At 43.5% G+C, this 72089-nt stretch overlaps 1 long non-coding RNA gene across 1 annotated transcript; it reads left to right on the top strand.

Annotated features, from left to right (window-relative positions):
* The first annotated feature begins 14878 nt into the window (after nucleotides 1-14878).
* LOC117367363 lies at nucleotides 14879-56831 on the top strand. Its single transcript, XR_004540755.1, has 4 exons — nucleotides 14879-15212; nucleotides 22715-22847; nucleotides 46631-46771; nucleotides 56343-56831. It is a non-coding gene; the product is annotated as an uncharacterized LOC117367363 (long non-coding RNA).
* Nucleotides 56832-72089: the final 15258 nt, after the last annotated feature.

Below are 72089 nucleotides of genomic sequence, written 5' to 3'. Positions count from 1 at the left end.
TCGGATATTGCCCTTGTTGTGTTATGTTCTTGAGGGAGTTGCTTTTGTATTCTCATCCTTCAAGACAGCATCTGTTGGTACCATTGCAATAGGCTGTCATGCCACTGAAAAGCAAATAGATTGGTTTGTAACTTGTGCTTATTGATTGCCTGTGTAATGAGAACTCCAGGCAAATCATACCAAATCAAGTTTTGAAACATAAAGAGAAAACAGGAGTGCCTTTAGCTTTCAGATACACACTGAGTGTCCCAGAAGTGTTGACTAAGCAACGTCTAGAGTAGAGAGTTGCACGGGGACAGAAATCCCACCCATCCCCGCCCGTCCCCGCCAGGATCCTCTCCGTCCCCACCCGTCCCCATAAAAAGCAGCAATTACTTCTGACAGGATCATCAATTCCACAGTTTCTTTTGTGCTGCTGTTTTCCATGTGAAATCTCTTTGGTGGAACCCTTTTTTTGTTTTCTGTTCAGGTAATTAACTTATAAACCCCATCTTTTACTAAGGCTGACATGTCCATTATATTATATGGACGAACCCTGCTTCCAAAGCTTTCCATCCCCGTGGGAGTCCCGTGGGCCAGAGGGGGGTCCCCGTGGGAGTCCCGTGGGTTAGGGGGGATTCCTGCGGGATTTCCACGATCCCCGTTCCCGTGCAGACCTCTAGTCTAGAGTGCAGTGTAGAGAATAACACGGGGACAAATTTGTCCCTGTCCCCACAGGAACTCAATTTTCCCATCCCGTCCCCGCGAGGTTTTTTTCAATGTGCCTGTCCCTGTCCCTGCCCCATTCCTGTAAGCTCTACCTTAACCACACAAGCCTCAAACACTTATGATTTTAAAGTGTTTGAAGCTTGTGCAGATGAGGGCAGAGCTTGCAGGAATGGGGCAGGGACAGGAAAAGAATTTGCTGGGATAGGATGGAAAAATGAGTTCCTGCAGGGACGGGGAAAAATATGTACCTGTGTCATTCTCTACTTGGGAGAACAGTATAGAAAATTGAATAAATAAACAGTGTGAAAAGTTTCAGCCTCTGATAACCAGACCAGAGCTGGCATTGTGACATCATAATGCCTCATCCCACCAATGCCTAAAAGCCAACGTCATCAGTGAACAAGATGAAATCGATGGGATTAGGAGAGACTCTAACTGCATGGGTTAAAGATTGGCTTAATGGCAGACTTCAGAGGGTGGTAGTTAACGGTACCCGCTCTAAAATGTCGGAGGTGACTAGCGGAGTGCCACAGGGTTCGGTCCTGGGCCCACTCCTCTTCAACATATTCATTGGAGATCTGACTCAAGGGCTTCAAGGCAAAGTAACCTTATTCGCTGATGACGCCAAACTATGCAATATAGTAGACGGCCATAATCTACAAGATGCTATGGAGCAAGACCTGCGTACTTTAGAAAGTTGGTCCTTGATGTGGCAGCTGGGCTTTAACGCCAAGAAATGTAAGGTCATGCATCTCGGTAACGGAAATCCTTGCAGAACTTACACCCTGAATGGAGAAACTTTAACCAGGACTACGGCAGAACGAGACTTAGGAGTAATCATCAGTGCTGACATGAAAGCAGCCACTCAAGTGGAGAAGGCTTCATCTAAAGCACGGCAGATGATAGGTTGTATCAAGAGAAGCTTCGTCAACAGGAAACCTGAAGTCATGATGCCATTGTACAGAGCCATGGTGAGACCTCATCTGGAGTACTGTGTGCAATTCTGGAGGCCACATTACCGTAAGGATGTGCTCAGAATGGAGTCGGTTCAGCGGATGGCCACCAGGATGATCTCGGGGCTAAAGGGTCTCCCGTACGAGGAAAGACTGAGCAAATTGCAGCTCTACACTCTTGAAGAGCGTATGGGAGAGGGGAGACATGATTGAGACATTTAAGTACATCACGGGACGGGTCGAGGTGGAAGAGGATATCTTTCTTCTCAGGGGACTCTCGACCACAAGAGGACATCCGCTCAAACTCAGGGGAGGGAAGTTTCGTGGAGACGCAAGGAAGTACTTCTTCACGGAGAGAGTGATCGAGCATTGGAACAAGCTTCCAGTGCAGGTGGTCGAGGCACGCAGCATCCCAGACTTCAAGAACAAATGGGATACCCATGTGGGATCCCTACGGGGTCATGCCAAGGGATAGAGTCACTAGGACTTAAATGAGCGGGTCAGTAGAGTGACAGTATAATTACAATTATACTTAAGGGGTCAGAAGACTTAAGAGGGTGGGTAAATAGTGTGGGCAGACTTGATGGGCTATATGGCCCTTATCTGCCGTCATCTTTCTATGTTTCTATGTTTCTAAGTGATATCACACTGGCTTGATTGTTCTTTTCTTTGGCTCACTTTTACTACATTTTGATTTCTAGAGTGGTGCAGTGTAGAGAATGACACAGAGACAAATTTTCCCCCGTCCCCACAGGAACTCAGTTTTCCCATCCCGTCCCCGCGAGTTTTTTTTCGCTGTCCCTGCCCCATTCCTGTAAGCTCTGGCTTAACCGCACAAGCCTCAAACACTTTTGATTTTAAAGTGTTTGAGGCTTGTGCAAATGAGGACGGAGCTGGCAGGGACAGGAAAAGAACTCGCCGGGACGGGCAGGAAAATGAATTCTTGCGGGGATGGGGAAAAAAATTTGTCCACGTGTCATTCTCTAGTGCAGTGGACAGGAGAATGAATTATAAGCAGCAACGTTTCACAGTAAAGCTCACTGCACAAAGCAATTTGCTAGGTGTGGAGGTAAGTTCATAGCTAGTCGGTCACCAGCAAGGAATTATAATTGTGCCATCTTTTCTTTCAGAGAAAATGGAGAACTCTTGCAGCTGAAAAGCTGTTTCCTTTGAAGTATCTTATGGTTCTTTACTTCTTCGCAAGGGTCTGTAAAAGCAGTGACACACACATTTCTCAATTTCCTAACCGATAAACTCCTCCTCATCTTCTTCCCTCTCGTAGCATGATGGCTCAGGCAATTATCCTGTTTGCATCTGTTATTACCAGTTCTGTCCTTAATACCATCTCTCACCAAATAAAAAGTAATCCTATCAGGGTAACTTAATATTGCACTACCAGCTTGTTCCACTCTCTATAAGACAGAGCGTCTCAAACTGTGAGTCAAGAGTCAGGACCCCAAATGGTGTCACAAAATGTATTTAAAGTCACAGTCTGGGTGGGCTTTCCTTAGGTGGAATGCTATTCTGCATCTCTTGGGGTTTTGTTTTGTTTTTTTGTTTATTTATTTATTTAAAAATTTGTAGACCGCATATCCAACAATTCTACACGGATAACATCAAAACACACGTACAATCAAACAAATAAATGCAGCATAACAAAAAACATTAAACACATGAGTCACTAAAACTGATAACCACATTGCCCCTCATCAAAAATAAGCACTAAAATTGCCAGATACAGTTAAAAACAAATGTGCAACTTACTAAGTCACACACGGAACCCTAAAATTCAAATACTCTACAAATACCAAGGGCTCCTTTTACGAAGCCGAGTTAGCGACTTTAGCGCACGTGACTTTTTATCACGCGCTAACCCCCGTGCTAGCAAAAAACTACCGCCTGCTCAAGAGGAGGCGGTAGCGGCGTGCGTGGCCGGCAGTTTAGCGCGTGCTATTACATGCGTTAAACCGCTCCACGGCTTCGTAAAAGGAGCCCCAAGATACACTATTGTTATACAATTTTATGTAGCTGTGATCATGGGATCAGAACTAGAGGTCTGCACGGAAACGGGGATCATGGGAATCCCACGGGTCCCGCGGGAATCCCCCCTAACCCACAGGACTCCCACGGGGACCCCCCTCTAGCCAACGAGACTCCCACAGGGATGGAAGGCTTTGGAAGCAGGGTTCATCCATATAATATAATGGACACGTCAGCCTTAGTAAAAGAGGGGGTTTATAAGTTAATTACCTGAACAGAAAACAAAAAAAGGGTTCCACTAAAGAGATTCCACAAGGAAAACAGCAGCGCAAACACAAAATAAACTGTGGAATTAATGATCCTGTCAGAAGTAATTGCTGCTTTTTACGGGGATGGGCGGGGATGGAGGTAATTCCTTGCGGGGATGGGTGGGGATGGAGAGGATCTTGACGGGGACGGGTGGTGATGGAGAGGATCTTGACGGGGATAGAGAAGATCCTGACGGGGACGGGTGGGAATGGAGAGGATCCTGATGAGGACAGAGAGGTTCTTGGCGGGGATGGGTGGGATTTCTGTCCCCGCGCAACTCTCTAATCGGAATCACAAAAAGATTCATCAGCCCTGCCGTAAAACAATCTGCAGGGTTTTTTTTTAAAATTATTATTCCTGTCCAGAAGAACTTTCACAGCGTAAGGTAGGTTTTAGTGCATGGGGAAGCTAGATGCCCTGTTAGATCACAGAGCAATCATGGCTAGAGGAACTGAAACTACCCTGTGATGTAACCACTCGGTTACAAGGCCAGCTGGAGTTCCCCTACTGTTTTCTTCTCTAATGTAAGTTCAGGTCAGTGTGGGAGGGGGTTGGCAGGAGACCGCACTGTTCTTTCTTTCAAATTTGTGGCTTTGCACTGGAGCATATAACAGCAAAGGTTACTTTTGTGCTAGGACAGAGCCACCAGCCTACATTTTGCAACAAAGGTAACTCCTGCGTCACATCAGAACCTTAATGCTCTACGAACTTATTGATTTACAGTATATGGATGATGTTCACATGATATTCCCAATGATTTCTGCAGTTATTGACCCATTTCATTTGCAAGTCATTGTTTCTCTAATATTTCTTATTGGACTGTTGCCGCTCACTTAAACTGAAATTAGAGAAAAATCTACAAGTATGTTGGGTGGTAAAAACAGTCTGATATCAATGGGACTGGAATTAGATGGTATACATACAGTATATCATTACAAACAACTGTTCATAATTTGGGAGTATTCTTAGATTCTGCGTTGACTGGTGAAGCTCACATTTGCCTATGCCTTTCATTAAGCTATGTTTTATACATCAGATTCATTTTTATTTTTCTACAGATGACCTACAGAAATTAGTTAAGAACATAAGAACATAAGCAGTGCCTCCGCCGGGTCAGACCATAGGTCCATCACGCCCAGCTGTCCGCTCCCGCGGCGGCCCAAACAGGTCATGACCTGTCTAAATCACCAGAAGGGGCCCCCATGCCACCTTGGTTTCCTGATGAGTCCTATCTTCCCATCGAAGTCCTAGCCCTCCGGTCTTGCACATGCACGACCTGGTTGGGTTTCTATACTTTCTCAGTATCCCAGTATCCCACTATACTTTCTCAGTATCCCACGATCCCTTTATCCCCCAAGAATCTGTCCAGTCTCTGTTTGAATCCCTGTACCGTACTTTGCCCGATCACTTCCTCCGGTAGCGCATTCCAAGTGTCCACGACCCTTTGGGTGAAGAAAAACTTCCTTGCATTTGTTTTGAACCTATCTCCCTTCAGTTTCTCCGAATGCCCCCTCGTACCTGTTGTCCCCTTCAGCCTGAAGAATCTGTCCCTATCCACCCTCTCTATGCCCCTCATGATCTTGAAGGTCTCTATCATATCACCCCTGAGCCTCCTTTTTTCCAGAGAGAAGAGCCCCAGCCTGTCCAACCTCTCGGCGTATGGGCAGTGTTCCAGCCCTCTTACCAGTTCACGCTTTTGCCTTTCTAATTTAGATAAATCCAGGCTGAAAGCCCACTTATTTGAAGTTGCGTTTAAATCCTAACTCTACCAACATTTCTATCATCCCCTCATTAGTCCCATACCACCTCTTCAGCCCCCCTCTAAGTCCCTTCATGAGTGCTAGTTACCAGATGCTATGCTTCACCTTGGGGATTAGCACCCAAGAAAAAGATCAGGATGTCATTGTAGACAATATGATGAAACCAAATGTGTGGCGTTGGCCAAAAAAGCAAACAAGATGCTAGGAATTATTAAAAAAAGGAATGGTTAACAAGACTAAGAATGTATCGTTCTATGGTGCGAGCTCACCTGTAGTATTACATTAAATTCTGGTCGCCTTCTCTCAAGAAAAATATAGCGGTACTAGAAAAGGTTCAAAGGAGAGTGACCAAGATGATAAAGGGGAAGGAACGCCTCTCGTATGAAGAAAGACAAAAAAGGTTAGGGCTCTTCAGCTTGGATAAGAGATGGCTGAGGCTAGATATGATTGAAGTCTACAAAATCCTGAGTGGTGTAGAATGTGAACAAGTGGATCGATTTTTTTACTCCGTCAAAAATTACGAAGACTAGGGGACACTCGATGAAGTTAAAGGGAAATATTTTTAAAACCAATAGGAGGAAGTATTTTTTCACTCAGAGAATAGTTAAGCTCTGGAACGTGTTGCCAGAGGTTGTGGTAAGAGAAGATTACGTAGCTGGTTTTAAGAAAGGTTTGGACAATTTCCTGGAGGAAAAGTCCATAGTCTGTTATTGACACAGACATGCGGGAAGCCACTACTTGCCTTGGATCGGTAGCATTGAATGTTGCTACTCTTTGGGCTTTTGCCAGGTACTAGTGACCTGGATTGGCCACTGTGAGGATGGGCTCTGACTTCCCTTTGCCCTATGTGAATCCAACTCATCAGCCCCCCCCCCCTCTAATTCCCTACATGAGCAGTGCTCTGACTCCCTTTTGTCCTGTATGTTTGTCATAATGAGATTGTAAGCTCCTCTGAGTAGGGACCGTCTCTTGCATGTACAATGTACAGCGCTGTATAATGTTTTATATTCAGGAATTAAAAAAGAAATTATTGTCTCATTTGTAGCAGATACAACATATGGCAGCTAAATTGAGGTGCTGGGATGAGGTGCTCAAAGCGCAAATTCTGTATTGGCTATTATGTGGTTATTGTCTTTATAGAACACTAGCGTATCTCCATATATACACACTTAGCTTTAGGTGTGAGCATCTATGTTAGTTCAATAGGTGGTGTAAATGTTCTTGCCTACAGGTAGGGTGACCTATCAGGTTGCCCTCATTGTGGCTAGGAACCAGTTTCAAGTACTGACCAATTGTTAGATCAAGGAAAACACTTTTGCTTCTAGGAGTTTGATCCTTGACTGGAGACTAATCAAACCCAAGATTTTCTCTGTTTCATAAAATACACCACAGCACCTAGTTCAGAGTTCAAATCAATTTATTAGCTTCTAAACAAATACCATCTCTCAAGGGCAAACTCAGGCTTTCTGCTATAAGGCCTGAACATAGTCCACTGGCATCCCAACGCTTTCTCCTGTCTTCTTGGCTAGGCCCAGCTTCTAGTGGGTTTTCAGCAAGACTTACCCGTACTTCCAGCCATGTTCCCTTTGGGAGTGCAGGGGATTCCCCATGTTCCTTAAACACAATTTAGAAAGCAGCTTCACAAATCATTGTTATTCCTGACACCCCTCCCCCCCCCCGAGGTACATCACCTATATATCTCTTTATCCAGAAGCATGTTACTTTCGCTGCTGCCAGACGGCTGAGATATAGCAGGTAGTTCAAATCTTGCAAACTCTAAACATTTCCCTCATTCCTTGTACACAGCTGAATCACTTAGCTCTGGCTGTAGTGTCTGTGGCTTCTAAGCAGGGCTTCACCAGATTCTACACTCATTTCCTGAGTTCATCATACTCCATGTTCAGGGACCTCCTTGCCCTTGGAATGAACAACCCATTGTACTTCTTTTCAGGGACCTCATGGACAACCTGAAATACCAACAATCTCCTCTCGCTGACAAGTTGGAGATTTTAACTCTTCCGCCCCCCCCCCCCGGCTTGCTGGAATCCCCTCTCTAAGTCCCCTCCCTACCCCAGTGTTAAAGGGACCTCTTTCTTCTTTCCCTTAATAACTCTTAATGGCTGCTATTCACCCACTCAGTTTGCTCTGCCAGCCCAGGACTGCTGCAGCCTAGGGAAAAACCTATCTCAATCCAGGGGATTCCGCTCTGGGTATTTTAACATCCCCCCTCCACAAGCTCTAAACCCATTCTGCAGTATCTTTTGTGTGAAACTGATAGGGAAAAAAGGAGATGGGGATGGGAAATGGTGCCTTACCCATCACAGTAAATATCACATTTAACTGGCCATCTTTTAGTTGGCTCCCTATACCCGAAAATTCAATGCCAGATCCCAGACAATGCCAAAGCCTGGGTTTAATGCTGGTGGCAGACAGCTAAACACTGTTTGCTTCAGGTTGAATATTAGGCCCAATGTCTTTAAGAAGCCAGGTTGGTGCACCATTATTCCTAATTCCAGTTGGATTGACTCCCCTTTTTGTCCTATGTGATTCTGCCTCATCAGCTCCCCCTCTAAATAACATTGCCACTATGTTCTCACTCCCCCCTTTTGTCCTGTGTGTCTGTCATAATCAGATTGTAAGTTCTTTTGAGCAGGGACCATCTTTTGCATGTTCAATGTTCAGCGCTGTGTGTGCGTGGTAGCACTATAGAAATAATAAATTGTTGTTGGGAGTATGGATACATGAAGTAAGAGTTGAGAAGTGAGTGAAAAAACTACTTCTGCTTGTGTAAGTTCAAGTTCAAGTTTATTAAAATTTGATAAATCGCTTATTACATATTAAGCGAGTAACATTAAAATATAAGATAGATCAAGAGTTCATTGTACATCATTGAAGTGGGTTAAAAACAAACAGACAAAACAAACAAACATGATACATAAGGGAATGGAAAGTAAGAGAGAACAGTTACAATGTTAATATTTATCTTAATTATGAAGAAAAGAAAAACAAATAGGGAAAAAACATGTAGATGATACTGAGGAGTAAAATCTTGAGATGGGAATCAATGACAGAGGAGAAAAAGCCTGAGAAGTATAAATTGATGGGCCCTATAGATTGACTAACTTTCCTATAAGGAAGTTAGAAAATTTATTTGGAGAAAAAAGAGGTAAATGAATAGATGAAGCAGAAAAGTACAGCTTATTCACCCATTTAAAAAGTTGTTTGGGATCGTTGCTACACGAGTGGATTTGCTTTATTAATATAATCAGATTTGGCTTGCCTGATTAAAAGCTTATATCAACGTTGCAGTTTCCTATATTTGAAGAGATTAGCAGAAGACTTATCCTTCCTCCAACAGAGGAAATATGCTCTCATAGACCTCCTCTAAGTATCGGAGGTCTTTGAGAGCATAACTGTTTTGTAAATCATGGTTTAGAAGATGACAAACGTTGTTCATTAATTTCAGGGACGAATGAGTTCAAAATATGTGTAATGTATGAAGTAAGGGTCTAAAATGTGTTATCTAGGGTAGACTGAGGAATGTCTGGTAGTATTACTAAACACTTCCTTATTTAAAAAGTTATATCTGTGCTTTAAGGCAGAAGGTTTTATAGGACTTAAAGATTGGGGTTCAAACAATTATAATGTAGCACAGGGGTGTAGCTACCATTGAGTGAGCCTGGCAAAAAGCCCAGGGCCACCTGTTGCCAAACCAATGTGCCCTCTATCTAAGATCTCTCTGTCTCCCTTCCTTTCCTCTCCCCACCCTGGGAAGAGCATCTCTCCATCCCCCACTCCTCCAGGTCTGGCAATTATTTATTTATTCATAATGCTTGATATACCATAAATTATCTATCATTAGCATCTATGTAGTTTACAATAAAACAAGGTGAGAGAGAGAGGGTTTAGGGAAGGAGAGAGAGAGCCAGAGAGATGGGGAAACTGGAGATAGGACAAGGAAGCATCAGGAGGAGGGAGACTAAAGGCCTCACAGAAGAGGGGTCATTTTAAATTATAGAGGGAGGTTTTGGCTCTGCGATATGGTGGGAGGAAGTTCCACAATTTAGAATTTAGATAGCTGAAGGCTGTCTCATGGGAAATTTTGAGACAAAAAGAGGCGGGAAGCTGTCTATCCATAGTAGTAGATACCACTAAAAAAAAAAAAAAAGTGTACAAGCCTACAGAACTGGGATTAAATATTCTTTATTTGCAGAGACCTGACACTGGCAGTGTTTCAGTCAAAGGCCTGCATCAGAGGTCTTTAATATTGTTTCTAATATGATTCACATGTAGAGAAGATGGTCCCAATATGAAATAATAGTATAACACGCAGACACTGAGTTATTCAACTCAAGTGTTACAATATTATTTCATATTAGGACCATCTTCTCTACATGTGAATCATATTAGAGACAATTTTAAAGACCCTGATGCAGGTCCTTTGGCCAAAACACTGGCAGTGTCGGATCTCTGCAAATAAAGAATATTCAGTCCCAATTCTGTAGGCTTGTACACTTTGAGGGGCATAATAAAAAATGACATCTAAGTCTGTTTTGGGCCTAAGTCGCTAGTCGCCCAAAGTCAGCAGCATTTAAAATCCATTCTCGAAAAATGAGTGCAAAAATTTTTTTTGGGGGGGGGGAGAATCGTCTACTTGTACGTCCAGCTGTTTGATCGTCCAGACCGCTAAGTCATCTGTCTTTATACCCCATTCTCTTCCAAAAAATCGTCCATGTCAAAAATGCCTAGAACCTTTTGGATGTGGGAGGGGTCAGCAAAGTGATGGACTGGTCATCCAGACATGGCAACAGAGTAGTGGGGCACCTTACAGGGCACTGCTGTGAACTTCCCAAAAAGGGTGCCACATAAACATCTCACCACAACTCCTTTAGGTCATGGTGAGCCCCCCCAAACACCCCCAAAACCTACTTGACCTACCTGTCTATAACACCAAAAGCCCTATGGCTGCAGGTGCCACCTATGTGGCAGTACAATAGGGTTTTGGTGGGTGCACATGTTATATCATGAATGTAGTGGTTAGAGTGGGTTATGGACCTGGGTCCTGCTCTCTATGGTTCACTAGCCCACCTCCCAGATTACTTAAACCACCTCTGTGCAGCTCTACTAGGCTTTCCTATGCCAGGTGCTGATGTTCTGGAAGCAGGTATGTACATTTCTATCCTGAATTTTAAGGTGATGTGTGTGTGTGTATGGGGGTCAGTGATCACTGGGGGAGTGTGTGTGTGTGTGGGGGGGGTAGGTCTGCAGTGGTTTTCTGGTCACTTTGGATACCTTCTGGGCACTTAGATCGCCTAAGTCACTATGTATAAGTTCTGTCTAGGCAGTCTCGTTAAACTTTTGGTTATACTTGCAGTACGACTAAGTCTAGGTCGATCCACATCCCACCCAAATCCTGCCCTCACCACTCCCCCTAAAATGCGTCTTTCAGCTCTGGGGGTACAGTAGTACTGAAAAGGCCTAAGCTGTTTTTAGATATGTCTAAAACCCGTTTCGATGATCGACACTTGGACAACCTGTCTTTTAGATCGTCCAAGTACCGATTTAGGTGGGTTTTTAGACTTTTTTTTTAGTTTTTATTATGAGCCCCTTTTTGTTTTCGGGTTATTTGCTTACATTTGTGTATTTGTTGATCCCTTTCTTTGTGTTGCCATTATCCATAGTAGTAGAGAATCAATATTTAAGGAACTACAAGAATTCATTTCTGTAGCAATTAGAGCTTGCCAAAAACATGAAACACCATACCACCGCCTCATTTACCCAAGTAATGGCAGGAATATATAGAATAATTCTGAAGGCATGCCTGTTTCAAAACATCTTCGGTCTCGCGGCGGTAGATTGGAAAGGACAGCAGTAATTTTATTAGCCCTCAGCATTTTATAGTCTTCCCCACACGAAACGCGCCGGCAAGGGGAGACGTGTCAGTAACAAAACTTACAGTGCAAGCTAAGTTTGAACTGCTTAATGAATTTTATAAAATGAAATATTAAGAGAAATAAAAAGCAAAGGAGAAAAATTAATTGCCAATTATTGCTGAGGGCCTAATGAGGATTGCAGCCGCGAGGTGTTATGCTACACCAGCGGCGATCTGAGGGTATCTCATAAATAAAGTAATATTTTGTTGGAAAATCTTTGGTAAATTTCAATGCTCGAGAGTGGGACTATATTGTGGGTTAAGATTTACATTTGTGCATTATTTGAGTCAGGTGTCTGTTATTGCTATTATTTGTGAACAATAAACTTTAAAGATATCATGCAAAAATGTATCCTTATGCTTAAAAAAATTAGAATTTATAAGATTTACTCTAATATCATGTGAGTGTGGCAGGTTCTTTATTATTACTCTATCCCTCCCCCCCCTTTTTATAAAACCGCAGGAGCGTTTTTTAGCGCAGGCTGGCACGCTGAATGTTCTGCGCTGCTCCTGATATTCATAGGAACTCTATGAGTGTTGGGAGCAGCGCAGAGCATTCAGTGTGTCAGCCTATGCTAAAAAAAAAAAGCTTCTGCAGTTTTGTAAAGGGGGGGGGATATATGAAATAGGTGATATTGTGGAAGAGCTAGACAGAACACAGGTGAGTATGCCAATATATGTGTATATAGAGAACTTAGCAGTGAACTATGTATACTGCAAAAAAATTTAAATCCACAAAGACATGCAGTGATGTTGAAAGACTCTTAGTTGCCCAAAATAATTTTTGACCATAGAAACACCCAAGTTGAAACATTCAAATCCAGACCATTTGGATGTGGGAGGGACCAGCATTGTAATGGACTGGCCAAATACATATGTCAACAGAGTAGTGGGACACCTTAAAGAAGTGGTTTCAAACTTGCGACCTGGGGAGGGGCCACATGTGGCCCGCCAGGTACTATTTTGAGGCCCTCTGTATTTTTATCATAATCACAAAAGTAAAATAAAAGTTTCTTGATCATATGTCTCTTTAGCTATAAATTACAATATTATTTTAAAGACTTAGCCAAAAGGAAAGATTTATAAACTATAAAGAGTTTTATCTCATGCAAAATTGTCATTTCTTTAATAAGACATGAACTATTTTTTTCTGAGGCCCTCCAAGTACCTACAAATCCAAAATGTGGCCCTGCTAAAGGTTTGAGTTTGAGACTACTGCTTTAGAGGGTACTGCCGTGAACTTCACATAAAGGATGCCAGAAGTACATCTCAGCAGAAACCCCTTCTAATTTATGGTGAGCCCTCCAAAACTCCCTCCAAACCTACTATACCCACCTGTCTACCACCCCAAAAGCCCTTATGGCTCCAGGTGGCACCTATATAACAGTATAGTAGGGTTTTGGTGGCCTCACACTTTCCACCATAAATGTAGTGGTTAGAATGGCTTATGACCTGGGTCTTCCTCTCTGTGGTTCACTGGCCAATCCACCAGGCTACTTAAGATACTTGTGTGATGTTTTACTAGGCTTTCTCATACTAAGTGCTGTTGTTCTAGAGACAGGTATGTTCTCTTTTATTCAGATTTTTTCGGTGTGAGGGGGGGGGGTCAGTGAGCAGTGGGGAGCGTGTGAGTGGGTCATACCTTAATATATCCACTGGTTGTCTGATTCGTTTGGGTACCTTTGTGGCACGTAGACGCTTCTTAAACAGGTCTAGCTCTGAACGTCTTGGGAAAGGTTTGATTATTACCACAAGATGTCCAAGTGAAGTACATCCAAAGCCTGCCTGAAACATTCATTCAATTTTCTATACCGTTCTCCCAAGGGAGCCCTGAATTTATTCAGGTACTCAAGCATTTTTCCGTGTCTGTCCTGGTGGGCTCACAATCTACCTAATGTACCTGGGGCAATGGGGGGATTAAATGACTTGCCCAGGGTCACAAGGAACAGCGTGGGTTTGAACCCACAACCCCAGGGTGCTGAAGCTGTAGCTATAACCACTGTGCCACTCAAGAAATCAAAGTGTAGTAAAAGTGAGTCAAGTATAGGACAATCAAGCCAGTGTGACATCACTGATGAGTTTGGCTCTTATTGGTAGAATGAGGCATTGTGACGTCCCAATATCAGCTCTGGTTGCCAGAGACAGAAACTTTTCACACTATTAATTTATTCAATTTTCTATATTGCTCTCCCAGGGGAGCTCAGAACCGTTTACATTAATTGCCCAGGGTCACAAGGAACAGCGTGGGTTTGAACCCACAATCCCAGGGTGCTGAAGCTGTAGCTATAACCACTGCGCCACACACTCCCCATGCCCATAACATACCTCCCAACATGTCCCCTGGAACTCTGGATGCACAGCGGGCAAAATGCCTCGCTAGACATCCAGAAAAATGTTGAAAATTGGCCCTTGAATGTTTTTACTCATACTTTTTGATTATGAGCCCCGGAGTGTTTTTAGTTACATGCTCAGGCTAGCGAGTTAGCAAGGCCTTTGTATTGTCATTTATATATTAGAAACCTATTTCACATACATATAGACCCAAACTCCCTTTTACAAAACCATAGCGTGGTTTTTATTACCGGCTGCGGTGGTAACAGCTCCAATACTCACAGGAATTCTATGAACGTTGGAGCTGGGGGTACTATAAACTGCGCTACAGTTTTGTAAAAGGGGAGGGGGTAAGTGATTTATTATTTATTTGTTGATTTTATTTTCTGCTATAATAAAATTTGTTATTGTTGAGATTGTGTCTTTTGTTCTTTTCTTACTTGGTTCTTTATTACTTGTGTGTGTGTGTGTGTGTGTGTGTGTGGAGGGGGTGGGGGGGGGAAGGAAGTAAGTTTAATGTGCTAGTTGTTATGTTGAGTGGGAATTTTTGTGTTGGGTAGGTTCCCTGAGGGGGGCACACATTAACCTTGGATGTGTGGTGTTTAAGGTTTTGGTAGTGTGTGGTTACTATTTTTTTTCTATTCTGTATTTGTAGCTTTTTTTTTTTTTTTCTTTCTATGTCTCAGCTTTTGTCCTTTATTTGTTCTTCATTATTGCTGTTCCTCATTCAGTTTGAATATTTGCCATACTTTTGCCTTCCATTTCTCTATGGAAGGTACATTTGCTTCCCTCCAAGTTCCAGCAATTGTCATTCTAGCTGCCAAAAGCATGAAGTTTGTTATGTTTCTTTTGTCTAGGAGCATTGGTGTTGTCTGATTCATTAGGTTTGTAATCCCATCAGGGATTAGAGATCTGCCTGCTATCAACTCACTGTCCATTTAAGTTACTCAAGTGAAAATATGCAGGTTGTGGGACAAATTTATGAACCAGCCCTGATAAAATACAGCCCTTTTGCAAGCCTTTGATCCAGATGAAAAGTCAGCAAACCGGATTATCACCAAAGATAGCACTGTACCGTAGAAGCACCAAGAAAAATGATCAACAGGATAATTATCTGATGCCTTTGCCGTGACAATTCCCCATACTCAAATTAATTGGAAACACTTTTTAAACAGAGAATGGTGAAGTTTCTGGAATCCGGTGGACTACAGGACCAGAGGCAACATGAATTCATTAGAGGTAGGTCTTGTCAAACAAATCTGATCAATATTTTTGATTGGGTGACCAGAGAATTGGATAGAGGGGAGTGTGCTAGATGTGGTGTATTCTCATAGATTTTAGCAATGCCTTTGACAGTGTTCCACACAGACGTCTAATAAATAAACTGAGTGCCTTCAGGATGGGTTACAAAGTGATGAGCTGGGTCAAGAACCGGTTGAGTGGAAGACGACAGAAGGTAGTGGTTAATGGAGATTGCTCTGAGGAAAGGGATGTTACCTGTGGTGTGCCTCAAGGTTCTGTTCTTGGGCCTGTTCTTTTTAACATTTTTATAAGCGATATTGCTGAAGGACTGTCAGGCAAGATTTGCCTCTTTACGGATGATACCAAAATCTGCAATAGAGTAGACACCCCAGATGGTGTAAATAACATGAAGAAAGACCTGGCGAAGTTTGAAGAATGGTTTGAAATTTGGCAGCTAAAACCTAATGCTAAGAAATGCAAGGTCATGCATTTGGGCTGCAAAAACACAAAGGAACGGTACAGTTTAGGGGGTGAAGAACTTATGTGCGTGACGGAAGAGCGGGATTTGGGTGTGATTGTATGTGATGATCTTAAAGTGGCCAAACAAGTTGAAAAGGTGATGACCAAAGCTAGAAAGATGCTAGGGTGCATTGGAAGAGGTATGGCCAGTAGGAAAAAGGAGGTATTGATGCCCCTGATAAGACTCTGGTGAGACCTCATTTAGAATATTGTGTACAATTCTGGAGACCACACTTCAAAAACATATACAAAGGATGGAGTTGGTCCAGAGGAAGGCTACTTAAATGGTGCATGGTCTTTGTCAAAAGTCGTATGGAGACAGACTTAAAGATCTCAATATGTATACTTTGGAGGAAAAGTGAGAGAGGGGAGATATGATAGAGACGTTTAAATACCTACGTGGTGTAAATGTGCACGAGTCTCTTTCATTTGAAAGGAAGCTCTGGAATGAGAGGGCATAGGATGAAATTAAGAGGTGATAGGCTCAGGAGTAATCTAAAGAAATACTTTTTTACAGAAAGGGTGGTAGATGTGTGGAACAGTCTCCTGGAGGAAGTAGTGGAGACAAAGAAGGCACGTGGGATCTTTTAGAGAGAGGAAGAGATAATGGTTACTGCGGATGGGCAGACTAGACGAGCCATTTGGCCTTTATTTGCCATAATGTTTCTATAAATAGCTGGTGGGCCGCATTTCAAGCTAAAAATGAGTCCTGTATGACTCGTCCACTGCCTTCCCAAACCCCTCCCTTCATGCAAGTGCCCCTAGGAAGAATCACCCTAAGCGCGTGCATTGCTGATGGCCCCCTACTTCCCCATAGCCCTCCTCAGGCCCAACCGACTGATGTCCTAGTGGTCTAAGGGTGAGCAGTAACAATCCCCACTCACTGCTGCCAATTTCCAGCTCTGGATTCAAAAGAGCAGCCATGAGCTCTAGTAGTGGTCTCACAAAACTTCGGTGTCAGGTCAAAAGCGCGCCGGGACAAAGGCGCGCGCAGACAATTGAGCGTAGCGCGGAGGTGCGCGCCGCAGAAAATTACAGTTTTTAGGGGCTCCGACGGGGGTTTTTGTTGTGGAGCCCCCCCAGTTTACTTAATAGAGATCGTGCCGCATTGTGGGGGTGTTGTGGGGGGTTTGGGGGGTTGTAACCCCACACATTTTACTGAAAACTTTACTTTTTCCCTGTTTTTAGGGAAAAAGTTAAGTTTACAGTAAAATGTGGAGGGTTACAACCCCCCAAACCCCCCACAACGCCGGCGCGATCTCTATTAAGTAAACTGGGGGGGCTCCACAACAAAACCCCCCGTCGGAGCCCCTAAAAACTGTAATTTTCTTCGGCGCGCGCCTCTGTCTTGCGCTCAGTTGTCGGCGTGCGCCTTTGTCTTTCGCGGGGTTGTCTATGAACCCAAAACTTCCCACCAAAGTCTGGTATTGAAGTTTTCCATTACTAGCATAAGATGTTTGCAGGACAGGCGTACAGAAGCACTTACTGTGTCAGGTGAACCTGGGGGAGTCTACAGAAAGGTAGACGGGTGCATTTGGGGGTGGGTGGGTATGAAAGAAGAACAATTGGAAATGTTGGGCAAGTGTGGGAGGCAATGTACTGGGTGTAGTTTTGGCATCCCTGCCTCTCTGGTTCACTGTGTGGCTGAACTGGCCATATATACCTTGCTACATATCTGACCAAAAGCACTGCAAACAGAGAGTGAGTGAGTGAGAGAGAGAGAGAGAATGGGGGGGGGGGGGGGACTTTGGAATATTTAACAGAGAGAGTTACTATGTGAGTGTCAGTGCCCTGAGGCTGGTAGTCTTGTGTTGGCTGCAGCTGCCAGGACTGTGAGAACATTATTTTTTCATGTATGGAATCTATTATTTTTAAAGAAAACAAGTTATTTGGTTGGAAAGCTTTCTATCATTTGGCATGTAGAAGATACCACTTCAGAGAGGCAGGAGCAGAAAAGCAGCCACAACCCTTAAAGCTGAGAACTTCTGTAAAGTGTCTGATCTACAAATGCCCAAAATCTTACTGAGAGGCTCCTGGGGAAGTTTGAATTAGGTATCATTTTTTTGTATTATAACTATGACAAATCCAACCTGTAAACTGTCTGTGTGTCAATTCGGGTAAAACTTGTACTGGAAAACTTACGGTGTAAGAATAACCAGGGTAAATTACAACCAGTAAACTGCATATTATGTATATTAGTATTAGACCCTTAATATGTGTCTAGCTAGGGGAAAAAAAACTTGTATCGGAAACCTGTACTGAAATTATGGCAAATCTAGTGTAAATTACATAAGAACATAAGAATCGCCTCTGCCGAGTCAGACCACAGGTCCATCATGCCCAGCAGTCCGCTCCCGCGGCGGCTCCTTAGGTCAATGACCTGTAAGTGATCTATTACTCTAAAGCATTTGTACTGTATAGTACCCCTCTAATTATACCCTTCAATCCCCTTTCCTTCAGGAATTTGTCCAGTCCCATTTTGAAACCTAACATCGTACTCTGCTTTACTACCTCCTCCGGAAGTGCATTCCAGGTGTCCATCACCCTCTGAGTGAAGAAGAACTTCCTAGCATTTGTTCTGAATCTGTCTCCCTTCAATTTTTCCGAATGCCCTCTAGTTTTTGTTGCCCCTGCCAGTCTGAAGCATCTGTCCCTCTCTACCTTTCATGATCTTGTAAGTTTCTATCATATCCCCTCTAAGCCTCCGTTTCTCCAGGGAAAAGAGCCCCAACCTGTCCAGTCTCTCAGCATACGAAAGGTTCTTCATGCCCTTTATCATTTTTGTTGCTCTTCTCTGGACCCTCTCCAGTATCGCCATATCTTTCTTAAGGTACGGCGACCAGTATTGAATGCAGTACTCCAGATGCGGTCGCACCATCGCCCTATACAGCGGAAGGATAACCTCCTTGCTTCTGGTAGTGATACCCTTCTTGATAATGCCCAACATTCTGTTTGCCTTTTTCGAGGCCGCGGCGCATTGTGCAACTGGTTTCATTGTTTTATCCACCATAACCCCCAAGTCCCTTTCTAGGTTGCCCTCCCCCAATGGTATCCCCCCCATCGTGTAATTGTACATCGGGTTTCCTTTCCCCATGTGCATGACTTTACATTTCTCCACATTGAAGCTCATCTGCCATTTTTTAGCCCACTCACTCAGTTTGTTCAGGTCCCTTTGGAGTTCTCTACATTCCTCAACTGTACTAACCTTACCGGAGAGTTTTGTGTCATCTGCAAATTTTATAATTTCGCATTTCGTCCCTGCTTCCAGGTCATTAATAAATATATTGAATAGGAGCGGTCCCAGCACTGACCCCTGTGGGACGCCACTCGTGACCCCTTTCCAGTCAGAATAGTGACCTTTCACTCCTACTCTGATTCCTGTTTGCCAGCCAGTTTCTGATCCATCTGTGTATGTCCCCTTCCACTCCGTGGTTCCACAGTTTTCTTAGAAGGCGCTCGTGAGGCACCTGTTAACTATATACTAAGTCAAAAAAGGTATAAGTTCTGAATCGGGCTGCTGAGCTGATCACAGCTGCCTGATCACGGCAGGAGGGAGTGTTTAGGGGGAAGGGTTATTCAAGTGGGCAGACTTGTTGGGCCGATGGCCCTTTTCTGCTGTCATATTCTATATTTCTATGTAATCTTACCTGCTGCAATCCCTCTGAATTTTCCCAGCTGGAGGGTGCCCAATCCCTCCTGCTGGACATAACCCCCCCCAACCCCAACCCCCGCAATTACCGGCAGGAGGGTGCCCAATCCCTCCTTCCAGACAGAACTCCCCTGAACCCCCTTCCCCCGACTGCATACCTACCCCCCGGGCCCCCTCCATATCTCCTGGACCCCCCCCCAACTCCCACTCTAACATTAATAGATGTCTGGCCAGACAGGTTCTCCCTCCATCTGTCTGGCAGGCCTGCCTTCCTCTGGCCTGATTGGCCCAGGTGCCTAAGGCTCCTCCTTAGGTACATGGGCCAACCGAATCTTAGAATTGATGAGAATGGTATATTGCTTTGGACAAATACTATGAGGAATTCTATGGGAGTACCCACTGCAGAGATTTCAGGTGTAATTGCAGTAGAGAATATGCTTTAGGTAATGGTTATTATTTTGGGTATAGTGAAAAGTGTTATAGATAGATAGATATGAGTATAAAGTAAAAACTTGGTTTGCGAGCATAATTCGTTCTGAAAACATGCTTGTAATCCAAAACGCTCGTATATCAAAGCTAATTTCCCCATAAGAAATAATGGAAACTCCACAACCCAAAACTTTAATACAAAATATTGTATGTACATGTATTGCAGACCTTACTTGTATATCAAGTTTAAATTTAATAAAATGTTTTGCTTGTCTTGCAAAACATTTGCATATATATAATGGTTGGAATTTGATTTTATGTGATTGATGGGGAGAGTTTTTGAAGATGATTGTAAAGGAACTGTATATTACTTTTAAGTTCTGTTACCTGCCTAGATTGAGCATCGGGTGGGATATACATGTGAGATTTTGTATGACTATAGAACTCTGTTTATTGAAACATTGTACTTGCTGGTTTTTGTTGCAATTATCATTCCTATACCATATTGTTTCTTATACCCTGCAAATGTCAACTGGGAATCATTGTGGCTTACATAAGATTAATAAGATTGGCAACATAGACATTACGAATCATACCAAGACGATAATGAAAGCAGATGTGTTGTTAGCACCTTGCTAAATTGAAGATAGAAGGAGGTCTGATGTAAGCAGTTTGGGAGGCAGATCCAAATTTTGGGGCCTTGAAACTTGAAGGTGGATTCAAAGAGTGATTTCCTCTGAACTTTACATGGAGAGGGAAGAAGAAATTTATAGTGTTGAGTCATTCTTGAGTTATAGAAGGAGTGTGAAACTTGGATGGCTGAAGTTAGCCATTCGAGTTTTCTCCATATATAGCCCTGTGAACCATACATGCAATTACATTTCTATAATCTGTTTTGTGCCCAAGGGGGGAGATTTGACAGCATATAAATGTGTCAATTGCATTGTACTGTATGAATGCCAAATTAATGCTAGTTTTTACAAAACCGTGGAAGGGCTTCTTACTGTGGACTAGCGAGGAAAATGCTCCAGTGCTCATAGGAATTGAATGAGCATCGGAGCATTTACCTCTCCTGCATGTGGTAAGAAGCTTTTCTGCGGTTTAGTACAAGGAGCCCCAAATAATTGGAGTCAATGTTTCTATATTTATTTATTATTAGGATTTATTTATTGCCTTTTTGAACAAATTCACCCAAGGCAGTGTACAACAAGAATAAGCTGAGCATAGGCAATAGAAAATTACAGCAGCAAACATATTCAAATAACAGTACATAGCATGGTATCGACTACAATGAGTACAAAATGTCACCATCCGACTCCTGAAAAATCTTGAAATAAGAGACCCGATCACCCCGGCGCTGCATGCTGCCAACCACCAAATGATGTATATTCAAAGACCTAGTAATGGGCCTACATACTCTTCCATGACATGGTACCAGCCCATTTGGCCAACAAACTACTACCCTATGCCCCAAATCGACTGCTCCACTCGCAGTAAGAAAAATGATTATGCACACCCTCAGGATTTGCCCGCCACCTTGAGACTTCCTGAAAAAGATCTTACACACACTACCTACTGTGCCTCTGGAACAAGCTATCTACCCACATATGTATTGTTAGAAGGTCTACTGAACTTCAGGAAGGCAATAAAAACTCACCTCTTCCCTTGAGTGTGCACCTATCCAAATTCCCAAACCTTACAAAGAAGAGCACCAGCCTTTCGCTGTCAAGAGTCTCTAATTCTGATGTGCTTCGTCCACCATACCATGAACGACATGTCACACCTTATATTGCCCACCTTATAATGCTCTACCTTCTACCCTATGAAGTCTCCTCTTGTGATATAATATGCAAACTCCACTGTGCAAGATCCCACCATTCTAACTACTATAAACTATGTCCAACCATACCATGCTTTGTCCGACAATGCTTTGCCAGATTTTGACATACTGTCACCTTTCTCTCTCACTCTACTATACCATCTTTCATACTATAATTGCCTCACTATGTCTACTGTGCTACATTCTCATGCTATACCCACTACACAATATTTGCCATCCCATGTCTACCACACTAGGTTCTACCTTGTTACATATCATACTGTCATGTCATAAAAGGTTAGCCACACTTGTATACTATGGGCTCTTTTTTACAAAGGCGCGGTAGCGGTTTAATATGCATAATACCACGCGCTAAACCACCGGCCGTGCTAGCCGCTACCGCCTTCTCTTGAGCAGGCGGTAGTTTTTAGGCTAGCGCGGGGGTTAGCGTGTGATGAGACATTATGCGCACTGAAGCCGCTACTGTGGCTTCGTAAAAGGAGCTCCATATCTACCATGCTAAGTTTGCCATGCCATGTTTTGTATAAATACTACTAAGCTTGCCATTCTATGTATACCATGCTATGCTTGTATATATAATACAATGCTTGTCATGCTGTAGTTTGCCATGCTATGTTTTGTTATACAATGCTCGTCATGCTATTTCTCATGGTGCCACGTTGTGTTGTGTTTTGCCATGCTTTGTTAACTGTTGTGCCATCTCTGTCAGATAGTGTCCTGCCACGCCATGTTTGCCAACACCTCGTATAAAAACACTTTAATATGTATGTAAACTTGTAACCCATTCTGAGTTCCCCTGGGAGGATGGAATATAAAACCAAATAGATAAATAAATATGGTACTTACAACATCAACCCCGCCCCCAATACAAACTGAGACATTATAATAGACAACATAGGGTTTAAGCAGAGGTAAATAGTATCAGAACATTCAGATGAATTTTGGGTCTGATATTACACTGGGCTATTATCTGTTCAGGAATGACAGGGTAGCAAGAAAGGGTAGGGAGTGGCATTATATGTTAAAGATAATATTAAAGTGACATAATTGCGGGATTTACAGATAAGGAAGAGGCACTGTGGGAAAATCTGGAACGAGGAAATGGAAAATGTGTTTACATTGGTCTGATATAAAGACAGACAGAAGAAATGGACAGAGACTTAACTGAAGTCATTCAAAACATAGCAGTGAAAGAGTAAGTACTTCTACTAGGTGATTTTAATATGTTAAATGTTGATTAGGGTATCCCATTTCTGGGGGTCTTCTAGCAGTGTAGATATCCTAGATACCAGCAGGTGTTGATGGAACCCATGTGGTTTGGGGGCCATACTGGACCTGGTGCTTATCAATGGGGAGAATGTTTCTGATGTTATAGCTGATGATCATCTGCAAGCCAGTAATCACTAGAAGGTGTGGTTCAATATTAAGGAAAGTTTATTAATAAGTGAAGGTTCTAGACTTAAAAAAAAAATTAACTTTGTTGAGATGGAGGAATACATTGAGAGTGTTAGTTGGATGGGAACATCTGGAAAAAGTAAGAAAGCAGTGGTCAAAACTGAAGGGAGCTATTTTAAGGGCAACGAACCATTTTATAAGGAACACTGGAAAATAAGGCAGAATTGCTTAACAGGTTTTTCTGTTCTTTGTTCACAGACGAAGGACTAGGACTAGCCTTGGAGGTATCACTGTGCCCATCCCCTGAACTCTCCAGTCCTAGAGGGGACTGATCCCTGCACTCATCCCCTTGTCCTTCAGTCCAAAAGGTGATAGCTAAGGTTACCATTTGGCTGCAGAAAAAGAGGACGGATTGAGACGTCCGGGTTGTACTTCCATTGCATTCAATGGAAGTAAAACCCAGATGTCTCAATGTGTCCTACTTACTTCCATTGCTTTCAGTGAAAGTAAAACCCGGATGTCTCGATCCATCCTCATTTTTCTGGAGTCATAGAGTAACCCTAGTGATAGCCCCTGTGACACTGTGCCCATCCCCTGAACTCTCCAGTCCTAGGGATGACAGCCTCTGGTCCGTCCTTTGATATATCTTACCTCCGGTTTTGCATGAAACAGGATTTTATCTATCAAGTCAATAAGCAGATGCTAGCTGCAAAGGCGCCTAAGTTACTGAGTGGATTTGGAATGAATTTGTTAGTTCTGATAAAATGCTTCTTTTTCACTTAACCTTCCTGCTTCCTCACCAATAAACACAGCCTGATGGGAACAAAAAGCAGCTGGACTTTGGCACTTTATTAGGAAAGGAAGGTTAATGAAGTAAAACAGATGCAGTGTTCCCCACGGAAGGATATTACACCGATCCCAATCTGCACAGAGCCAAAGACACGACATTTTGGGATGGTTTCCTGTCTGTGCTGTGGCACGAGATGTTATAAAAGTGCAGTTAAGCTGTTGTCACCCAGCAGCATTTGAGCTATGTTGTGACTTCACAAACTACTTTTTCCCATTGAGCTTGCTCAAATGTTTAATTATATCACTGTTTTTCCACATTCAGTTATAGAACGTCCTCCCCCCAATAACCTCTTCCAATACATCTTTTCCAGACATGGAACCACCCGTTTACTAGATACAGCTATCATTTTTAAATGTTAATAGCTTTATTTTTGCCTACTGTGTAAGGGTTTTAGAATGTGAGAGAAGAATGTGTGTTCACATATTCAGGGATGCTGATGAAAGATGAGGACACCAAAGGGTCTAATCTGCAAATCATAGTTACTATGGTTACCTGGAATAATTTACCAGCAAAGGTGATAGAAACTGATACTGTAGGCATACAAGTTTATTTAAAAATTTATTTGATCGCAATATCATATTCCAATTAGAGAGTTGCGTGGGGACAGAAATCTCACCCATCCCCGCCCGTCCCCACCAGGATCCTCTCCGTCCCCACCCACCCCCGCCAGGATCCTCTCCATCCCCACCCATCCCTGTCAGGATCCTCTCCGTTCCCACCCACCCCCGCCAGGATCCTCTCTGTCCCCACCCATCCCCGCCAGGATCCTCTCCGTCCCCACCCATCCCCGCAAGGAATTATCTCCATCCCTGCCCGTCCCCATAAAAAGCAGCAATTACTTCTGACAGGATCATCAATTCCACAGTTTCATTTGTGTTTGCGCTGCTGTTTTCCTTGTGGAATCTCTTTGGTGGAACCCTTCTTTTGTTTTCTGTTCAGGTAATTAACTTATAAACTTTTACTAAGGCTGACGTGTCCATTATATTATATGGATGAACCTGCTTCCAAAGCCTTCCATCCCCGTGGGAGTCCCGTTGTCTAGAGGGGGATCCCGTGGGAGTCCCGTGAGCCAGAGGGGGGTCCCTGTGGGAGTCCCGTGGGTTAGGGGGGATTCCCGTGGGACCCCCAAGGGACCTGCGGGATTCCCGCGATCCCCGTTCCCATGCAGACCTCTAATTCCAATGCGAATTACAAATAATAATAAAAACAGGGTAAAAAAACCACACAATTGTTAAAACTATGATACTACAGGACACAAGAGGAAGACAGGTTTAATTACAATTCATAAAAAAATAAAATGAACATAGAGGTTAAGACAGTAGGTTGGGAATTGTTACCCACTTAATTTTCATTTAGAGGATTTTAGTCCACTATAGAGTGTTTGAGTTTTATAGAAAGCATCCTTAAAGAGCCTGCTTTTTAAAAGACTTTTGAACTTACTTAGTGATTTTTCTTTCCTTTTTTTTTTTTTTTTTTTAGTTCAATTTGTTTATTGAATAATGAAGAAAAGGAAAACAAAGTACATCATGTAACAAAAAAAAAACCAGAGTACAGAAATTGGCAGAGAATATCATAAGAATGCGGGATATATCTCCTCCGAGAGTACTTGTACAGAGTGCGTGATAATCGCATATTTAAAGTGATAGTAAGTAGTTGTCAATGGGAGTCCAAATATCACTTAATGAAATTAAAAGGTTAGTCTTCTTCTTATCAAAAGCATGTTGTTCATATTTTTTAAACAGGCATATAGAATTCCACCAAAAAGTAAAATTCAACATAGAAGCGGATTTCCAATTTTGCAAAATATGCATTATACCCACAGATATCAATATATCAATCAATTTGGAAGCGAGTTCCAAGTTTGAGGTGCCGTGACAGAGAAGATCGTGTCCCTCCGCGTGTAAATGAATCTTATTGAAGGACTTAGCAATTGGCTAATCAAAGGCCTGAGCAAAGAGATCCATATTCAGCTGGTGTGGTGAGACTTTTTTAGCCACCACCTGCATTATTCCTGGATATTTAATACCAGGCTATGTCTGGACACCAGCATTGAATATCTAGGTGTATTCAGCACTTAACCACTTAAGTGACACTGCATAAAGATAACATAAAAAGGGTAAAAACATAAAGGGGGTTAAGTGGCAGCCTTAAAATTAAATTAGAGCAGATATAGGCAGCCAGTGAAGACTCACTGGAATTGGTGTGATATGGTCGAATTTTGAAGCCGTATCGAGGTGGAAGACGATATCTTTTTTCTTAAAGGACCCACAGCCACAAGAGGGCATCCGTTGAAAATCAGGGGCGGGAAATTTCATGGCGACACCAGGAAGTATTTATTTCACCGAAAAGGTGGTTGATCATTGGAATGATCTTCCACTACAGGTAACTGAGGCCAGCAGCGTGCCAGATTTTAAGAAAAAAATGTGATAGGCATTTGGGATCTCTTAGGGGAAGAAGTTAGGGGGGTGGATCATTAGAGTGGGCAGACTTGATGGGCTGTGGCCCTTTTCTGCCATCATTTTCTATGTTTCTATGTTTACAGTGGCATTTTGCACCAATTGTAGTGCCCGAATTACATATTTTGGCAAACTCAAGTATAGAATGTTGCAATAATTGAGTATAGGAACAAATATTGCACTTGTAACCATTTAAAAGCCCTCCCTAGGCAAAATGTCTCTCAACTTATGAAGCAGATGAAGTTTTAAAAAAAATATTTTGCCAAAACTGCTTTTATCTGCTGTTTAAAAGACAAGGTAGAATCCAGGATAATACCCAAGTATCTACATTGGTTGGACATCGGAATCACAGTATTATCAAGTACCAGCTCATATGGAAACAAATCAAGATGTACCGTGGGCAATAGGGTATTGAGTGATTTGCGTAGGGTCACAGGGAGCAGTGTGAGTTTGAATCCATAGCCTCAAGATGCTGAGGCTGTAGCTTTAACCACTGTGCCACTCTCTCCCTCACTGGGATTAACTGCCTTTTTATGAAGAGATTCACAAAAGGCAGTGTATAACTAGTGTTACCAACTTCACGGTATTGCGGTATATAAGCTGTTATTATTATTATTATTACTATTACCAGACTTCTAGATTTACCCCAACATGTCTTCTTTTTAGAGGAATGTCCAGGCATCCGGATGGGTTTTCAAAACCCAACACTTTATCCAGATTTGAAAACCATTAAGCTCAGGGTTGCATCTGAAAGGCATCTGCGCATGTACCGATGCCCTCTAAATGCAGCCCCAAAGAGATAGGGTTTGTGTGGGGTCAGGATTGGGAGAGAGGAATGGAGCAGGGCTGTGGGTGAAACAGAGTGGGACTGGGGTGGGCAGGGCCTTGCGTCCTCTTTTTTTAGGACAAAATCTGGCAACCCAATGTATAGCAAGTTTTTCAGTGTTTTCCTTATCTGTCCTAGCAGTATTTGCCATCCCTAGCAGACTCACAATCTAACCTAGCACAATTGAGGGTTAAGTGACTTGTTCATGGTCACAACATATACAGATAGTTCCATTATAAGTTTCATTATTGGTCTCATATGGTAATAGGCAAGAGTTTAGGTGAAGAGATAAGTCTTTATTGCTGTCCTGAAATTTAGGAGTCCTTCAAGGGATCTGATTGGGGGGGGGGGGGGGGGCAGGTAGGTGATTTCAGTAACTTGCTATGAAATGGGAGTAAGATTGCTGTCTGGCGCTTTGTAGTTGGAGAGCACAATTAGGGGGTGTTTGGAGATGAGTTTCCTCCTGTGAGCAGAGTGGTCTGGTTGGCACAGTTCCAATTCCGGTGCTTTCTCCTGTTGCCTCTGCTGTAGGGTATTTTTGCACAGTCACATATTATTCACTCGACCTATGATATAGGATACTACTATCCATTCAGTCGTGTCCGACCCTTGGATATTTTGTAGGCCAGTCCTGTTTTCTATGGCTTCTTTCAATTGCTTGATATTCATTTCCATGTCATTCAGCCAATGGACCTTTGGTCTCCCCTGCTTCCTTTTATCACTGACCATTTCAAGTAGCATCTCCTGTTCAAGTGAATTCACCCTCATCACATGTCCAAAACAGGATACAATGCTGGGTTATTCTAACAATGTAAGATTGAACACTTTTCTCATGATTTGGCATTGCAGTGTGGATTGCTCTGATTCTGGTTTGGGAAAGGCTGAAAATGCTCTATAGTATTCTGTTAGCAAACAGAATATTGTAATTCGCGTCTTGTGCTGAGACCCTGCATTTCTAAGGATGAAGATCCCTCAAGAGGTTCCTACCCAATCAACCAGGTCAAGATGAACTAGCAAAAAAAAAAAAAATCCTGTTAAGCAAAATATTATTATTTCCAGCTCTTTCAAAACACTCCACAGCTTTTGAAATCTGCCAGACTTACGCATTATGAAACAAAAATAAACAGACTAGAAGGTTGCAAACTCAGCTGAGCCTTATCCTCTTTACTAGTGTCGAAATTCAGCCAAGATATGATGTGGCATGAGAACAGAGAAGATAACTCAGAGTGGTGCTCAGTGGATGTGCTTCTTATACTTGCTCTAGAGTACCTAGCCGGTCAGGGGTTCAGTAAAACCACAATCAATATATATGAGATAGACTTTCATAGGATGGAGGCAGCGCATGCAAATTTATCTCATACCTATTCAATGTGGATATGCTGCAAATCAGACTGACTAACTAGGGGGTACTCCCAGCTTGAGAAACAATTTCCTTCCACTTTCCAGCACTTTTGGTTTGCTAAGGATGGGGATAGATTGAAGAGGGGTGTACATTTGTGGGAAGAATAACCAGGCTAATTGTTGTAAGGAGCCTATTTTGTGACTTTTCTTTTTTATTTATAACCTTTTCAATTTTAAATCAAGCATACACAACTTGAAACAGATCAGAAACATTCGTAAGGAAAATCAAATAATTATACTAACAGATGTATTTTGAAACATTTAGCTAATATTTAGTCCACAATTACAGAAATCAAGAAAGGAAATTTTCAACAAATTGGAAAAAAAACTTTTTATATTAGAATGATGGTAATAGGTGACCTAACCTACAGCTGGATGGTAAGTCATTTATCATTAGAATGAGATACCAACCTTTCTTTTGGCCCTATAAAGTCTAAAAGCTGTTTGGGCTAAAAAAAAAAAAAGAAAATTCTTCCTTTGATAGGAAACATAACATTTTGTTGGAAATTTAACCAAAAAAGTAGCCCCAAGAGTGAGGACTCTTGGCCTCAGGGCCAAGAACTCCTTCCTTCGCTTCTGGGCTTTCTGAGCCAAATCTGGGAAAATTCTAACATTAGAGCCCATAAACTTATCATTAATATGTCGAAAATACAACAGAGAATATATTCCCTATCACTTTCCAAAGCCAGTGTCAGCAACATAATGGTTCTATCAGTTATCATCTCAAGGGAACTTTCCAAAAATAAGGACAAATTCATGTCCACATTATCTATTGGTTTTTCAGTAGGAGTAGATTCCCCTTGAGGTCTCTTAATACCTAGATAATAAGCCCTAACAATTGGAGGTAGATTTTCCAATGGAATGGCAAGAACCTCTTGAAAATATTTTCTTGCCATCTCTACTGGTGCGATGATGGGGCACTTAGGAAAATTCAAAAGCCTTAAGTTGTTCTTTCTCAGAGAGTTTTCAAAATTCTCCAACTTGCAGGAAATAAATTATTTTTCTTTAACCATTTCCATTTGGACAGTCTTTATTTCCTTTACATTTTCCTCTTGTTTCTCCAATTTTTCAGTTAAATTAGACAGTCACACTCCTTGCTGCTCTACTTTGGAGTAGATAGTCCCATAATCAGTTTTAATAGTTGAAAGGTTCAATTTAAGGTTGGCGTTCATGAGCACTTCCATATCTATTTTCTCTGGTCTTTTCAACTCCCCAAAACTGATAGAATTCCCTCCCGAAGCACCTCTCACCTCTCCTTCCATGGTGCTGGCATCCCTCCTCTGCTGGAATGTTGCTTTCCCTCACCGGGTAGCTGAACTCCTGTGTCTCCCTGCACCAGAACACTTCCGGGTTGGGGAGGGACTGACCTCTGCTCCGGGCTCAGAATCGCCCGGGCAGCTCCTGTGCCGAGTTCCCCTGATGAATCATGGCTCACCCCCAAGGTAGGAAGAGTTCCCTTAGCTGGACGGGCAAAAGCACTTGTAATAGTAGTTTGAACCAAGTGCTGGTGGGTCCCAAGCATCGAAGGGTTAGGGCGAGAGATCCCTTTCCTCTTTCCCGTTCTGTTGGGAGAGAGTCACTGCTTAGCGCTGGAAACTAGCATTACAAGACACTGCGCATGCTCAAGCGTCCGTCCTCCACGTCATGTTGATTTCCTTCCTGTCATCATGACTTTTCTAAGGGCGAGCCAGTAAACACATGTATATTTTCTAGAGCGAGACATTCTCACACACTTAACATATCTGCAAGAGTAATTTTATAATACGTCATCTAGGTAGGAAGCCCAAGTTGGTGACTATTTCGGGGCTATTTTATAACCTCACAAAACCAACTACAATTGTGGCTAAATAATCCCACATAAATTTATACCTGCTAAAAAACTGGAATAAATGTATGCACATATTTGATAAGATATGCACGTACAGGGTGCCCACAAACACACTCCTTGATTTTAAATGGCTACAAACCCAAAATTTATTGGAATATTATTTCACCTTTGAGGCTACAGTTTCATCAACTCATAAAGTTTCATATAGTATTACATACACTCCATGTGCACCCCACCTGTTACTCGGCAAACATTGATGCGATAATTGAGCTCGAATCAGACTCTCAGAAGCATATCCAGTGTGCTCGTGTTTATAGCTTCAATGATGCATTCCTGCTGAACATCCATAGTTGCGGGTAGTGGAGGTACGTACTCCCAAAGGAAAAAGTCACAAACAGTAATGTCCAGTGATCTCGGGGGCCACTCGAGGAACACCTGGCCATTTTGTCGTGTTCCATTGTCTGAAGGTTGTAACTTCTGCACCAATTGCAGCTTATAAGGGTGAAAGTGCAAGCAATTGTGTAAGATCTTGCTAGCCGTGCTTTTTGGGACTTGTATTTGCCTTCCTACTCACTTAACCTACGGTCCCAGATACAAAAATAACCACATGTCTTAGCTTCATATGGGTAGCATTGTGAGGTTTAGCAGACAATAACGAGAGAGTTCTATGTACTTCATTATCTTTTGGTTATTCTTAGATTGATCCAAAAAAGCACATCCCAATAAAATCCAGCTTTCTCCAGAATCAATATTACTGCTAATCCATCACTCTCTACTAGTTTCTTTTTATACTGTGGAAGAACATTTTGTGTGTGACTGAGGCACTAGGTTCACCTTCTGGGGCTGAGAAAATGTGTCTTTTGCTCTTTTTAATGTTCTTGTAACCTTTATCATCTCTGACATCACAGTGGTTTACATCAGTGACATTAGAACCCTGCTGAGCTATTAAGTGCTATAAATCAAAGGTTTAATGCTGGGAAAAATATTATAAAAGATCGGGGTGTATGGAGAGGAGGTTGAAACCGGGTCATGTGGCCAAATGCATTAAAATTCTGGCAGCTTTCAACTTTAAAAGATTTTTTTTTTAATGATGAATTCTGCTTAAACCAGCACTGGCCATTCCATTTCATTTGCTCTCAGACTCCCTTTAAATCTGTATGGGCTTCGGGGCTGTTACCGTGCGACAGCCTGTAGCGCGGCTTTGTAGAAGAGGGGGGAAGGGGGGGAATGGGGGAAATTCGGTAAGTGGAGTCCAAAGTTAGATGCCGGGATGACCCATGCTATGCTGGTATTTTGTAAAGATCACACTCTGGGCTCCTTTTACAAAACCGTGGTAGCGATTCCCGCACTGCAAATGCAATGTAGCCCCTTCAGTTCCTATGGGTTGCATTGCATTTGCCACGCTGATACTTACTATTGTGGCTCAGTAAAAAGAGCCCTTTATGTGGAACGACCTTTATAGAATACTAGCATAGTGAGCATTTCAGGCCATATTCTATATATGGCGCCCAAAAGATTAGTACTGACTAGAATGGCGCTTAACGTTATTCTAGAAAAGGTATGTACACCTTATAGAACTTTTAGGTGCACCCACTTAGGCCAAGGAAAACCAGGCATAAATACCTGCACCTAACTTGCACGCGCAACAAGAGTATTATATATAAAGTGTGCATAAATTTTAGGAATACCCATGATCTGCTCACGTTGCTGCCCTGGCCATGCACTAAAAACTGATGCATAACACTTTATAGAAAGCGCCTACCAAGTTGTATGCATAACTTCTAATTAGTGACAATTAGCATGAATTAGGAGTTAATTGTCAATTACTGACGCTTATTAGTCTTGTGAAACAATTAAAATTTGTGTTCAAATCATCAGCTGTGTGCACTGATTTGCACCCACAACTTAAAGTGCCATCTTCAGAATTTGGTGGCTAATGTCTTACTTTGCCATAATTTACTTATTCAATTTTCTATACTGTTCTCCCAGGGGAGCTCAGAACAGTTCACATGAATTTATTCAGCTACTCGAGTATTTTTCCCCATCTGTCCTGGTGGGCTCACAATCTATCTAATGTACTTAGGGCAATCAGGCAATGGGCAATCAGGCAACTCACTCAGGGTGACAAGGAACAGCATGGGTTTGAACACACAACCTCAGGGTGCCAAGGCTACAGCTCTAACCCCTGTGCCACACTCTCAGACATAGGGCTAGATTCATTAAGCCCACCGATCAAATACCGACCACTTAGCGACCCCTTTGCATCCTGATTTTCCTCCGACCTGATTCACTAACCTCTGTCCCAATCATCTTCCGATCCGCACATGCAAATGAGGGGGAATGGCATTCAAATGTAGACAGGTAGCGATTCACTAATAAAAATGAGGGACACCGACTGGGCTGACCGATCAAAAAATAAGCAACTGCTGAAGACCAGTCGCTCAGGTCCTTTCCAACTGCCCTGCTTTCTGCCAACCTGCTCTCTGCCTTGCTTCTCTGCTCTCTGCCTCGATATCCTTCTACTCTCTGCCCCGATCTCCTGCCCTTCCCTGCAGTGCAAGCCCATGGTTTTAACCCGCAGGTTAACACCACGGGCTCACGAAGTTAAAAAAAAAAAGGAAAGTAATGCTAGTTCCTCCCGACTCAAAAAAAAAGTTTCAAGCACGATGAGCATGCGCAGAGCATCTACAGGCAAAGTAGATGGTCTGCGCATGCATTAAAGAATGCTGGTGTAGAAGGACTGAGGTTGAGATAGACACTAAAGAATGTCAGTGTCTGGTATCCAGAGCAGATATTGTGATGTCATAATACCTCATTCCACCAATGCCTAAGAGCCAACCTCATCAGTGATGTCACAATGGATTTATTATCCTTTACTTGGCTCACATAAGAATCAGAGTATGAATGGGCACAACCACTGACCCTCAAGCCTTGCATTGAAGAATGCTGGTGTAGAAGGACTGAGGTTGAGAAAGACACTAAAGAATGACACAGGATTGTTCCTGCGGTTATCTGTGAGAATGGGAGCAGTGATGAATTTTGACACTGTGTCATTCTGTAGTGCATATAACTCCTAATTTGGTTGTTATCACTTAATTAGGTAATTAATTTTGGCGTAGATCTCTGATCCACACCCAAACTTGTGCACTTAACTTTGAGCAACCTATACAGAATCCAGGGGTGAGGGTGTTACTGACTTTCCTAGATTTTGTCAGTCTCTTTTCCCTTATACCTATGAAATTGGTTTTTTTTTTTGTTTTGCTTTGTTTTATTTTGTTTATAATCTGCCTTTCCCAAGACAGCTCACAATATAAACATACATAATAAAAACCATAAAATGCATATAAAACAAGGTAAGCGACCAGCGCTTTCATAAATGCAAGTTTCTTAATGCCCATATGGCATCATGCAAAATAAATGCCTCTTCAGTAATTTCTTAAACGCCTCGAGATTGCTTTGCTTTCTAACGTACAAAGGTAGCCGATTCCATTCCTGGGGGCCCCTACAGGAAAACGTAATTACACGTGATGTATTCAATCTCAATTCCCTTACAGATGGCACAAACAAGTCGCCATGATGGACAGAGCGCAACTTAGATAAAGGGACATAAGCTTGAATACTACCCACCAAACTCGCAGGAGCCAAACCGTTCAAGCACAAGTAGACCATCACAAGCAGTCTAAAGTATATACGGTCTTCCAGCTTCAGCCAATATAACTTCACATAATATTCTGTGACAGGTTCAGTCCTTCCCAAATGAACAAAGTTCTAATCACTGAGTTTTGAGCCACCTGTAACACACTCAACAGGGTTAGTGGTGAACTCAAAAGCACAAGATTACAATAGTCCAAACATGATAATACCAATGACTGCAAAATGACCCTAAAGATGCTAGTAGGCAAATATGGTCAAAGCCTAGCGAAGAGCCGCAATCTGAAAAAAGTCTTTTTTTTTTTTAAATCAAATCTTGAACATGACTTTTAAAGGTCAATTTTGAGTCCACCACAACACCTAAGTACCTAACCTCTACAGAAAGTTATGTGACATGGAACTCTTTATCACCTCAGAGCCATCTTGATAAATACTGTTCAAAACTATAGGATCGATGATCATATCCTCTTGTGAGTCTGGAAAAGTAATTATTCCCTGTTTGTTAATCTTTGATGGAACCAAGTTTGTTTACTTCATAAATATGGGGTACATTTGATTTTGTGGCTTCAGTTAGTTATGTTAGTTTCCATTCAATTTGTTCATATCCACGTTTGAATGTTGTTGGTTTTGTTGTTTATTTATAATTAATAAAGATATTGAAACTGAAATAAAATTATCTCACTCTTTTCTCTATTCGTGAATATAGGGGTAAATTTTATGTATGACACCTAAAAAATCAGCACTGAAAAAGTGCTATTCTATGAACTACGCTTAAAGTTAGATGCAGTTTATAGAATAGCACTTCGCACTCGACTTTTGGCACAGCCATTCGCACCAATGAAAATGTGATGCAAATGCCCATGACTAAGGGCTCCTTTTAATAAGATGCGATAGTGTTTTTAGCGCAAACAGAATTTTAGCGCACGCTAAACCCACGCTACATGGCTAGAACTAACACCAGCTCAATGCTGCCATTAGCGTCTAGTGCACGTGGCAATATAGCGCACTCTAAGCACGCGCTAAAACCGCTATCGCAGCTTAGTAAAAGGAGCCCTAAATTTAGGCATGGATGCCCTTATTCTATAACTATGGGCTCCTTTTACTAAGGTGCACTAGTGTTTTTAGTGCACACAGCAGATTAGCATGTGCTAACCCCACGCTAAGTGGCTAGAACTAACACCAGCTCAATGCTGCATGTAGCATGCGCTATTCCACACATTAATGCCCTAATGCAGCTTAGTAAAAGGAGCCCTATGTGCGTAACTTAAAGGAATGCTCCTGAGCCACCCATGGAGAGGTTGTCCTGGTACGAGGGCAGCGTAGGTATCTTGGAGTTATGCTTGATTCCACTTTGTCCTTTAAGGCCCAGATTAAGAATGTAATTTCTGGTTTGCTTCTCAAGCTACGTTTGGTACGGAGGTTGTGTGATTATCTCTCTGGAGGTCATTTTCGCTCGGTTGTCATCCTGTTGATAACCCCTCTGCGTGATTATTGTAACTCCATTTATCTTGGTCTGCCCAATTGTGTTTTGCAGTCGTTGCAGCTAGCACAAAAAGCTGCAGCACGTCTTACTGCTCATGCCTCCAAATATGACCATATCACACCGATACTTCGTGAGCTTCACTGGTTGCCAATCGACATGCGGGTTGAGTTTAAAGTTCTCTGCTTGATCTTCAAAGTGCTTCAGTTTAACTGTCCATTGAGTGTTCGGTCTTTGTTGCAGCGGTATCATCCTTCACGTGAGTTACGGTCCGCTGACAAAATTTGCTTGGAAGTTGCGTCATTAGCAGTGGTGCAACTTTTGAGTAATCGCAAGTCAATGCTTTCTGTCCTGGGCCCAATGCTTTGGAATGCCCTTCCTTTATCATTGCGCCAAACTACTATGCTTTTGCATTTTAGAAAAGGGTTGAAGATTTTGCTGTATGAGCGTTGTTTTGGTTCCAGCTCAGAATGTTTGAATTTTTCTGTTTTATATTTTGTATGTAATGCTGATTTGTGTTTGTTTTTAGCGTATTTTGTATGTTACTTTGTTCCTCGTCTAGATTTGTAGATAGGCAGGTTATAGATAATTTTAAATAAATAAAAGAATGCTCCTGAGCCACCCATGGCTCACCCATTTCCACACCCTCTTGTTTGATTAATGCATACAATTTACGCATGCATCCTGCACCTAAATTTATGTGCATAACTTGTAATTAATTACTATGACATGCTAATTATTAATACTAATTAGCTTGTTGTTCAATTAGTGCAAATTTGCATGTGCGGTTTTCAGCACTTTATATAGAATTAGCGGAATATTGTGTGCATATGTCTAATAGCACTATAGAAATGATTAGTAGTAGTAGTAGTAGTAGTAGTAGTAGTAATAGTCTTCCTTCCTGTCTTTCCTTCCATGGTGTGCAGAATTTATCCTGTTAAGCAATTCCCTAACCAGTCCCAAGAGATCAACACCCTTTCTTGAGCCAGACTTTAGCTTTACCCCATTCCAACATTGGATGTCACATTGGATGGGCATCATTCCTGGATTGCCTCAAACTGTGAACATTTTCTTCAGCATCTGGAAAATATGAACTAAACACTCCAATCTAGGCAAAGTGAAGACAGGACTGAGTTGGCTGGCCTGGTGGCTCAGTGACCTGAGTTCATTTACCAGCTCAGGATTTCTGCTCCCCCTGCTAGCTGGGCAATAGATGGTGCAAAAGAAGGGAATCCTAACCATTGTACAATGGTGACACCTAGTGGCTTGGATGTAAGGTCCATGATGGCAGCGCCCCCAGAAGAAGACTTGACTATGTGATTTGGGAGGGGATAAAACAAGGGGTAAAAAAAAAAGGCCCCCGATAGGTGGGCCAGATTTCAGCCCTGATTCACATTGAACTGAAAGACTGCAAAGGAGCAAGAGGAATCTGCTGGGACAAAAATGAATCCAAGACTAAGGCTCTACTAGTGTCTGAAGGCTGGTTCCCTAATGCTAAGGAGTGGCACTCCTCCTATTGCTCCAGGTTAAGTTTCTGAATTATTGCAGACTCCTCTTCTTCTAGGCTCAGCACAACATGTTGGTTCAACAACCAGAGCTTGTCATAGCATCCACTGATACCGATTACATCTCTTTGACCGAAACAAGAATCAAGCAAGGAAAATGAACTAATTTTAATCTGTTCCCACATTCTGACATCTGAATGAGGGCACCACTCCCTGACAGATAATTATCTCATGTCAACACCATGTAAAGCGAACCTTTTTTTTCATTGTTTTTCTTTCTCTTTGGTTATAAATATCCCCATGATGTAGCGTGGCTTGTGAATGATCATTTCCCTGCTCTCATACAAGACGGGAGATGAGAAGTCCCCTCTTACTAGGACTCTACATCCGGGATTTCTATGCTCAGGATGACTATAGAGTGTAGTTAAAAAGCTGTAAGACTTTACCATTTTTGTTTGCTTGCATCCTGGTTCCAGCATAAAAAGCGTTTTTCAGCTTCAGCAAATAAAACTTTTTGGTTCTTATGATAAAAGTCAAGGCCTGGAAGGCCCTGCACTAAGCAGGTTAAAAGTCAATAAACACCTTTTTGGAGGCGATTCTATAAAATAGATGCTAACATTACATTTTCCCTGCTAGCTGGAGACTCCCTCCTCAGGCAACCAGCACTATTCCAAACGGCACCACTACGTGTCCATTCCTCTCCCTATGCACCCAAGCATCCTTCTACCTTTTGCATTCACCTTTCCAACCTGTTTGGCCACCCCAAGACCATCACATATTATCATAAGAAAGTCCTGCTCCTTTGTCATGCACAAAAGTTCTTCACCTCCTAAACTGTACCGTTGCAGTTATGCAGCCCAAATGAATGACCTTGCGTTTCTTAGCATTAAATCTTAGCTGCCAAATTCTGGACCATTTCTCAAGCTTCACTAGGTCCTTCCTCATGTTATCCACATCCCTAGGGGGGTGACTACTTTATTGCAGATTTTGGTGTCACCCGCACTTCAGCGCCATAGAGCTTTACACCAGCTCTATGGCGTTGAAGTGCAAACACACGGATGTGCCAGTTATCCTGGTATTCTCTAAAGCAGAGGTGGTCAACCTTTACGTGAAGAGGGCCACATAAATGTCTGTACTAACCCTAGAGGGCTGCAACGTTACATAATGTCAGAAATGCAAAGAGCTCTATGGACCATCTCTGATAAATAAATAAGCAAAACTTGAACTACAAATGATAAAATCAAACTGCTAGAATGTATTTTAAATCACCAAAGTTCTGGTTAATGATGTTTTCTGCGTATACTTCCCATGGTCTCAGGGACTGCATAAAATTCAATGGCAGGCCACAGGTTGTGCCTTACTTATGCACCGGGATTACACCAGTTTTCAGTTGGTGTAAATCCTCGTGTCCAAAGTTTGGTGTGGAAATCATCTCTAAGAACTGCTCTATAAACATCCCATAACTTGACCCATAATTTATCCACACAGATTTTTGGCGGGGAGAGCCCAGATTTGGGGGTGCTATTTACTGAATCTAGTCCTAAATAATCAGATGCTTTCTGTATAATTGTAGGCCAGGTTAGGGGGTGGGCAGAGATTGCCCCAAAATTGATCCATAGTAACAATATTCAGTTGCTAAGTTGTAAGCCAGGGGTGTCCAACCTTTTGGCTTCCCTGAGCCGCATTGACCAAAAAAAATGTTTCTGGGGCCACACAAATGCGCAAACGCTGCAGCAAGACAGAGGAGGGAGCCAGCAAAACGGTAAACACCCAGGGGCAGCAGAGGAAAACACTGGTGCAGCACAAAATACTTCACGGGGCCGCATGTGGCCCTTGGGCCGCAGGTTGGACACCCCTGTTGTAAGCAGTCCATTTAATTTAGGTTTGCAGAACAGCAAGTGCTGGTGGAGTCACCAGCCAACATATATATTCAGCACCATCACCTACAGAGATAGAGCACTTAGAGGTCCTTTTACAAAGGCATGGTAGCGGTTTAATGCGCGGAATACCGCGTGCTAAACCGCCTGCCGCACTAGTACCTAATGCCTCCATTGACGAGGCATTAGGATTTTAGGCTACCACAGGGGTTAGTGCGTGATGAAATGTCTGACGCGCTAACCCCTGTAGCGCGCCTTGATAAAAGGAGCCCTTAATATATGGATTAAATTAAGCATCAGCACAGGTTCTTATCCTAAATAACAGACTGTGCCTTCTCAATATCAAGCCCATTGTTGGTTTCATTTTCCTGAAACAGACAGCACCTTTCCCGCTCTGGTGTAATTTTAGTCCACAAATGTTGTTGATTTCTTTTTCAATTTCCCTTTGTCCCAGACTCCATTACTTAGTTAGTTAGTTAAATGCCATCGACTCGTGCTTGAGTCCTAGCGACTTGATGAATTACAGATCTAAAAAGAGATTGGTTTTGTGCTAGTCCGTTAAAGTCCTCCAGTGTCATCCCTGTGGCAGTCTTCGCCCTCTTTGCCTGGTTCCTTCAATCTTCCCAAACGTGATGTCCTTCTCCAGTGCTCTCTCTCTTCTGATAGTGTGACCAAAATAAGACGGTCATAACTTCATCATTTGAGCGACATAGCCAATTTGTTCTCATCCAGAATTGATTTGTTAGTTCTTCTGGAGGTCCACGGCATGCATAAAATCCTTCTCCAGCACCAAAGCTCAAATGAGTCAATCTTCTTTCTGTCTTGTTTCCATAATGTCTAGCTTTTGCATCCATATTTAACCACTGAGAAAATGAGTGCATGGGCAAGTCTGATCTTCGTTTGGAGTGTTATTTCCTTGCCTTTGAATACTTTGTCAAGAGTCTTCATTGATGAGTGACCCAGTGCTAGTCTGCGGAGTATTTCTTCCATCACTTAGCATATGTTTAAATGTTGGTATATAGATTATTCGTAAGACTGGAGATGCCACTTGACAAAAAAAAGTAGCAATCCCACAGTTCACTACAGACAGATTGGGGGAGTTCCCTTTCAGTTCCCTGGGGACACATTTAGACTTAATCCTTAGAGGTCCCAGCTCACAGCTGAGCCAAAAGTTCAAACTAGTGAAACCTCTGAATGGAGGCACGCTCAGGAAGGACCTGGCACATTCAGCAAATATTCATTTCTCCAGATACCAGAAAATGACCTTATCTGAATTTGTTTGTTTTTCTTTGACTTTCTACTGCAAGGAATAGCTCTCTTTTTTTGTCCAGTGTTTTATTTTTCTCCTTGAAGAAAGACAAATTAGCAATAACATGGAAAAGATATGTTGAAGGTCTGGACTGTCACAGCTGTGAAAACACTATCTAGATTTCTGACACATGGAAAAAACAACAGTCATTTTTCAGAAACAATATCTTGTGGTAACCTCATGTCAAAAACTTTGCCCTTTTTGAACAATAGCTCACTTTAGCATAGAGATAATCTGGAAAGCTGAAGCACATTGTTGAAATATGATTTCACTATAACATTCCAGAATTACAACAGTGTTTGAAGGCATTGGAAAGGTGTTTTAAACAGGTGATTTGTTGTACATTTATAAAATACTAGTCTTTAAGCCCGTTACATTAACGGGTGCTAGAATAGATGTGTCTGTCTGTCTGTGTTTCTTTATCTCTCTCTCCTTGGCCGCTGTCTGTATCCTTCTGTCTCCCCCCTCCCCCCCCGAGCAAAGCTGTCTGCCCCCAGCACCCACCTCCCCCCCAAATGTCTCTCCATGGCCCTCTTCTGTCTTCCCCCCCAGAGCAAAGCTGTTTGCCCCAAGCACACCCCTCCTCCCAAAGCAGCCCCCTTTCCCTCTCCCGTTGACTTTCTCTCTGGCCCCCTTTCTCTGTCTGTCTTTCTGTCCCTCTCCCTGCCCCTATGTCTTTCTTTCTTTCTGTCTCCCTCCCTCCCGCTGTCTGTGTGTCATTTTCCCCCACTCCCCCTTTCCTTACCTTATCTTCCCTGCTCTGTTCGGCCCCTCCCCCTTCTTTTACTGGCATTGTCGATCCGGCCTGCTCCTGACCCTCCCACCGCCGACAAACCTCGGGACTCCAGCCGCTTAGGCAGCACTTTAAACACGCTGCTTCGCGGCCTTCTACTGGCGATTTCCTCTGCCGCGTCTGTCTCCGATGATGTCATCAGAGACGCGGCAGAGGAAATCGGCAGAGAAGGGCGCGAAGCAGCGTGTTTATAGTGCTGCCTACGCCGCTGGAGCCGGGAGGCAACGGAGAGGGCAGGGGGTGCTAGCGGCCGGCAGCGGTGGAGAGCAGGGAAGGGCGCGCATGGCACTTGTCTTGCCTCGCGTGAGGCCGGTCTGTAAGCCGTGCATGCGCACTTCCTATGTGTGCTACAGCTCACAGAAAATGGACGCACGCATAGGAAGTGCGCATGCGCGGCTTACCATTTTATTATATTAGATAAAGATAGTACAACACACAGACACCAACTCTCCATCATGAAAATGTTATTTTTGCATTGGCCCAAATTATAATTGTTTTCATTCTTGTCCTCTGAAAAGTTCTTACCCTCCAATGCAATGAAACATTGCCTTTGTTTTGGCAGGTCTGCCTCAAAGTCCAATGAACTTTGCCTGGATTCTGATGAGCTTTGCTCTGTCTAAAACCTCAGGATTCAGGAACTAGAACTCATTAGGACAGATATGAGAAAACCAAGGCAAAGTGAAAGCCTCAGGTGCATTGAAAATGAGGTTGGCTTCTCATGGAAAATGAATAGCAAGCGTGTTGCCTACAAAACAAATTTGGCATTTTCTCCAGATGTATGGTCTTTGTGCAAAACGCCTGTAGTTTCCACCACTGGACAAAGGTTTTCTACACTGTTTGAACGGCTGCAGAAAGAATGGAAATCACTCAGTCTGTGCAATTTTTACCATGGCATAATTTTGCATGTTGTAAAAATACACACACTAATAATTGGCAAACCCTAGGACAGGGGTTTCAAACAAGTCCTCAAGCGGTTCAAACTGGGTGGGTGTTTAGGAAATTGGTCTCCTTATCTCAAGAAAGATATAGTGGCACTAGAAAAGGTTCAAAGAAGAGCAACCAAGATGGAACTCCTCTCGTATGAGGAAAGACTAAAATGGTTAGGGCTCTTCAGCTTGGAAAAGAGATGGCTGAGGGGAGAGATGACCGAAGTTTACAAAATCCTGAGTGGAGTAAAATGGATACAAGTGGATCGATATTTCACTCCGTCAAAAATTAGAAAGACCAGGGGACACTCGATGAAGTTACAGGGAAATACTTTTAAAACCGATAGAAGGAAATTTTTTCCAGTCAGAGAATAGTCAAGCTCTGGAACGCATTGCCAGAGGTTGTGGTAAGAATGGATAGCGTAGCTGGTTTTAAGAAAGGTTTGGACAATTTCCTGGAGGAAAAGTCCATAGTCTGTTATTGAGAAAGACATGGGACAAACCGTTGCTTGCCCTGGATCGGTAGCGTGGAATATTGCTACTCCTTGGGTTTTGGCCAGGTACTAGTGACCTAAATTGGTTACAGTGAGAATGGGCTACTGGGCTTGATGGACCATTGGTCTGACCCAGTAAAACTATTCTTATGTTCTTATATTCATATAATGGATATGTATGATATAGTTTTGCATGCCCACTGCCTCCATGGTATGCAAATTCTTCTCTTGCATATTTATTAGGGATACCCTGATAGAGTGATTGGTTTGCTGCCCTTGAGGGTGAGAGATTTGATGTTTCCTTCCATTGAAGATATACTGCTGATGTAGAAAGGCTAAGCCTATTACAACTTCACACTCTCATGATAAACATTTTTAAGTGAACAGTAAACCTACCAGGCCTTCTCTTGTCAAACCCAGATAAACAGAATGGGGCAACTAGTCTGTGAGTGAGTATCTTGCACTTTTTTGTGCAAAGGTCTGTACAGCCCTAAAGATGGATACACTATCTTAGTGAAAATAAAAGATGTGTATCTTGGTTGTGGCCAAATTAGGTTAAAAGGAAGCACAAGGAAAGTGAACCCACATCACAGCTAACTAACCAAAAATAGAGATGGGGAATCCATATAAAGGGCTATCAATGAATTTTATTAGAGGACCTCTTCACTCTATTGCTAGAAAAGATCATAAAAGTTGACATATTGCAATGATATGACCAAAACTAACCCATTTGGAGAAACTGCCCCAGTAAAAGCCATTTCACCCATTACACTGTTTCTATTGAGGTCACAAGTACCTTAGCAAGATTCCATGCTGCTTACTCCCAGGGATAAACAGTGGCTTTCCTCAGAACATATGTGACAATATTGGAGCTCTCAAGTATTGCTTTACCATCTCTGTCAGACAATGTTTACAATGCTATCTTTTATCATACAATGCCTGAGAGTGTGGCACAGTGGTTAGAGATGCAGCATCAGCACCCCGAGGTTGTAGGTTCAAGCCCGCCCTGCTCTTTCTGACCCTAGATGGATTGCCTGATCCCCCATTGCCCCAGGTACATTGGATAGATTGTGAGCCCACCAGGATAGACTGGAAAAAGTGCTTGAGTACCTGAATAAATTCATGTAAACCATTCTGAACTTCCCCTGGGAGAACAGTACGGAAAATTGGACAAATAAATATTGTCCTCCTGCTCTCATGCAGCTGTTCACCTTCTTAGGGGTTTATTTGCTTGCTCAAGGTTCTTGTGTTAGCCAGGAGAGGGTGGCGCACCACAATGAAACGTAACAAACAGGCATAGTGAAATGAGGCTCAGTCAGCTGTGCCTCTCTACACATTGTTTGCCTCCTCAGAGCTGCTCAAGGAGAATGTCAAAGCTTCCACTAGCAGTTGAACACCAGAGCCAGTCTTCCTTCAAATAGCAATCTCCCTCTTTCTTGGCTCTTTTCCTCCCTCTGTTGGTTCTGTTTATGCCTTTCCCCTTTTTAATTTGCTTTTAACCGGGGATTGAGTTATTATTATTTATTTATTTTTTTTTAGGAGTAACATACTGACATTTAAAATAACATTAAATAGACCAGTGGTTTTGGTTACTGGAAATCCCAGAAGATACAGGTGGTGGAGACAGGCGCTGTGTCTGATTTCAAGAAAGCCTGGGATAGGCACGTGGGATCTCTTAGAGAGAGGAAGAGAGAATGGTTACTGCGGTTGGGCAGACTGGATGGACTATTTGGCCTTTATCTGCCATCATGTTTCTATAACCATAAAGCTCTATGACATCACAATGCAAGTGTTAAGAGATTTAGCCAATAACAGTAATGCTCTAAGACCTCACAATGCAGGTATAAAGAGCCTTAGCCAATAGGGAGAGGAAGAGACAGTGGATGCTGTGGATGGGCAGACTAGATGAACCATTTGGCCTTTATCTGCCATCATGTTTCTATGAGTAACCCCTATTTCCTATTACTCCTTCCCAGAAACATATAAGAGCGCTTTATCCCAGAAGTATGCCATGGAGTCACTGGACTGTTTCTACACTAAATAGAAGCATTCAGTGAGCTGAGAAAGAAAGAAGGGTCCTGGAGGCAGCCACTCCAGAGAATGTGCCAGGTTGTACGTATGTTCATGTATGTTGTTAGAAGAATGACAAAAGCAGAAGCAGCTTCCACAAAAATCCACATCGCAGACACACACAACTACAAGGTCTGGACAGGCTGTTTACTGCTTTGACAGCTGCAGGTCCTGAGCAAACAGAATTATCTTGAGAAAGGCAGGATGACATTTTCCCAGGCCTGTGAGACGATTGGGAATCATATATAGAGTTTTTAGTCCACCTCATTAGGTGGGAAGCTCCCATAATTAGCTAGAAAATGAAGCAACACCACTCCCTTTCATAAACTCTGTACCCCCCCCCCCCCCCCGGACTGTTTCTTCAGCCTAAGTTTCAGTGAGTGGCAGAGACCTTTTAAATTCTTCTCTTTCTTTAGTGTACATCGCTTTGAAGTTTGATTAAGCGATCCATCAAATTTTAAATAAACTTGGAAACTTGCTTCTTTCCTAACTACAAAATGTCCTGCATAGTGTTGTTTTCCAGGTACAAATCCATGTAATACATTCTGATACTTTGCAACCCAGCTCTGAGAGCACACAGATAATGTGCCAGCAATGAGCCATGATATAGCTAAAGATTTTGCCATTCAGCAGATGCTATAATCAGGATGAGGGGGTCTTGATCTGATTAGCATCTGCCTGGAGACCAATCCCCGATCCTAGATTTTAGGTGGGATCTAGGATTCCATATGTTTTGGTCCATCCATAGTTGACCATTGTTGAAATAATGAAAATGTTTCACTAACACGTCCATGTAGCTTTATCTTTTTCAGCTCTTTGAACTCCCTCTACTTTTGGAGGTTTACAGTTATCATATGTGGAAATACATATAGATTCTCCATTGGGTCCTTTTTCAAATGCTTCTGTCTATGAATTTGTGAGAGAGAACTTTTAGCTATAGGAAAGTTCAGTGCCATTGATGTAGATCTGGGGTGTGGTGTGGTTAGAATACAAAAGAGTGTGTCCCAAGTTGATGTCACCAAGGTTGTGGACTAAAAGAGGGGTGGGACACCCCAAAAAGCACTGTGAAGCAACTTTAGGGGCCTGTGCCCTCAGTCAAGTGCTTTATCAAAGGGGGAAAAGATGAGTTTCTTTCTTTCCAGATGGAGAGAGGGCTTTTCTGTAGTTTACTTTTTGGAGATTCAGTGAAGGGGCATCCTAGAGCAGTGATTCCCAACCCTGTCCTGGAGGAACACCAGGCCAATCGGGTTTTCAGGCTAGCCCTAATGAATATGCATGAGAGAGATTTGCATATGATGGAAGTGATAGGCATGCAAATTTGCTTCATGCATATTCATTAGGGCTAGCCTGAAAACCCAATTGGCCTGGTGTTCCTCCAGGACAGGGTTGGGAACCACTGTCCTAGAGAATGGCTGTCCCTTTGTCAGATGGAACACAAATACATGTATCTGAGGAGGGTCACAAGTAAAGAATGACATGGGAACAAATTGTTCCCCGTCCCCAGAGGAACTCAATTTTCCCATCCCGTCTCCATGAGTTTTGTCGCTGTTCCATTCCTAAAAGCTCTGCCTTAACCGCACAAGCAAACACATGTGATTTCAAAGCGTTTGAGGCTTGCGCAGATGAGGACAGAGTTTGCAGGAATGGGGCAGGGACAGCAAAATGGGGATGGGACAGGAATGGGGATGGGACAGGAAAATGAGTTCCCATGGGGGATGGGGAAAATGTGTCCCTGTGTCATTCTCTAGTCACAAGGACAAGGATCCAGAACAGTCTATTTCATTGCATGCTCAAGAAAATAGAAGACTTTGGGCTGCATGGCTTGAAATTGGAGGTAACATGATGGAGGCCATTCTTAAAGGCATAAATATCATTCCTCTCCTGGTCTGGTGACATTGGTGATGTGTCACCAACTGCTTTGGGGAAAGAAGCATAGTTGCCTGTGAAAGTTAAAATAAAGAAAAGCGGTGGCTTCTTGTTCACTGTCCCTCCCTCCTTTGATTGTGTTATTTTTGTTCTTTCAGCAGTTGTTTGTATCTGTTAGATCCATGGTATATGCTTGTTAATTTTGATTATCTTATTGCACGTATGTTACTAGTTCTTCCTTATTGTCACAGCTGTGGAAGCACCCGAGCCAAAGAAATATCCTTGAAGCAGTTTGTACACAAGACAGATTTGCACTGAACTTGACTCAAGAACTTTGGGCCTAGAATAGGTACCTTGATGCTGTGGAAACACCTCGCTGGAGGGCAAGACAGGTATGCACTTTATAAACTTCTCTAAAGACTACAAAGGTTAGGGCTCTTTAGCATGAAACAGAGACAGCTGAGGGGAGATTTAATTAAAGTCTACAAACCCCTGAGTGGTGTAGAACGAGTACAAGTTGAATCAATTTTTTACTTTGTCAAAAATGACAAAGACTAGGAGACATTTAATGAAGTTACAGGGAACTACTTTTAAAACCAACTGGAGGAAATATGTTTTCACTCAGAGAATAATTAAGCTCTGGAGGTTGTGGTTAGAGTGGATAACGTAGCTGGTTTTAAGAAAGGTTTGGACAATTTCCTGAATGAAAAGTCCATAGTCTGTTACTGAGACAGACTTGAGGGAAGCCACTGCTTGCCCTGGATTGGTAGCATAGAATGCTGCTACTATTTGGGTTTTTACCAAGTACTAGTGACCTGGATTGGCCACTGTGAAGATGGGCTACTGTGTTAGATGGACCGTTGCTCCGACCCAGTAGGGCTATTCCTATATTCTTATGCCATGTTGAAATGAACAGCTAGAGGACAAAGTGGGCATGGATTAGAGCTGCCCTGCTGTTAAAAGCTAACTGCTAACAAGAAAGTGATTCACTGCATATCTTCAGAAGGAACAACTGCCCAGCTGTAAAGGAACTGCAGGTGGAGTATATGAAAATGGCAGTTGGATGTGGCTTGGGTGCTTCCTGAATTTTGTTCTGAGTATTATTGGTTAATAATAAAGTTGTGGCCTGTAAGACTCCACATACTTGTGTTAAATGCTAAATATGTGGAGTATGGAGAAATAAGTGATGTGCTAAGTGGATGTGCTGCCTGCCTGTGTTATTACAGTGCATGCGATTATCCGTGTGTTTGGTTGGAGTACACTGTATGTGGATATCTGTGTGCTTAGATAATATATCATGTGGATATCTACAGAGTTCCCCCGGTCGTTCACGGTCAGCGGTTCGTGGTCCCGGTCATTCGTGGTATTTTCCGGCCGCGAACCGCCGACCTTGAGAGAACAGCTGGAGAGGCAGGAGAGGGCAGCCAGAGCGTTGGCAAGTGATGGAAATCACTCGCTGTCTGCTCCAACCGCCTCTTCCTGTACTAAAGTCAGACCTCACCAATCAGGAGCTGCTTTGACACGCAGCTCCTGATTGGTAAGGCCCGACTTTAGTACAGGAAGAGGTGGTCGGAGCATACAGCGAGTGATTTCTTGTACTCGCCGGTGCACTGGCTGCCCTCTCTTGCCTCTCCCACTGCCCTCTCCAGTCTCCCCCACGAAACACCGTATTCACGGTTTTTCAAGATTTGCGGGGGTTCCTGGAACAGAACCCCTGTGAATATCAGGGGAGTAACATAGAAACATAGAAACTGACGGCAGAAAAGGGCCACGGCCTATCTAGTCTGCCCACACTAAAGACCCACCCCTACCTTCCTCTATGAAGAGAACCCACGTGCCAATCCCATTTTGTCTTACAATCTGGCACGCTGCTGGCCTCAATTACCTGTAGCGGAAGATTGTTCCTGCGATCAACCACCCTTTCAGTGAAGAAATATTTTCTGGTATCTCCATGAAATTTCCCACCCCTGAGTTTCAATGGATGCCCTCTTGTTGCCGTGGGACTCTTGAGAAAGAAGATATCTTCCTCCACTTCGATACGGCCCGTGACATATTTGAATGTCTCTATCATGTCTCCCCTCTCTCTGTGTTCCTCAAGTGAGTAGAGCTGCAGTTTATCCAGCCGTTCTTCATATGGGAGATCCCTGAGTCCCGAGACCATCCGGGTGGCCAAACGCTGAACCGACTCAACGCTCAGCACATCTTTGTGGTACTGTGGCCTCCAGGATTATACATTGTATTCCAGATGTGGTCTCACCATGGATCTGTACAACGGCATTATGACCTCGGGCTTACGGCTGACAAAACTTCTACGGATACAGCCGATGATTTGTCGAGCCTTGGACGAAGCTTTCTCCACTTGGTTGGCCGTCTTCATGTCTTCACTAATGATTATCCCCAAGTCCCGTTCTGCTACAGTCCTTGCTAGGGTCTCACCATCAAGGGTGTAAGACCTGCATGGATTTCTGCTGCCAAAGTGCATGACCTTGCATTTTTTGGCATTGAAACTTAGTTGCCAGGACCAATGCTCCAGGAGGAGTAGGTCATGCGTCATATTGTCGGGCACTGAGCTTTTATTAGGCACCGTGCTTTTGTCTGTTGTGCTCACGTCTACTATATTGCATAATTTGGCATCATCAGCGAATAACGTAATTTTACCTCGAAGCCCTTTAGCCAAGTCCCTAACGAAGATGTTGAATAGAATCGGTCCCAGGACCGAGCCCTGCGGCACACAGCTGATCACCTCCGCCGTTTCGGAGGGGGTGCCGTTCACCACCACCCTCTGAAGCCTACCACTAAGCCAATCCTTAACCCATTGAGTCAATGTGTCCCCTAATCCCATTGAACTGATCTTGCTCAACAACCTGCAGTGTGGGATGCTATCAAATGCCTTGCTGAAGTCCAAATACACGACGTCTAAGGACTCCCCGATATCCAGTCTCCTTGTTACCCAGTCGAAGAAGCCGATCAGATTGGATTGGCAGGACCTACCCTTAGTAAACCCATGTTGATGGGGATCCCATAGGTTCTCCTCGTTCAGGATCGTATCCAATTGGCGTTTGATTAGAGTTTCCACAAGCTTGCTCACTATCGATGTGAAACTCACCAGTCTATAGTTCGCAGCCTCCATCCTGCATCCTTTCTTGTGGAGTGGAATGACGTTAGCCATTTTCCAGTCCAACGGGACCCTTCCTGTACTCAGGGAAAGATTGAAGAGGGTGGACAATGGTTCTGCCAAGATGTCCCTTAGCTCCCTGAGCACCCTGGGGTGAAGCTTGTCTGGTCCCATAGCTTTGTTAACCTTGAGTTTTGATAGCTCGCTGTAGACACAGCTGAGTGTAAACTCGAAATCTCGAAACGGGTCTACCGAGCTTTCCCTTGCCTGCAGCTGAGGGCCGGGTCCCGGCTCCTCGCAAGTAAAGATGGAGCATAAGTATTCATTTAAAAGTCTGGCTTTATCGGAGTCCGATTCTCCATAGTTCCCGTCGGGTTTCCTAAGGTGTACTATCCCATCTGTGTTTCGTTTTCTGTCACTAATATACCTGAAGAAGGATTTATCGCCCTTCTTGATGTTCTTCACTAGATTCTCCTCCATTCGGAATTTGGCCTCTCTGACTGCTGTTTTGACGGCTTTTGACTTGGCCAGATAGTATTCCTTAGATTCCTGCCTCCCTGATTGTTTGTAGGAGATGAATGCTCTTTTCTTCTTTTTTATGAGGTCTGAGATCTCTGCAGAGAACCACTCTGGTTTATTGTTTCTTCGCTGTTTACTTACTGACTTAATATAGCGGTTGGTTGCTTCTTGTATGGTAGCTTTCAGAGTTGACCACATTTCCTCTACATTATCTGTTTCCGCTTGGTTTTGCAGCGCCTGTTGGATGAAATGTCCCATGTCTTCGAAGTTTGTGTCCTTGAAGTTGAGGACCTTGGTTAAAGTGTTTGATTTAGAGAAACCTTTCCTGAGGTTGAACCACACCATGTTATGGTCACTGGAGGCCAACGTGTCACCTACCGAGACCTCTCAGACACTATCTCCGTTGGTAAGTATTAGGTCCAGTATCGCCTGATCCCTAGTTGGCTCTAACACCATTTGGCTGAGTCTTGCTCCCTTTATGGAGGTCAAGAGCCTCCTGCTGCTGCCGGTCGCAGAGGAAAGTGTGTTCCAATCCGCGTCAGGCATGTTGAAGTCACCTAATAATACTGTGACCCCATGCAAGGTGATATCCTCTATGTCCTCGATTAGTTCCATATCCAGGCTTTCCTGTTGTCTTGGAGGTCTGTACACTATGCCAAGATATAGGCTTTTGTCCTTCCCCCTGGCCAAATTAACCCAAAGGGATTCCCTTGTGTACTTGACATCTGCAATACGGGTAACTTTAATGTCATCCTTAGAGTATAGTGCTACCCCTCCTCCCATTCTGCCCTCTCTATCCCGACGAAATAAGTTGTAACCTGGTATGGCCATGTCCCACCCATGGGAGTCTGTGAGCCAGGTCTCGGATATCGCCACCACATCTAGGTCGGCGTTCCTCATTTCTGTCTCTAATTCCAGAATTTTGTTACCCAAACTGTGGGCATTTACGTACATAGCCCTCCATGCCCTATGCTTGCTATGTACTGTATATGTTGTTTGGTTTATAGTGAATGCTGACATCTATGTGTCAGATGTATACTTCATGAGGATATCTATGTGTGTCTTGGTTTATAGTGGATGCGGATATCTATATGTTTGGTTTATACTGTATATGCTTGGTTTGTACTACATGTGGCTATCTATGGCCCCCTTATATCAAGCTGCATTAGGATTTTTTTTATCGCTAGCTGATGCAGTAAAAGCTCAGATGCTCATAGGAATTATATGAGTGCAGTGCTTTTATCGCGGCTTGATAAAAGGGGGTCTATATGTTGCTTGCAGTTTGGTTTTTGTTTTTTTTTTGCTGCAGTTCAGTATTTTTCTTTCCAGTTTCCTTGTTCTGAAATCTGTTCATGTACACAGAGAAGAAAAAGCAGAAGCTTTAGACTGTCTCATGTTGCCAGCAATTGGCTTTCCTCATTGTAAATATTGTGTTCGTTTATGACCTGCAATGTGATCATATAATTCCTATATTGCATCTCCATCACTGGGAGGAAAAATAACATACAGTGTGAGATCACATCTATCTAAGTTCATTGTCTCTGGCAAGCCCTTGATGAGTTTATAGCTCCAACTAAATACACCTCATTAAAACAATAGCACAGCTGGTCTTTTTGCTTTGCCATATCTTTCTCAGCTTGCCTACCCCTATTCCCACACATACACACACATATTAAAGCAAAAGTCTAAATTTGCAGATCACTGATATAGCCACTTGAAAATCTCACTCATATTTGCTGATTGACAAGGAGAGGGCTATAGAAACCTCAGTTCTTATTTAAACTCAGTTTACTTCATGTTGTGAGAATTTTCCCACTCTCTGAGTCCCTCACGCAAATTCTGAAAGTGCTCATAAAACCCGAAGCCTTGTTCCTAACAGGTGTTTATGAAATGACAGCTGAAGCAGGGAACTGCCTCATCTCAAAAGTTTGTATAACGCAATATTTTGGTTAATTATTACGCTGGCCAGGTAAGAGTTATGAAAAACACAAGAGGCGATCTTGCGAGCTTGAATTTAATAAACTGCATACTATCACACTGGTTCATCTGCTTCATGTTTTGCAATCAATTTTTAGGGGAACATGTGATGGAATCTCCTTTTAGCTCTAAACCTTGATGCAGCGTTAGGGTGAAACATAGGCATGGTGCTTGGATTTAATAAATCACATTCTTCCACATTGGTTGGTCTGCTTCAGGTAGGAGTTATTACTGCTCAGTGCCCTTATGGCTATTACAACTCTTAACATACGTAGAATATGATGCTAGGAAAGGACTCTGAAGTCCATCCGATGTGTTCTTTACCCTACTGAGTCTCTGCGTTCTTTTGAGTTCTTCACAACTAAGGGCCTTGAGAGCCTGTTCCAGGTAGTCATGATTTCATATAGAGTTCATGTTAAACATGGAAATGAAATCTGTCTTTCCACCAAAGATGCCATAGTGGGGGAGAGTTTATACATATTTAGATCGAGTTTATAACTCACATGACTAATATAATACAAATCCTTTCTGTGAGGAACTATTTTCTAATATAACTCCTATGCACACGAAAGTCTTAAAGAAATAATTTCTAGGCTACTGGCGTATTCATTCTCTCAGTGGGCGTCACTGTACGATTGCTCATTCCAAAGATTAAACTCAAAGACATTCTATGATCTGACACAATCTTTCAAATGTCTTGAATTTTCTGCAGATTCCTTCTATTGGCTCAATGGAAGAATTATCTGGAGAAGCTGTATATGACCTTTCAATTTCACACAGGTCTCTTTATCCTTCGCCATAACTGTGTTGCTGAGAGGGGTAACTGCTCAGGCTGTAAAACCCCTTGAGTGTGGAAAAACTGACTGCAATGTTGAAACATTGCAGCTCGGAGCATATTTCTTCTTAAAGGTGGCACATAAACCTTAATAAATAACTAAGGCCCCCATTTAACAAAGTCGCACAGCTGAGTGCCATGCAGCAAATGCTCCGACACCCATGCAAATCCTATGGGCGTCGAAGCATTTACCGCGCCGGCCTGCACTGCTGGCTTTTGTAAAAGAGGGGGGAAACAAATAATAAAAAAGAAAGAATACTGGAGCTCACTGATCAGAATGGAAGGAAAACGGATCGACTGTAGAGAATGATACAGGGATACAATTTGTCCCTGTCCCCGCAGATAACAACGGGAAACCATCCTGTGTCATTCTTTAGTGTCTAGCTCAACCTCAGTCCTTCTGCGCCAGCATTCTTCAAGGCAAGGCTTGAGGGTCAGTGGCTGTGTCCATTCATACTCTGATTCTTATGCGAGCCAAGTTTAGGATAATGAAGCCATTGTGACATCACTGATGTGATTGGCTCTTAGGCATTGATGAAATGAGGCATTATGACATCACAATATCTGCTCTGGATACCAGAGACTGTCATTCTTTCATGTCTATCTCAGCCTCAGTCTTTCGGACACCATTATTCTATGCAAGGCTTGAGGGTCAGTGGCTACGCCCATTCGTACTCTGATTCTTCCTTCTCTCCTTAAATAATAACATGGGGTTGATTTCCCGCGGTTAACCGTGGGGACGGGCACAAATTTTGACCCGTGTCATTCAGGGCACTGTTTCCTCTGAGTGGGAGTCCTCCACCTGCACTGCTGCGAGTAGGGGGTGGTGCTTCAATACAGTATTATGTTTTCAGTGGTTTAAGGGCAAGCAAGTTCCTTGGGGTCCTGCAGAGCTTGCCTGCCCTTCACTATTGAAAATATGTTAGTGAAACAGCATTGCCCACAGGATTGTAGGTGGAGGACAACTGCTTAGCTTAGAGGGAACAATGGGTCAGGATAAGAGTGTTGGGGTGCAGTGGCGTAGCAAGTGCGAGAGGCGCCCTGGGCAGTGGCTCCCCTCCCCTGCCCCCTCCCCGCTCATTCCCTGCCCCCTCCTACTGCGCACGCCCCCACTCTTCCCTGTACCTCCTTAACGTTTCCAGCGTGATCAGCATCCTCAACTTGCTGCCCGCGTCGCCTATCGGCTTTCCCTCTGATATCACTTCCTAGGTGTGGGTCCAGGAAGTGGCATCAGAGGAAGAGCCGAAGCTAGCGCGACAGCAGGTTGGGATTTCTGTTCGTGCCGGGAACATTCCAGAGGTATGGGGGAAGGGAAAGGGAACATTCGTGCAGCAGTGGGGGTGGGGGATGGGGAAGGAGCAGGGGGGGGGTCAGAGAGGAAAATGAGTGTTGGCACCCTTACAAAGATGGCGTGTGGGGTGGACCGCCCCTTGCCCCCCTTACTACACCACTGTTGGGGTGCAAATCTGCTTGCCTGCTCTGGTGGCTAACATGCTTAGTTGTGGCTCTAGCTACAATAATATCCATCATGTAATCCCTTGTTCTGACATCCTGTCTCAGGGATTGAAACAAATTGCGCTTCAGCATTTTTCTGTTCTCATTCAATCTATTGTCCTCTCACGGTTAGACTATTGCAATTCTATTTATCTAAGTTTAACCAAGAATAGCCTGCAGAGACTTCAGTTGATTCAAAATACTGCAGTTAGGTTGATTTTTGGTAAAGATAAATTTGAGCACATATCTCCGTTGCTGGCTAAACTTCACTGGCTTCCGATACTCTCCAGAATATATTTTAAATGTGTCTGTTTAACCTTTAAGATCTTATTTGGCATTTTCCCTTTACTCATTCCTTTGTCTGGTTAGAGCTATGCAAAAACTTAAATTGTCTTTCCCTTCTCTGAAAGGTGTATAGTCTCTACTGGCAAATGGGGAAATCTTTTAAATTTAAAATAACTGAATTATGGAACGATATCCCTCTATGGTTGAGAGAGTTAGATTCTCTTCAATCTTTCTGTAAAATTAAAAAATCTGGCTATTTTCGAAATTGTAAGTCTTTAGTTTATAGTTTCTTTTCTAACTCTTCTATTTTATTTACTGTAAACCAAGTCGAGCTTTATTTTATAGAGATGACGCGGTCTATAAACTCAAGTCTTAGTTTAGTTTAGTTCAGGGACTATGGCATATAGAAGAACCCGATTCACTAATGAAAATAACCCTCTAATCTACATCCATTTTGTCTTCTGCCATTCTTCCACAATGAAAAAGAGCTGAACTCACAGATGAGTCAAAAGAAAATAGGTTGCTTTCAGTAGAGAGATTCTTGGGTTTTACTGAATTAATCAGTAATGTTTTCCTTATCACTTTGCAGTGCCCAAGGAGATTAAAAATATCGTGCGTTCTTTAGGTCTACACACCATTTTGCTTCAAGACACACCACAGTATGTAGTAGAAGTCTGTACGGGAATGGTGATAGTGAGAATCCCGTGGTAACCATGGGTCTCCTTCAGGGTTCCCCTCTAGGTCTATGGGACTCCCATGGGGATCCCCCCAGGTCTACAGGACTTCTGCGGGGATCCCCCCCAGCTCACAGGACTCCCATGGGGATGGAACTGGGGTTCCTGAGGCCTGGAAAGAGAATTAGTAGAAGATAGACAAAAGCAGAAACTAAAAACAAAATGTCCTACCAGCTACAGCATGGGAGATGTTCATTTTGAGGGGGGCTAAGCTCAAAGTGGGAGACGCAGCCTTCTCTCATGGTTATGCCAGCAATTGTATTTAGTACAAAATGAAGTACTTGCTGAGTTTGTTTTGGGTTTCCAGTTCAGTTTTGGCACATTTTTCTTGTGCGACCATTGTCCTGAAAAGCGCCTCTCTCAGTTCTGCTTTAAATGATTTTGATGCTGTATTGTTTGATTCTTTACGCATTGCTGCATTAAAAACCATTTGTGGATCTTGGAAGGACATCTCACAAGTTACCTATGCCAGATGGTGGAACCAGATTTGTTTGCTCTATAGATATGAGCTTTATATTGCCCCAAAATCCAACTCTTTTACTTCTTTTAACAAGAAATGGTTGACCCTACAGTCATATGACCTAATGTCTATTCTAATTCTTTCCGATGATTTATGCATCTCTTATTTCTGTTCATTGTTATTTGTTTATATTGTATTTTATTGTTGGTTTAAATAAACTAAGACTTTGAAAAAAATCAAAACTCAGAAGTAATTGCTGTTTTTTATGAGGACAAGTATCTTTTATGGGGGGGGGAAAGGCGGGGGCAGAGGAGATTCCTCATGGGGATGGGCGGGGACAAAGGGGATTCTGGCAGGAACAGGTGTAGACAGGTGGGATACTGGTGGGGACAGGTGGGGAAGGGCGGGATCTCTGCTCCCATGCAACTCTCTAGTATATAGCGGCAGGAAGGCACAGTTTCAAGTGAACGTTTTTTGCTGGAGCTTTTTGTATTTTTTACCGGATTGCAAAGGCCAGTTTTAATGTGTTGCTTTATTTTCACAGACACAGCACATTGAGATTCCCTGAAGAAGCGGTTGGCGAAACGGGTCCCCGTTGGGATCTTTAAAGTTAAGTGCTGGCTATTTTGACTTGTGTATTTAATATAATAGTTAAAGAACTGAATGGAGTTGTTTTGGCCAGTGAATGGTTCATTTGGCAGTGTGAATTGATCACTGCAGTAGATGACAGACTTCTGAGGCCTTTTTTCCTCCAGTTATAAAATTGCTTGGTATTTTTAATCTCCCTGGTCACTTCTAAGTTTAACTTATCATTGGGAGATTTCTCTGTTCTTTGATGTTTTGGGATTCCTCATCACTTTAACATTCCATAGTGGGTCTCCCCTAATAAACAAAATAACACAATGAACCTATTTTGGAGTTCTTTCTTTTATTTTATACATTGTAAACCACTCAGAAGGCTCACCGATGGTATATTAAATTGTAAAAAAAACCTGGGTTGAAACTTGTGGTAGGCAATGTTCACATTAACAGAAGGAAATGAGACCTAGAAATATAATTTTAAAAGGAAAGGAAGCAATGGAGCCTGGAATAGGTAAGTTGATATTCTGGAGAATCCAGCCTCCTACTGTAAAACCTTCCATATCTAACACTAGACAATAAGAAACATAGAAACATAGAAAGATGACGGCAGATAAGGGCTACAGCCCATCAAGTCTGCCCACACTATTGACCCACCCTCTTAAGTCTACTGACCCCCTAAAGTATAATTGTAATTATACTGTCACTCTACTGACCAGCTCATTCAAGTACATACCCTAGTGACCCTATCCCTTGGCATGACCCTCGTAGGGATCCCACATAGGTATCCCATTTGTTCTTGAAGTCTGGGATGCTGCGTGCCTCGATCACCTGCACTGGAAGCTTGTTCCAATGCTCAATCACTCTCTCCGTGAAGAAGTACTTCCTGGCGTCTCCACGAAACTTCCCTCCCCTGAGTTTGAGCGGATGTCCTCTTGTGGTCGAGGGTCCCCTGAGAAGAAAGATGCACAGAGACTTTGGTTTCATGTATGTATGTATCTTATTTATTTGAAAAACTTATATTCTGTTCTATCAACATTTCTAGGTGGATTCCAATAAACATACATAATTGATAACAAACAAATACCTTAAAACAGCAATTACTTAATTAACTTCAAAACACTTGCCCCCTCCTTTATAAAGCCGCGTTAGTGTTTCTAGTGCCAACCGCCGCGGTAACAGCACCGACACTCATAGAATTTCTATGAGCATCCAAGCTGTTACCGCTGTGGCCGGTGCTAAAAATGCTGGTGTGGCTTTATCAAGGAGGGGCTTAATTCAAACATATACAGTATACCCCCGTGCATTCTCGGTTCGTGAATCTCAGACTCAGTCTTTCGCTTTATTTTCCGACCGCCTCTTCCGGGAACTAAAGTCAGGCTGCACCAATCAGGAGCTGCTTGGACACGCCAGATAGCGTGTCAAAGCTGTTCCTGATTGGTATAGCCTGACTTTAGTTCCCGGAAGAGGCGGTCAGAAAATACTAAGAATGATCCCGCACCCGATTTTCAGCACCCGCCGCCACCCCAGCTGCCCTCACCAGCCTCTGATCTGCTCCTAAACTGCATTTGCGGTTTTTCCTAATTCGCGGGTGTTCCTGGAATGGAACCCCCGTGAATATCAGGGGAGTAATGTATAGGAAATCAGCATTGATATACCTCCCTAAACAAAAATGTTTTCAACAAAATCTTGAAACAGTCAACATCACCAAGCCCTCGCAGTTGCTCAGGTAATTGTTTCTGTACCTGTGGTCTACGCACATAGAATACAGATTTCATACATGAACAGATGGAACTACCAGGGCATTACTGTTAAGGAACGTAAGTTCCGTGTTGGTCGATAAAAACAAAGGCTGGAATCCTTCGAGCTAATTCAAGCATAAGAGAAATTTATATTCCAGTTCTGGTGCTGTAATTTTTTACAAAGGGCACACTTATTTACATGTGTACAATAAACAAAATGATCTTTCCATCAACTATTCACCTAACTCCTATGATGGATAGATTACAAAGAAATATATATTGATACAAGATCATAAGAATATAAGAATTGCCGCTGCTGAGTTAGACCGGTGGTCCATCATGCCCAGCAGTCTGCTCACAAGGCAGCCCTCTGGTCAAAGACCAGCGCCCTAATTGAGTCTAGCCCTACCTGTGTACCTTCTGGTTCAGCAGGAACTTGTCTAACTTTGTCTTGAATCCCTGGAGGGTGTTTTCCCCTATGACAGACTCCGGAAGAGCATTCCAGTTTTCTACCACTCTCTGGGTGAAGAAGAACTTCCTTATGTTTGTACGGAATCTATCCCCTTTCAATTTTAGAGAGTGCCCTCTTGATCTCCCTACCTTGGAGAGGGTGAACAACCTGTTCTTAACTATCAAGTCTATCCCCTTCAGTACCTTGAATGTTTCGATCATGTCTCCTCTAAATCTCCTCTGTTCGAGAGAGAAGAGGCCCAGTTTCTCTAATCTTTCGCTGTACGACAACTCCTCCAGTTCCTTAACCATCTTAGTCGCTCTTCTCTGGACCCTTTCGAGTAGTACCATTTCCTTCTTCATGTACCAGTGCTGGACGCAGTACTCCAACTGAGGGCAAACCATAGTCCGGTACAACAGCATGATAACCTTTTCTGAACTGTTCGTGATCCCCTTCTTTATCATTCCTAGCATTCTGTTTGCCCTTTTCGCCGCCGCCACACATTGCGTGGACGGCTTCATTGACTTATCGATCAGAACTCCCAAGTGTCGTTCCTGGGAGGTCTCTCCAAGTACCACCCCGGACATCTTGTATTTGTGGTCATTGATTTTATTCTATTAATATGCTTTTATTTTTTGTTCCCTTATGTACCTTTCCTTTTTTGTTCTACTTTCCTATATTAAATTGTATTTCATTATCCCTTTTTTACCTTATGTTATGAATTTGATGAGTTAATTATTAACCTATTGTATTGTCTTAAGTTTGTATTGTATTGTTCCCCTTTGAATGTATTTTAAATTGTTCAACGCTTAGAACTATGATTAAGTGATTAATCAAAAGAATTACCGTATTTTCGCGGATATAACGCGCACCTGTGTAAAACGCGCACAGGGGTATAGCGCGCAGAAATCACGATGATATGTACCAAAACTTTTCTATACCGCGCTCAGGCATATAACGCGCATGATGCCCGACGCTCCTTTCGCCCGCCCTGACTTTCCGTGCGCTGTCCCGACTCTCCGTTCACCCCCCCTGACTTCCGTGCACTGTCCCCCCTTGAAGTCCTGTCCCCCCTTGAAGGTCTGTCCCCATCCTGAAAGCCTGATGCCCCCCCCCCGACGTCCGATACATCCCCCCCCCCCCGGCAGGACCACTCGCACCCTCACCCCGAAGGACCGCCGACTCCCCAACAATATCGGGCCAGGAGGGAGCCCAAACCCTCCTGGCCACGGCGACCCCCTAACCCCACCCCGCACTACATTACGGGCAGGAGGGATCCCAGGCCCTCCTGCCCTCGACGCAAACCCCCCTCCCCCCCCAACGACCGCCCCCCCCAAGAACCTCCGCCCGTCCCCCAGCCGACCTGTGACCCCCCTGGCCGACCCCCACCCCCCTTCCCCGTACCTTTGGAAGTTGGCCGGACAGACGGGAGCCAAACCCGCCTGTCCGGCAGGCAGCCAACGAAGGAATGAGGCCGGATTGGCCCATCCGTCCTAAAGCTCCGCCTACTGGTGGGGCCTAAGGCGCGTGGGCCAATCAGAATAGGCCCTGGAGCCTTAGGTCCCACCTGGGGGCGCGGCCTGAGGCACATGGGCCAAACCCGACCATGTGTCTCAGGCCGCGCCCCCAGGTGGGACCTAAGGCTCCAGGGCCTATTCTGATTGGCCCACGCGCCTTAGGCCCCACCAGTAGGCGGAGCTTTAGGACGGATGGGCCAATCCGGCCTCATTCCTTCGTTGGCTGCCTGCCGGACAGGCGGGTTTGGCTCCCGTCTGTCCGGCCAACTTCCAAAGGTACGGGGAAGGGGGGTGGGGGGGTCGTGGGGGTCGGCCAGGGGGGTCGCGGGTCGGCTGGGGGGGCGGTCGGGGGTGCTTGGGGGGGGGCGGTCGTGGGAGGGAGGGGGGTTTGCGTCGAGGGCAGGAGGGCCTGGGATCCCTCCTGCCCGTAATGTAGTGCGGGGTGGGGGTAGGGGGTCGCCGTGGCCAGGAGGGTTTGGGCTCCCTCCTGGCCCGATATTGTCGGGAAGTCGGCGGTCCTTCGGGGGGGGGGGGGGGGATGTATCGGACGTCGGGGAGTCGGCCGGGCAAGAGGGCTTGGGCTCCCTCTTGCTCCGATCGTGGATGCGGGTGCGGGTGGGAGCGCGTGCGAGCGGTCGTTCGGGGTGGGGGTGCGAGCGGTCCTGCTGGGGGGGTGAATCGGGCGTCGGGCGGGGTGGGAACTATGTTTAAAAACTTTTCTATACCGCGCTCAGGCATATAACGCGCGAGGGGTATGCACGGTAGGTAAAATCGCGTATAACGCGCGCGTTATATCCGCGAAAATACGGTAATAAACTTGAAACTTGAGATTTTGTTACCTACATGCATCACTTTACACTTATCCACATTGAACCTCATCTGCCATGTGTTGTGTTAGGACAAAAAATTGTATTGTAAAATCTTGTAATGTAACTGTGACAAATTTAACCTGTAAACTGTATATTACAGATATTGGTATTAGATCCCTAGTATGTGTCTAGTTAGGATAAAAACTTGTACCAGAAACCCCCCAAAAACCTTGTACTCTGTGGCATATTGTAACCTGTTAACTGTATATTATGTATGTTAACCTGTAACCTGTACTGAGCTCTTGGGGAAGATGGGCTAGAAAATTCACTAATTAACTCCCCCCACCCCCCTGTTTCACAAAACTGCGATAGCAGTTATTAGCACAGGCCGGCACATTGAATGCTCTGCACTGCTCCCGACACTCATAGGAACTCTGAGTGTCGGAAGCAGCGCAGAGCATTGAATGCATTGGCCTGAGCTAAGAACCGCTTTTGTAAAACAGGGTAACTAACTAACTCCCCCTTTTACAAAACCATAGCACGGTTTTTAGCACCAGCCAAGATGGTAACAGCTCTGACGCTCATAGGAATTCTATGAGCGTTGAAGCTGTTACCGCTTTGGCTGGTGCTAAAACCCATACTACCGTTTTGTAAAAGGGGGGGGGGGGGTGTAAATCAATCAATCAATATACATATATTTTAAGGAGTTCTGGCTCACTTCAATTTTTCCGCAAATCTTTAAAACCCACTTTATTTGCTAAACACTTCGAAAATTAACCTTTTCAAAGTCAGTCTTATTTTTCTTTTATGGTCTTCCATATGTTAACTTAACTATTGTATACCGAGTCAAGCTTTCCTTGAATGATGGCTCGGTATATAAAGCCAAGCCCTAGATTAGATTAGATTAGATTAGATATGCCTTTTTTATTAATTCAAATGAAAGTTCTCATTGTTGCTGTTGTGCTTTTGGCATAAATCCCATTTTTGTAGCCATTATAAACCAAGCTGTCCATAAAGAAAAAAGGGTTCATTAAAAAAATTATTTCCAAAATATAATTCTGCTTAACTGCCAGCAGCTTCTTGGGGTGTCAAAAGGCAGCTGTAGTCAAAGGAAAGCAAGAGGTTCTGACAGCTACGCAAAGTCAACGGTACCATCAGGGCCAACTTTTACACTTTGGTACATTTGCAAAATCATTTTAGTAGGGGTGGAATAAGGATGATCAAAACTGTCAAGTTTAATTATTAAAATTTTGTAGTAGAGGAGCTTACAGGAGGGGGGATGTGCGGTTAGGGGTATGCAAGGCTAAAAGTTCACTTAGGGTACCTGATACCCTTTCACTAGACCTGCCTAAATGCAAATTTATTTTGCCCCAAAGACATATATCTTTAAATGTGCTGCCTAGGATCATCTTCAGCTCTTTTTAAGTCTCATGGGAACCTGACACACCTTGAACACAGTTTCAGAAACTTATCCCCCTAAGACTGGGAGTATACAGCAAGCAAAAAAAAAAAAAAAATCCACTAATAAACAAAATTTTAAATACAATCTGCTCCTACTAAACTCATTTCATGTTCCACAAAGACTTTGTATTCCACCTTCTTCCTGGCACTCAAAACAATATCCAAATGGCCCCAGAGGGATACTGGAGGGGGGGAGGGGGTAGCAAAGGAAGGTTTTATACTATGTAGACATATATTTGCAGTGCTGAAGGGTATAGAGGTCTGATTAAAGGTATGAATTGACCCCTGGATGGCTTCTGTCTTTTTATATGAGCTGAAAAGTACAGTAAGTCACAGATCAAATCCTTCTCACACTCGTATGCCTTGTGACCTAGGTAAGTCACTTCACCTTCCATTTCATCAGAAACCCAGTTGGATAGGGAAATAACCTGTGTACCTGATTATAACTTACCTTGAGCTCAGATTTAGAAAATCCAAATTCATGTATATCCTGTAAAGGAAAAGAGTGCAGAATAGGGGGTCTTTGTGTGTACATATCATCCCTGTGTATCCTGTCAGTGTGCGTATCCTGTTACCAAAGATATGATATCACCAAAATGTTTCACATCTCCCAGAGTGAACTGTTTGCTAAAATTCTACTTAAGCCAAGTCTAACACACAAACGGCTGGTTTTGTGCCTCCTGACTGCTGTTATCACTTATAGATAATTTCTGGCTATCTTAAGATATACAGTGAGAACCTCCTGGGCAAATGCTCACAGGGTCTCAGCAGGACTGTGCTGGTCTTTCTGTTAGGGAGATGTTTCTCAGTTTCTGATTTAATTTCTCTGGTGCAGCTCCTGCTTGTTTGGGTGTAAACCTGAGACAAGCAGTCCAGAAGTGCTAGTGACTTCAATCCTGCAGCCTCTTCTGAACACTGTGGATGAGGGGAGGGTGAACAATTTTCAGATCTTGCTTGAGTGGCAGGTATAGTACAGACATTAAAACACTTCAGTGGTATAAAACTCACACAAGAGGTTAAAAGTTCTATCACTAGAAAAATAAAGTTCTAGAAAAGAGAGCGTACCATCATAAAGTATTCCTTCACAGTGAGGATGGCTGATGCATTGATGGAGGTTGAAACAGAAGCAGATCAAAATGGGTTGGAATACACACTTAAAAGAAATGAAGGGGGACTGTGGCACTGCACCAGGATATAAATTGGACATAAACCATATGATCCTTATTCACTATCTTTTTCTCTTGTTTCCATGAATGAAGCAAGATTCTAGAACCTTGATGTATGACAAGTGCTCAGGTCATCACAGAGGACCTCCTGGTCCTGTTCCACAACTGTCTCATACTCACTGCACAATTCAGCAGCTTGCCCAATCTTCTTGCATGCTGGACATCTCATGTCTGAGAAACAAAGATGCACTGAAGACAACAGAATACCAGTATGGCAAAAGATGTTTATTTGACACCAGAAGACCCAATGTGGCCATGTTTTGGCAGTTGCCTGCATCAGGGGTGCACTTTCTCAAGTAGATATGCGCATCAGCCTTGCACCTCGGTCTTGAAAATGAATCAGCAAGTAACTCCATCAGCAGTCACACAGACTACTGGTGTGTATTATCACACCAGCAGACTGTGCAACTGCTGAAGAAGGGGAAGATTCTCAAACCTTTAACATGGTTGCTAAACCGGTTCTAGCTGGTTTAGCGTTCATGTATTTTAGCAGCGAATTATCAAAACGGCTTACTGCGGTCTTTTCCGAACTTCCAAACAGTCTCTGACACTGCTATGTAAATGTATTACAATGAGGTCATTAATATTTAAACGAGCACTCCGGGCGATTCTCTCTTATCACTAAGTGATTCCCTAATCTCGCTGTCCAAAATTTCTGAGCAAAATTTTCCAGCAAGTCTGAGCTGTCCTAGCCTTACTTTTTGGTCAATGCCTGAGTGCTGAATGGCTCAGGCATTGACAGGAAAGTAAGGCTTGTCAGTTTAGACTTGCCAGAAAATTTTGCTGCCATCAAGCAACCACCCCCCCCACCCCGGCAGTGGAAGAGATGCCCACTCCTTCCTGCCACTGTCATTAAGTAACACCCCACACTCCCCTTGCAGTGAAAGAGATGCCTACTTCCTCTCACAGCAAGCGATCCCCCCACCAGCGGGAGATGGCCACTCCTTCCTGCCGCCAAGCAACCCCCAGATACTCCCAGGCAGCGGGAGGGATGTTCCCTCCCTCCTGCTTCTGCCTTTGTACCCCTGATGACCCCTCCCATGCCTCCGATGATCCCCACCCCTTACCTTGTTTAAGAAGGCCGGCTGGACAGATGCAGGCACGCCTCTTCAAAATGGCATGCCTTCCCCTTCCTGGTGCATCTGGGGAGGGGCCTAAAGCTCTGATTAGCCCAGGTTGCTTAAGACTGGGGGCAAATCAGGAGGTATCCCTCTGACTGGCTTTCGTAAACAAGGTAAGGGGGGCGGGGGGTCATCAGAGGCACAGGGGGAGGTCATCAGGGGTACAACAGCAGCATTGAGAGGGAGTGGGCATCCCTCCCACTACTGGGGGTTTGTCAGTGGGATTGCTTGGTGGTGGTAGGGAGTGGGCATCTCTCCCGCTGCTGGGGGGCATCGGGGGGCTGCTTGGTAGTGTGAAAAAGTGGGCTTTTCTCTTGGTGCTTGGGGGTGTGTATGTCAGGTGGTGTGCTTGATGGCAGCTGTGGAAGGGAGTGGGCATTCCTCCTGCTGCCTGGGGGGGGGATCAGGGGTTGCTTTATGGCAGTGGCGGGAAGGACTGGGCATCACTCCCACTGCGGGGGGGTGGGAGTGTTGTTTGACATCGGTGGCGGGAGGGAGTGGGCATCCCTCCTGCCGGTCTTCAATTTGGGATCTTTTTAAAAAAAAATTATTTATGTGTTTATTTTGTGCATGTGCCAATCGCTAACACCAGCGATCAGCACATGCAAATTTAGCGACTCTCCGCCAACCTCATTTGCATGCATGGTTTTAAAAGAATGACTCGCCTTTTTGAAATCATTACAGTAGCGGCCCGTCAGATTTGACCGCAAATATTTGAGGATCTTCCCCTGAGTTGCTTGCTGATCCACTTTCAAGACCAAGGTCTGGTTGGTCATCAGTCCACAATGTTAGTCTATGTGCGATATGCACACATGCGTAAGAAAACATACCCCTGATGCAGGCAACTACCAAAATGTGGCTGTGTCAGGTCTTCTGTTGTCCAATAAACATATTTTGCCATACTGGTGCTCTGTTGTCCTCAATGCTTCTTGTTTCTCTGACTGCTTTTGCACTCTTTGCCTTTCCCTATGCTGATGGACATCTCTTTTCTCCTTATTCTGTGCACTCTGATTTCCAGTACATTGTTAGTAGGAAAGGCACAGTGCATATCTCTCACAATAGGCAGGGCTGGGAAAAGATTTAGAACCTTTATGCCAGCCAAGATGTTAAGGAGGCAGGGCAAATTTGAAATTTTTCCATATAATGAATCCTGTTTTTTTCCTCCATTTTATTCTTCTATTATTTTGTTTGGCCTAGGTTGCTTGTTTTTTTGTTTTTTTTCCAATTTTGTGCCTTTTCTTTTCACTTCCCTCCCTCCTGCCCTTCTGGTTTCCCTTCTCCTAGCCTCATCCATCTTCCTTCCTCCTCTTCAGTACAAACACTGACTAGTCCAGGAGTATTTGAACACTCTGGGCCAGATCCAAGGACAGGACAAAAAATTAATACAGAAATTAAAGGGGATGGGACTTGATATACCGTAGTTCCCCATATATAGGCCACGGCCTATATATGGGTTTTGCAAGCTGACCCAGTGGGTGCGGCTTGCAAACCTAGGGCGGCCTATACAAGTTTTAAAAATCATCTTGTGAGCCCCACAAGAACTGAACTGAGAGCATCAGCATGCAGGAAGCAGCGTGGGGCTGGGATGGAGATCAAAAAGATCTCTCCTGCCCTGCACCGCTGGCCGTGATTCGAGGCAACAGCAATTCAGGCCATCCAACGAGGGAGGTAAAGAATGGGGGGGGTGTGTGTGTGATTTTTTAAACATATATAGGCCGCCCCAGTTACTGGTAGATAAGCAGTGGCTAATACAATGAGGTGGCTTATCTACTAGTTTTTAAACTCATATAGGCATTTCTTGCGGCCTATACATGGGGGAAATACGCTATTGCTTTTTCTGTGTGGTTTATGCAATCAAAATAGTTTACATATTTTTAGTCAGGTACTTATTTTGTATCTGGGGCAGTGAAGTGTTAAAGTGACTTGCTCAGAGTCACAGGGAACTACAGTGGGAATCATACTCACAGGCTCAGGGTGCTGAGGCAGCTGCTCTAATCACAAAGCCACTCCTCCATTGTTTATATCATGAAATACGGTGTCAGGTCAAAAGCGCGCCGGGACAAAGGCGCGCGCAGACAATTGAGCGCAGCGTGGAGGTGCGCGCCGCAGAAAATTACTGTTTTTAGGGCTCCGACGGGGAGGCGTGGGGGGGAACCCCCACACTTTACTTAATAGAGATCGTGCCGCGTTGTGGGGGGCGTTGTGGGGGGCTTGGGGGGTTGTAACCCCCCACATTTTACTGAAAACTTCACTTTTTCCCTGTTTTTAGGGAAAAAGTTAAGTTTACAGTAAAATGTGGAGGGTTACAATCCCCCAAACCCCCCATAACGCCGGCGCGATCTCTATTAAGTAAACTGGGGGGGCTCCCCAACAAAACCCCCCTTCGGAGCCCCTAAAAACTGTAATTTTCTTCAGCGCGCGCCTCCGTCTTGCGCTCAGTTGTCGGCGCGCGCCTTTGTCTTTCGCGGGGTTGTCTATGAACCATGAAATACTGCAGATATATAAAATGCACTACAAGTCCAGAATATGGCACAAGTTATTTAATGCACACAATTCTTAAATCACACAGGTTCTAGTTAAGGTATGCATATGGTATTGGATAGCGCCTTGTACAAAGTACAAATTGAAAATATGAAGAAAGAAAAAATGTTGCAGCCTGCAAAGAAACAAAAACCCACAGTAAAGGAGTATTTGCTCCGGGCTGTAAACATGATCAAACTGATTCAGATCCAAATACTGTAATTTATTAGCATGACAATAATACACAAGTTACTGAAGTAATACATCAGCTGGTCAGCAGCTCTTGCTGCCTTGTAGCATGCAAAACAAGGCCATAGCAAAGGAGTTAGGGGCCATGGTCAAACCTTCAGCTTTGAACCCCTTTCAATTAACTTTCAGGTCCTTAGGTTCCTTCTGAGATTATGAAACATTAAAACTCAGTATCCCAACACCAAAATCACGCCTAAATTTAGGTACGAGTCCCAGCACTAAGGCACCATTAGTTAGGTGACGGTAGGCACCCTGCTGCCTAACTTAATTGCGTTAATTGGTTTAATTGGTGCAATAATTGTGTTGATTAGAAACCAATTAAAACATCGTTACAAAAAAATAGGCACCCACACATGCCTGCAAAAATGGCACCATTAATGTGACTACAGAGGCGTCTTGTGGCGCTTAAGGTCACAGTAGGCGTGGTTAATACAGTAGGCGCCTCTGTAGACACAATTCATGTGTAAGATAGGTGCCAGTAACGTAGGTCTTTAAAACCCTGGCCTACATTTCCGCTGCCTTTCTTACACGTAAGCCACGATTCTGCAAACATGGCGCCATTACGTGATTGACACACAATTGGTGCTGCTTTTGGGGGTAGCTTCTGATAATGGCGTCTTTTTCAGAATCTGCCCCTAAGTGCTATTCTATAAATAGCACCTAACTTTAGGCGCGGTTTATAGAATATTGCTAACTGGGGATTTTTTTCTGTGCCAATCTTAGTGCGCCTTATATAGAATTTCCCCTATATTTTTATTTTGCACAAGTCATTTATTTTATATATTTGGTTTTATATCGTGTCCTCACCAGAGAGCTCAGAACGGGTTACAGTTTAACATTCACAGTGTTACAATATAACATTACATAGGGAAACCATTTAGCAGTGCGTGGGATTACGACTTTGCAATCAAGGCACGCAGTTTGAGAAATCTGTCTAATAATACAATCTAAGTCAGAGATAATTGGTAGTGAGGTGAATGCTCTCAAAATATATAAAATAGAGAGGTCAAAATCGATAACAAAAGTGTAACAGGAACCAAGACTTCTCAATATATGAAAGTCAAAAATGGATCTTAAATATAGGTATTAAGAAGTGAGGTAATACAATTTTCACATACACTCAGAATTGTGTAATCCGACCAAGAGCCTTGGCTCCTCTAGCCGAACCCACCGTCCCATCACTGTGTATGACTTTAATGCAAAATAATAGTAAATAAGGCAACGTGCTCTTTGAATGCTAGATTTGTTCTCAGTGGCAATAAGAGGAAAAACCACTCCACTTAGCTTGAAGGTGTGTTAGCAGGTCCCGACATGGGCCATGTTTCGAGGGTCTGTTTCAAGGAACCCAAAGGAGATGTGCAAAACTTCAAATGCCAGAGAAATAGTTGCTGAGTGATTCGGACAAAACACTTGTGTTCATAGAGACTTTTCAACCTATGAACACAAGTGTTTTGTCCGACTCACTCAGCAACTATTTCTCTGGCATTTGAAGTTTTGCACATCTCCTTTGGGTTCCTTGAAACAGACCCTCGCAACATGGCCCATGTCGGGACCTGCTAACACACCTTCAAGCTAAGTGGAGTGGTTTTTCCTCTTATTGCCACTGAGAACAAATCTAGCATTCAAAGAGCACGTTGCCTTATTTACTATTATTTTGCATTAAAGTCATACACAGTGATGGGACGGTGGGTTCGGCTAGAGGAGCCAAGGCTCTTGGTCGGATTACACAATTCTGAGTGTATGTGAAAATTGTATTACCTCACTTTTAATACCTATATTTAAGATCCATTTTTGACTTTCATATATTGAGAAGTCTTGGTTCTTGTCACACTTTTTTTTTTTTCTAATAATACAATCTAACACATATGTTCCCTAGGAACTGAACCAGCTTAGCACAATCATGACAGACATGACAGATAATTTGGCTACCATGATGCCCCCACATAAGGGCTTTGTTTATACAAGGATGGCCTATATCTACAAGTATCAGTTGATTTGGCCGCAGTCTATAGAGGGTTCTTCGGGGGCAGTTATGGAGGAAGAGAGAAACGGCTGTTTGAGGAAGTGTAATTGGGGCTAGGCATAGAGGTAGGTTTTCATAGCTTTCCTGAAGTTGTAAGGCCCTGAAGGGATCTGATATGTGAAGGTAGATTATTCCAAAGGTTTGGTAGGAAATGGGAGTAGGATATTTTCTGGGCAGTTTCTGGAGAGCGTGACCTGGGGGTACGTGTAGGTGTATTTCATCTTGGAAGCGTAGTGATCTCTTAGGAGTGTAGGAAGCGTAGTGATCTTTTGGAAGCGTAGTGATCTCTTAGGAGTGTAGGAAAAACTTAGGCCCAAATTCTGTAACTGGCGCCTAATGTTAGGCACCTATTTTGGAGGCGCCCAACTAGATAGGAGCCTGTCTAAATTGATTAACAAGCTCAAGGCTTTTTAATAGCAATAATTGAAACTTAGGCGCCTATCAAGAAAGAGCGATTCTGCAATAAGGGGCCTCTAAAAATTTAGGCGGCCTTCAAAAAAATAGGTGCTATGCACGTTAGGCATGGGCGTGGCTACGTGTTAGGCGCCTTATTGCAGAATTGCTGCTCCTAAGCGTGCTTAAGTGCTCACATAGGCGCCTAACTTTTAGTTGTGCCTAGGGCCGGCCTATTTATTGGGCACCTCCAAAATAGGTGCTGCTCAGCGTGATTCATTAAACAGCACCCAATTTTACTTGAATCACGCTAAACAGTGCCTAACTTTTGGGCGCTTCTTATAGAATTTGCCCCTTAATGTGTTTCCTTTCTTCCAGGTGTCTGTGACCAATGGCGTAGTAAGGTTGAGCGGCAGCCGGGGTGGTGGCACCCCTCCCCCTCCCTCTTCTCCACCGCCCTGCCATGCACGCCCCCTTCCCTTTCCACATACCTTTTTAACTTCTCTGGCATGAGCAGCATACCCGCATTGGTGTCGGCTCACCCTGTGACGTCACTTCCTAGGCACGGGTCCTGGAAGTGACATCAGAGAGAGTGCCGATGCCGACATGGGCAGTAACCTCGTACCCGGGGAAGTAAAAAAAGGTATGGGGAAAGCAAGGGACACACGTGCGTGGCAAGGAGAGGAGTTGTGGGGATGGTGGGGCTGGTGAGGAGGAGGGATGCTGCGCCCTTAGGAAGACTGCGCCCGGGGCGGACTGCCCCCCTGCACCTCCCTCACTACGCCACTGTCTGTGACTCCTGTACACAAAGACGATTGCCTAGTTTGACTAAAGTTTAAGCTGGCACTGGCACAGAAGATTTCACAGGAGGAGGAGTAGCCTAATGATTAGTACAGTGGACTCCAATCCTGGGGGAATAGGGCTCAGTTCCCTGTGACTGTCAAACCTTACTTTCCTGTCAATGCCTGAACCAATCATCGCTCAGGCACTGACCAGAAAGTAAGGCTACGACAGCTCGGACCTGCCGGAAAACTTTGCTTGCAAATGTAGGATAGCGAGGTTAGGGAATCACCTGGCGATAATAGAGAATCGCCTGGAGTGCTTCTTTAAATATTAATGACCTGATTGTGATATATATTTGCATGGCAGAGTCAAAGACTGCTAGGAACATAAGAACATAAGAATAGCCTATCTATGGAATGGTCCATCTAGCCTAGTATCCCGTCTTCGCGGAGGCCAATCCAAGTCACAAGTACCTGGCAAAAACCCAAATAGTACACTTCTCCCTCCATATTCGTGGTTTCATTATTCACATTTCGATTATTCATGGTTTTTAGCTTGGCGGCTCCTTCCCCTAAATTACATCAGCTTGTATAGAGAAATCGCTGATTCCAAGCGTTTACAAAGAAAAATCGCCGATTCCCAGCACTTTCTTCACCGTGTTTTGCCTGTCCTTCAGGAACAGGCCAGTTCTCCCACTATGTTATTCGCGGTTTCACCCTATTCACGATGGTTTTTCTGTATTTGCGGTTCTGTTAATCCCCTATCACAGTGAATACGGAGGGAGAAGTGTAGCAGCATTCCATGCTACAATCCCATGTCTATCTCAACAGCAGACTATGGGCTTTTCCTCCAGGAACATGTCCAAACCTTTTGTAAAAATAGCTACATTAACTGCTCTTACCACATCCTCTGGCAACGTGTTCCAGCGCTTAACTACAAAATATTTCCTCCTATTGGTTTTCATCGAGTGTCCCCTAGACTTTGTAAATCTTGATGCAGTAAAAAAAAAAAAAAAATTGATCTACTGCTAAAATATATGTAAATGTTAGAACTGGTTTAGACACCATGTTAAAGTTTTGAGAATCTTCCCTTTAATCCTTCATTGATCCAAATACAAAAGCTTAGATTGTGAACCCACTAGGGACAGAAAAAGTGCCTGTATAGAATGTGTACAGCACTGGATACATACTATAGAAATGATTAGTAGTAATAGTTAACCAGAGAATTGCACAAGTCTATTGAAAGAAACATGGGGAGTAAATTCTATTGAGACTGACCACTGGAGTTACTGGACAGCAATGAAGGAACCTCAGAGGTCTGCAGGGATCAAAGCCCAACAACTCTGGACCGAGTAGCTCTTGGAATCAGATATGAAAGGATAAACAGAGCCAGCATGATCTGCATCACCAGAAACCGG

Source organism: Geotrypetes seraphini, chromosome 10 (assembly GCF_902459505.1).
Source record: "Geotrypetes seraphini chromosome 10, aGeoSer1.1, whole genome shotgun sequence".
Lineage (NCBI taxonomy): Eukaryota > Metazoa > Chordata > Amphibia > Gymnophiona > Dermophiidae > Geotrypetes > Geotrypetes seraphini.
Note: the sequence above shows the minus strand (reverse complement) of the source record. Positions and strands in the feature narration are given on the sequence as shown.